This window comes from Vombatus ursinus, unplaced genomic scaffold (genome assembly GCF_900497805.2).
Source record: "Vombatus ursinus unplaced genomic scaffold, bare-nosed wombat genome assembly UNPS02014801.1, whole genome shotgun sequence".
Lineage (NCBI taxonomy): Eukaryota > Metazoa > Chordata > Mammalia > Diprotodontia > Vombatidae > Vombatus > Vombatus ursinus.
The window spans coordinates 13,062,286-13,133,677 of record NW_020954579.1 but is presented as its reverse complement, the minus strand read 5'-3'; the positions used below and the strand labels follow the sequence as shown (position 1 = coordinate 13,133,677).

At 41.4% G+C, this 71,392-nt stretch overlaps 3 protein-coding genes across 5 annotated transcripts in view; 2 read left to right on the top strand and 1 right to left on the bottom strand.

The window, feature by feature from the left end:
- Positions 1 to 9,043, top strand: part of ERN1 (endoplasmic reticulum to nucleus signaling 1) — a 123,987-nt gene extending 114,944 nt beyond the window's left edge. Inside the window, exons 19-22 of the mRNA XM_027873101.1 lie at positions 1 to 27; positions 3,528 to 3,651; positions 5,801 to 5,868; positions 7,463 to 9,043. The exon at positions 1 to 27 is cut by the window's left edge and continues 101 nt beyond it. Coding sequence (XP_027728902.1) covers positions 1 to 27; positions 3,528 to 3,651; positions 5,801 to 5,868; positions 7,463 to 7,675 — 432 coding nt within the window. The 3' untranslated portion in view covers positions 7,676 to 9,043. The remainder of the gene's footprint in view (positions 28 to 3,527; positions 3,652 to 5,800; positions 5,869 to 7,462) is intronic.
- A 15,166-nt stretch (positions 9,044 to 24,209) lies between these two features.
- Positions 24,210 to 33,888, top strand: ICAM2 (intercellular adhesion molecule 2). Of its 3 annotated transcripts, none has more exons than XM_027872975.1 (4): positions 24,210 to 24,352; positions 31,672 to 31,938; positions 32,459 to 32,779; positions 33,509 to 33,888. In XM_027872975.1, exons 1-4 carry the CDS (start codon positions 24,295 to 24,297, stop codon positions 33,676 to 33,678), a joined length of 816 nt encoding a protein of 271 aa, XP_027728776.1. In that variant the 5' UTR covers positions 24,210 to 24,294; the 3' UTR covers positions 33,679 to 33,888. The 3 variants fall into 3 exon arrangements, with proteins under 3 accessions (XP_027728776.1, XP_027728775.1, XP_027728777.1); XM_027872974.1 differs by having other exon boundaries at positions 24,211 to 24,352; positions 31,669 to 31,938; XM_027872976.1 differs by having other exon boundaries at positions 24,302 to 24,389; positions 31,669 to 31,938.
- Positions 33,889 to 35,532: 1,644 nt separating this feature from the next.
- Positions 35,533 to 38,693, bottom strand: PRR29 (proline rich 29). Its single transcript, XM_027872977.1, has 5 exons — positions 38,593 to 38,693; positions 37,952 to 38,024; positions 37,671 to 37,771; positions 35,944 to 36,146; positions 35,533 to 35,737 (listed from the first exon to the last, which is right to left on the bottom strand). The coding sequence occupies exons 1-5, from the start codon at positions 38,659 to 38,661 to the stop codon at positions 35,584 to 35,586; spliced, it is 600 nt and encodes a 199-aa protein (XP_027728778.1). The 5' UTR covers positions 38,662 to 38,693; the 3' UTR covers positions 35,533 to 35,583.
- Between the last annotated feature and the right edge of the window lie 32,699 nt (positions 38,694 to 71,392).

Genomic DNA, 71,392 nt, shown 5'->3' with positions numbered 1-71,392 from the left:
CTGGAAAAGCAGCTACAGTTCTTTCAGGTATTGTTTTCTGTGCATGTATATTTGTGTGTGTGTGTGTGTGTGTGTGTGTGTGTCCATGTTTTTAATGTGTTCCAGGCTTCCAGAGGAAAATTGAAACACTGAAAAACATTGGAACATTGGAACACAGCTTTTGACCGTGAAGTCAAAAGCTTTCACTCAGAATATTCATTTTCTGTGTTTGGGTCCTCAACCTTTAATTTGACAATTCAATTTGATTCAACAGATGTTCATTAAGCATTTTCTGTGTCAGGCTCTGTGACAGGCACATCTTCTGTATCCAGAGTGTACAAAGAAACCTGTTCTCAAGAATCTTACATTCTACTGGGGGCAGCAACTTGTATACAGATATATACAGAATAAATAAAAAGTAATTTTATTGGGATGGGGTGGGGGAGGGGAGGAAATCACCAACAATGTGAGAGTAAGAAAGGCCTCAGGTGGCACTTGAGCTGAGTCTTGAAGGAAAGTATGGGCTTCCAAGGGACAGAAGTGAGGAAGAAGAGTATTTCAAGCTTAGGACAGCCCATGCAAAAATACACAGGCTGGAGACGACACATCATGTACAAGAACATCAGGTAAGCCACCTTCTAGTTTTGTGATCCTGGGCAAATCACAGGATCTCTCTAAATCTCAGTTTGCTCATCTGTAAAATGGGCATAATAATAACCCCTGCCTCACCAGGGTATCATGAGGATCAAATAAGATAAAATATGGAAAGTGCTTTACAAACCTTAAAGCGATATGTGTATATGTAATTGTGTGTGTGTGTGCGCGTGCGTGTGTGTGTGTGTATACACATATATACACATATATATATAATTGTTATTATATTATATTATTTTATGAAATTTTATATATTTTAGATATATATTTTATATTTATATATTATAGTACATATTTTAGAAATATATTTTATAAATAAAATATATTTAAATATTTATTTATAAATAAAATATATTTATATATATTTATAAAATATATTATTTTATAATATAATATTATAATATTGTATCATAAAGGCGCTGGAGCTTATTGAGTAGGGGAACTAAGATCCTTAGACCTGTGTTTTAGGAAAATCACTGGCAACTGTGATGGATAGATTAGAGAGGGGAAAGACTTAAGGAGACCAATTAGGAGGCTACATAATTACAACAGTCAAGGCCTAGAGATGGTGAGGGTCCAAACCAAGGCAGTGACTATAAGGATAATGGGAATTGGGATGGATGTGAGAGATGTTACAGAGGTAGAGACAGCAAGTTGGTAATTGATGGGACATGTGGGGAGAAGGAAGAAAAGAGGACAGGACACTGCTGAGAGGTTGCGGACCTTTGAGCCTAGAAGGATGCTGGTATCCTCAGCAGAAACAGGGAACTTTGGAAGAGGTATGGGCTATGGTAGGGAGTGCGAAGCAACAGGTTGTGTTTTGGATATGAGTTTGTATTTTCTCCTAGGGGCAATCCACTGAAACTGTGGAACCTTTGCAGTGAGAACAGACGCAAGGGAATAATGGTGTAGTTCTGGTATACAGTGAGTGCTTTTGCCAGGAGAACTGAAGACACTGGGTTTATTGAGTAGGAGAAGTAAAATCATTGTGTGTGTGTGTGTGTGTGTGTGTGTGTGTGTGTGCGTGTGTACGTACACACATATATACATATATAATTATATTATGATGTATATGTGTGTATATATGCACATATAAGTATTTACATGTATTATATAAATGCTATATTATGAATTACATGCTATATGTATGTCTATAGAAATGCATTTCTTTGGGGGTGTATACACACATAAAAAAATTCTTAATATCGTAGGATTTCAAGCTGGAAGAAACACCTTTATAGATGTTGTGTGCCCATTCACCTCATTTTATTTTTATTATCTTTTTATGGCGTTTTAAGGTTTATTTTTTTCTTCTTTCCCATTTTTCTTTATTCTGAGTTTTACAAACATCATCTAAAATAAGCACTTCCATATACACAATAGATTAGGAGTGGGTTTTATGTGAAGCTGTGAATCTCTGTTGTGTGTGTACCTTACGTTTCTTTTCAAGTATGTAATAAATTCAATACCACAGAGTTGTTTTATTTTGAATTTTTCTAATTATTAGTGATTTGGAGTATTTTCCATCTGCTTGTTAATAACTTGGATTTCTGCCTTTTAAAATGCCTATTCATATCCTTTGACCAAACTTGGAGAATGGCTTTTAAGTTTTAAAAACTTGAATCAGCTCCTTATATAACCTGTCTATGAGACCTTTATCAAAGAAATCACCTGCAAAGATTTTTTTCCTTCATTCAACTGTTTCCCTTCTAATTTTAACTGCATTAGTTTTGTTTGTGCAAAAACTTTTAAATCTTATGTAATTAAAATTACCCATTTTATCTTCTGTAATCCCTTTTCTCCCTTTTTTGATCGTGGACATTTACCCTATCCACAGATCTGAAAGGCATTTTCTTTCTTGTGCCCCTAATTTGTTTATGACCTGACCTTTTCTGTCTAAAGCATCGATCCATTTGGAGTTTGTCTTGGTATGTGGTATAAGATGCTGGCCTTTGCCTACCTTCTGCCAAACCGCTTTCTGGTTCTCCCAGCAGTTCTTGTTGAATAACGAGATCTTACCCAGAGTTGGAGACTTTGGGGTATCAGATCCTGGGCTACCATGTTCGTTTGCTGTTGTTGATCATCCTCTCTTACTTTTTAACCAGTAGCAAATAGTTTTGATGAAATCAAATCGTTCTTTTGGGTCTTGGTAAACAGACTCTCGAATATTTAATACATCATGTAATTATTTGGATTAGAATTCCTCTTTCTATCTCTGTTGCAAACCGTCTCCTTTTATATATAAGAAACTGAGACCTAGACAGGTGAGGCCAGTAATTCAAAATAATAAGTAGCTGAGCCAAGGTTTTCAAATGAGCCTCCTATCTCCAAGTCCAGTATTCTTTTTTTTTTTTTTTGAGGCAATTGGGTTTAAGTGACTTGCCCAGGGTCACACAGCTAGAAAATATCAAGTGTCTGAGGCCAGATTTGAACTCAGGTCTTCCTGACTCCAAGGCTGGTGCTCTATCCGCTGTACCACCTTGCTGCCCCCAAGCCAATATTCATCTTGCCACTACTTGGCAGGAACATAGCCAGAAGCAGAAAACAGCAAGTACACAATGCACAGATTCTGCTTAATATCATAGACTAAAATCTAGAGCCTTAGAGATCATCAAGTTTAACTTTTGTTTTACAGTTGAGGATACCGAGGCCTCAAAAGTCCAGGTGACTTACTCAAGGTCACACAGGTAACTCGACAAATTGAACCCTGGTCCTCTAACTGCAGATCCTCTGCACCCCTTTGCTTCTTCTTCTGAGCTAGACTGGACCATCCTGGGACAGACGTAACTCACTCAGGGTGTTCTGGGCATTCTGTGACTCGATATGTCCATCTTCAGTCTCCACATATCAGAAAACCTGTCCTTCATTGTGTTGTCTCTTTGATTCTCTTACAGGACGTGAGTGACCGGATAGAGAAGGAGGCCTTAGATGGTCCCATAGTGAAGCAGTTAGAAAGAGGAGGGAGAAGAGTGGTCAAAATGGACTGGAGGGAAAACATAACTGTTCCGCTTCAGACAGGTAATGCCTTACAAAGATTTTCTCATTTGATCTTCACAACAAACCTAGGAGGTAGATGTTATTATTATCCCTCTGGTTAAGTGACTTGCCCAGGGTCATGCAGCTAGAGTATCTGAGGTCAGGTTTGAACTTAGGTCCATTACATTAGGGAGTGGCTAGGTGGCAAAGTGGATAGAGCACTGTGCCTGGAGTCAGGAAGATCTGAATTCAAATCTGTCCTCAGACATTAGCTGTGTGACCCTGGGCAAGTCACTTAACCCTGTTTGCCTCAGTTTCCTCATCTGTAAAATAAGCCGGAGAAGGAAATGGCAAACCACTCCAGTATCTTTGCCAAGAAAACTCCATATGGGGTCACAAAGAGTCAGGCATGGCTGAGAACGACTGAACACCAACAGCCATTACATTTAGAAACCATAGTTTGTCAGCCGTTGACCAAAGGATGGGCAACCACTTTCTTTCTAGTTCTTTGACACTATAAAAAAAGGTTGCTAAAATTTTTCATGTATCTATGGAACCCTTCCTTATTAATTAACTGATGTTAACTTCAGTGGGGATGGCACTAGCAGCTGGGAAAGGCCTCCAGGAGATGGCAGCACTTGAACAGTCTTGGATGAATACATGTAAGGGCCCAAGATAAGCAGAAAAGGGAGAAAGGTAGAGTTACTGAAGAAAGAGACCACTTTCACCTCTCCACCTGTATCAACTCAGCTTTATTGCTTGGTTTATCTAGTTGATATACCTGGAGATGCACAAAAAAACAGCTGGTTATCTGGGGCAAGCAATAACACAATTTAGGATCATACTGCTCCCCCGTTTCTCCTATTATTGGTGATTTGGAACAGTCTTTCATATGGCTATTGATAAATTTAATTTCTCGTTTTGAAAACTGACCGTTTTATCCTTTGACCACTGGGGAATGGTTCCTAGTCTTGTATATTTGTATCAGTTCCTTCTGTGTCTTTATGAGAGATAGTTGCTTTAAAAACTTTTCCCAGTTAACTGTTTTTCTTTTAATTATAGCAGCATTCATTTTGTTCTTGTAAAAGCTTTTCAATATTACATAATCAAAACTGTCCATTTTATCTTCTATAATCACCTCTATTCCTTTGTTTAATTAAGAATTTTACACATTGACATAGTTGTGCAAACTGTCACCTCCCATTCTCCTCCGATTTTTTATGATGTAATGTTTAAGCCACGAATCAATTTTGGAGCTTATGTTGTATATAGGGTAAAAGATTTTGTGTTTCAACCTAATTTCTGCCAAACTGATTTCCAGGTTTTCCAGTTGCCAGTTTCCATATTTTGTTGAATAGAGAGTCCATACTCCCAGTAATCAATGTCTTTGGGTTTGTTGAACCCTAGGCTGTTATATTTGATAGCCTCTGGGTCTTTTTTACTTAATCTGTTCCATTGATTAACTTTTCTCTTTTTAGCCATCTGGTTATGCTAAGCCTCCCTCATTCTTACTTTTAAAAAATTATTTTCTTTGAGATTCTTAACCTTTTGTTTCTCTAGATGGATTTTGTTACTATTTTGTCTACTTGTATAAAATAGATTGATATGACACTAAATCTAGGTAAATAAATTAGGTAATATTATCATTTTTATTATATTGGCACAGCCCAAGCATGACCACTGAATATTCCTCCAATTACTTAAGTCTTCCTTTATTTCTGGAAAGAGTATTTTGTCATTTTAGTCATGTGAGTCCCGAGTGTGTCTTGATAGGTAGACTTCTAGATGTTTTGTGCATTTTATCATTAATTTGAATGAAACTTCTTTTATTTCCTTCTGCTGGATTTTGTAGATAATATTCAGAAAGACTGACTTGTGGGGGTTTATTTATATAATACTATTTTACTGAAAGGACTAATTATTTTGATTAATTTTTCTTTTGATCTCTGGTATCCTCTAAGAATCCCATCATGACATCTGCAAATAAAGGCACTTTTGCCCCTTCTTTGACTGGGCTTATTACCTCAGTTTCTTTTTCTTGTCTTATTAAATAATAAAGAGTGGTGACAGTGGACAATACTTTACCTCAGTCTAATATTTTCTTATTACATATCATGTTAGATCTTAGTTTTTGATACTGTTTTTCATATATTAAGCTTGTTTTCACCATTATGTCTTTTTCCCTTTCCAGATCTTCGAAAATTCAGAACATATAAAGGGGGTTCTGTAAGAGATCTTCTCCGTGCTATGAGAAATAAGGTAAAGAGTTTGCAAGGGCAGGGATGTCCGGACTGAAGGAAGTAGACAGAGGCTCCTCATTTTCCCAAATCGCACGTTGGTACCAGTGGGCCTGCCAAATCCCTGCTTTGATTGGCTAAGGAGACAGATTATTTCGTTCACTAAACTACCATTTTCTCCAGTAATATTGAAACACATAACTAAGGCATCGTAGGACTGGTCTCTCTGATGCTTGTGTATATAGCAATCACTATCCCTTTGCCAGCTTTTTTTGTGGCTTTCTCTACCTAGATGTACCTGATACGTGTAAACTTGGATCCAAGGTCAAGTACCCTCAAAAAGTTGGCTGGGTAAATGCCTATGATGACAGGGCACTTGATCATGTTTCTGGGTGCTCAGGCTATAGTCCCTGGGAAAGCACAGGAGAGGCAAGTTGTCCAGCTGGTCATATGTTGCAAATCTTCCCTTGAGGGTTTATGGCATTTTTTCAGATGATACAGTTAAAGAGCAGTCCTAACGTTGAAGGCTTGGTAGAGGTGAAAGACACAAGCTTCTTAGCTTAGTATAAGTTTTCCTAAGGCTCAATAATCCTTGGTTATTTTCTTGGTGAACCTTGGGGTCAGTTGGAACTCTGTTGAGTGTTGATTATTGTGGCCATCTGCCCCATTCCTAAATAAGGACTGATGGGTTGGTAGGCCTTTGTAGTGCAGTTCTTTCTCTTCCTGTTTTTCCAAGGTTGACTTGTCCAATACAAGACAGCCTCCTGGAATGGCCTGGGGAAGTCAAACAAGGCCAGGAGAGGGGTTGATTGTTTATTGTTTCTTTTTCTTTTGCCTAAGAATCTAAGAAAAAGGCTAGACTTAAAAAAAAAAAAGGTCATTAACATTTCCCTCTCTATATAGTTAAAAAGGGTTTCTAAATGTCCCTCAGAGCAAATGAAACTTGTCATTGATTCCATATTACTTCCCATCCTGCACTCTATGTTCCTGCCAAACTGGTCTAGCTGATGTTTCCTCATATGTGAGATTCCATCTTGCACCTCCATACCTTTGCTGAAACTCTTCCCCTTGCCTGGGGTACTCTGTCGTCATTTCCACCTTTTGGAATCCCTTGTTCTCTTCAAGCCTCAGCTCAAGCTCCACCTCCTATACACCGTCTTTTGTGATTTCACCCTGCCTCTGTGATATTACTTTATGTGTGTGTATATGTGTGTGTGTGTGTGTATGTGTGTGTGTGTAACATATATATTTACTTATATATATATATTTACTGATATAGAACTACTTTGTATTTTATTTTCATACGTCTGTATATTACATACATATCTATTGTTTCTCCTCAATAAAATGTAGCTTCTTAAGAATAGGGCCTGTTTTGGTTTTGTATGCCCGGCACTTTGTACATAAAAGGTACTTAATGGTCTGGTCTGATTTGCACCTGGTGAAGAGTTTAATGGTTAAAACTTTTAAAGTAATTTCAGTTTTGCAAGGAGAAGATTCTGACCTGGCAGACACTTGGGCTTCAGTTAGGGAATCCTAGCCAGGCTTGTTAAATTCAATGGAATTCCCAATCGGCCAAGCTAAAACGTTTCTGACTTTGTGTGTTCTCTCCACAGAAGCACCACTACCGGGAGCTCCCTGAGGCCGTGCAGGAGACACTGGGCTCTATCCCTGATGATTTTGTCCATTATTTCACATCGCGGTTCCCCCACCTCCTCTCCCATACCTACCGAGCCATGGAACTGTGTAGCCAAGAGAGGCTCTTCCAGCCTTACTATTTCCAAGAGGCCACAGAACTGGGGCCCCCAGTGACAAACGATGGCCTCTGAGAAAGGAAAGTCCTCTCTATTCCCAATAGAGGGGCGAATGTGAGGACTAAGGGATTGGGCTTTTTGACCCAGCGTTTGGAATCCCCTTGGCTCACAGAGCCATGAGAGAGAAGCTGTGCTTCTGATATTAAGTGCCTTGGACTGCCTGCCCCGTTCTGCAGCCAGAGCGGGAGGATACTGAACCTTTGGAAGTGAAAGAAGTGGCTTCTTATTACCAAAGGGAAATTCAAGGCTGCTGGGGCCCTTCGTCTGTCAGGGCTCCGTGTATAAAATGGGCAAGGGTCATGAGGCCTTGAAAGAGGCTGCATCTGCCTTTATCCTTCTGCTGAAGAAACCTCTTTTGGACTTTGGGGTTCTTGTTCATCTGCTGTTTGTGGTTGATATATAGGACTTTGGAAGGTCCCAAGAAGGGAAAAAACAGGTTGTGGGAGTAAGGAATCCAAAGGTCTATCCATCTAACAGGAGTTAACAGCACCTCCTTCCTTTTACCAGCCAGGTTTGATTTTGTACCACTAGGCTGACTCCCCTGCAAGACAGTGGGGCTGGAGAGGAACAAGGGTGGAACTAGGACCAATGAGCGGAAGATAGAGTGAAGTAGATTTCTGCTTCCTTGAAGGAAAAATTTCCCAACAATTTGAACTATCCTAAAGTAGAATGGGGAGAGAGGGGATTCCTGGTCATGTACTGGTCAGAATAGATCAGAGGTTCCTTCAGACTTTGAGGTTCTTTGAGGATTGAGGAAGACTGCAGTATTCAAGTGTTATCAGAGGGAGGTTTTATGGTGTCTTTGAAGCCAGGAGGCATCAAGTAAATCCTTTATCCATTGAGCATATGCTAGACGACTCATTATGAAGCGCCTGTTTTAAACTCTGGCCAGCCGCCTTCTGAGTGGCAGGGCGTATGAGGATCGGGAACAAACTGTTAGGAGCCGATTGACTTTGTATTGGAGGGTGGAGGTAGGTCACTAGAAGAGGGGCGATAATGGAATGAGAGATCTCTACTGGTTTTAGAAACTAAAGAAACACGTCTCTGGCTCTAAGTACAGAACAATTTCCACCTTAGTTTCAATCCTAAAAATTTAAGTCAAGGTATAAGGAAACGATTTAGAAGAGATTATTTGTTTCCCCCAGCCAGAGTAGAGCACAAGGAGGCGCTTGAGCTCCTGTGTCAAATTAGGGGATTTGGCTCCATGACCCCTAAAATCCTTTACAGCTCCGATATTCTGAGTCTAACCAGAAAGAAGGAAGGGAGTGCATCTTGGGGCAATTAGAGCAGGGCAAATTCTCATGTTAACTGCAGCCCTATTTAATCATTTTTTGTTTAGATCTTTTTCTTCTTCTTCTTCTTCTTCTTTTTTTTTTTTTGGCAAGGCAGTTGGGGTTAAGTGACTCGCCCAGGGTCACACACAGCTGGTAATTGTCAAGTGGTGTCTGGTCTGAGACCGGATTTGAGTTCAGATCCTCCCGACTCCAGAGCCGGTGCTCTATCCACTGCGCCGCCTAGCTGCCTCTCGTTTAGATCTTCTTAAGCCTGGCCCTGGAATTAATGGCAAAACTTTGTCGTCGTTGTTGTTATTCTTTCCTTTCATAAGCAATAAAACTTGACGCTGTGTGTAGCAGGGAGCCTGCTTGTTCTTACTTGTTGCCTGCTCTGTGGCAGATTTCTCTGCAGTATTCCTTTTCGATGTCCTCAAAGCTGTGACTGAAAAAAAATCCCTTCACACCTGAGAAGCATTAACGTGTTCTGACATAGAACTTACACGGTATTCTTTTGCAATTATCTATTTATTTTATGTGTATTTATTTAATTTTTTTACCCTGAAACTGTAACTGGTTAAAGTGTGAGGGCCGCAGGCAAATTTGTGCTATTACACTGCTAACTGTTTTTAAACTGGAAAAGGAGGAAATGCTATTGTGTCTTTAGGTGGAGTGGATGAGTCGTAATTGTTTTTTTTAGAATGGCAGATTACTTAATCGGGTAAAGTTTTAAAGTCTTATGTGATTTTTTTTTTTTGTTTAAAAAATAAAATTCTGTGTCACTGTCTTATTTGCTAAATGGATGGTTAATTGGTGGAATGTTGTGTGTTCATTGTTTATCACAGTCCTTTCTCTGGAGTGTAAATTTCTGTTTTAGCTTTACATTTTTATAAGAGCCATTATCAATGTCAAAAGCCAATGTTGTGCAAATCTTTTGTGTATTTTTAAAGCTTGGTGATTCAGGGGTCATTATCTAAAGCAAACTGCATATTTTTATACCTCTCTGGTACAGTTCTTTTATAATTCTGCATATTGATGATGATGAGATCATAACAATGATGATGACTTGTACTCAAGCAAACTTCAAATAAAAATAGATTTAGATTTGGAGGTTGGTTTCTTCTCTTTGGAGACCTGTGTCTTATGAACTCTCTTCTCCATCATGGGAGTTCTTTTGTTCTATAGAGTCAGACTGGTATAATGAAAAGATTACTGGACTTTGAGTCAAAAGTCCCTGATCTGCCATTTATCAGCTGAATGACATTGGATCAATCACATAATGTTTCTGGGCCTCAGTTTCTAAATCTGTTGTTTAGTTGTTTTTCATTCATTTCTGACGCTGTGACCCCATTTAAGGTTTTCTTGGCAAAGACACTTGGAATGGTTTGCCATCTCCTTCTCCAGATCATTTTGTAGATGAGGAAACTGAGGCAAACAGGGTTAAGTGACTTGCCTAGGGTCATATAGCTGCTAGTAAGTATCTGAGGCTGGATTTGAGCTTAGATCTTGGTGATTCCAGGCCCAGCACTCTATCCACTGTGTCACCTAGCTGCCCATCTCTGTGCCTTTCCATTGGCTGTCCTTCATGCCTGGAAAGCGCTCCCTTCTCATCTTTGCCTCTCAAACCTCTGGTTTCCTTCAAGATTCAATTCAAATATCATCTTCTAGACCAGAGGTTTCAAACACGCAGCCCACAACACTCCCATGTGTGGCCAAATCAAGTTAAAATGTAATTGGAAGATATTTAACAAAATAAGGAAAAATCAATAAAACAGTTAATATTAATAGATGGTTTTATAAGTCAATATGGGGCCCATCCTTAGGTACAGTTTATAGCCTTTCCTGATTCCCCCCAAAGCTGCTAGTGCCCTCCCTCCCCAAGCTACCTTGTCAGTCAGTTCTGCTATAACATGACGGATGTGTTCCCCAAAAAGCACCAAGCTATGCAAAATCACACACCAAATCACAGGGCTTATGGGGAAAATGAGGCTAGCGGCACAATGCCCCCAAACTTCATTAGTGTCATTCAGATATCAAACTATAGATATAGATACATAGGTATATACATATATGCATACATATGTACATATATACACATATATGCATATATAGGTGTGTTTATGAACTTTAAAATGGTAGCACATTTTTATACATGTTAAATGGTTAAGAAATACATAAATACTACAATAAATAGTGGCAGTGTCTGTGGCCTTGGACTATCTCCAGCCTTAGTCTGCTGCTCAACCTGCTCTTTGTTCCACTAGCCTGACTGGCAAAGTCTGCCAGTTGGACAGAACTCAACTCCAGGAGTCAGGGGCCATGGTGGAAGGAAAGGATGGTTCAGAGTAGCTCTCTACTACCCTCAGCTCATGCTGCACTAGGAGATATATAATAAATATGGCACTTTACTTTGAAAAAGACCTGAATTTTGCTTGTGGAAATGAGTTTGCAGTTTGTGGATTAGTGTGAAGTGGTGCCATTTTTTTGCATTCTCACTGTTTCTCCCAGAAGAAAGTGAGCAGACGCAAACTTGGAATTCATGTTATGCTTAAAATGTGCCCTAATGCATCAGTCACATTGGAACCAATTTGTGTTTTTGCAACATTATAGCAGAACTGACTATATTCATTTTGAGGGCGTGCATATGTTATATTTGTCCCAGTGAGTCCCAAAAATCTTAGGGTAATTGAAGTGTTAGTGCTATTAAAGTTTAAAACCTCACTATGACTTTTGGGACACCAATAAATGGCCTGATGGCTAGATTTGCCAACTAGATATAGATGATAGACAGATAAATAGGTAGATAGATAGATAGATAGATAAATAGATAGATGGATGGATAGATCTACTCATAATTGTACATGTTGTCTCCTCTCTGCCCGACTCCTTTAGAAGGTAAGCTTCCTGAGGGTAAGGACTGTTTTGCCTTTGTCCTTTGATCCCCAGTACTTAGCACAGAGCCTGGCACATAGTAGGAACCTAATACATCTTGATTGATCGATGGTTCCATAAAGTACTGTTAGCACCCACCCTACAGGGGGTAGCACCTACTCCATGTGATGTCTGCAAGTGCTTTGCAAGCGCATTTAAATAATAGCAGCAGAGGGTAGAGCAAGAAAGGAAGAAAGATCTAATAGAGGGAGTCAGCCAGATGAGGTCACACTTCACCTCCACTGGGACCTCAGTGATACTTAGTAATTCTTTTACTCCCCTTTAGTTGGGTCCCCCAAAGGGCAGCCAAGTGGCTCAGTGAAGAGAGTGCCAGGCCCAGAGTCAGGAAGATATCTTCCTGAGGTCAAATCCAGTCAGAAGCTTACTAGTTGTGTGACCCCAGGCAAGTCACTTCATCCTGTTTGCCTCAGTTTTCTCTTATGTAAAATGAGCTGGAGAAGGAAATGGCAAACCACTCTAATATCTTTGTCCAGAAAACCCCGAATGAAGTCATGAAGAGTCCAACACAACAACAAAAGTTGGGTCGCCAGGGCATTCTCATAATGACTTTTCATAACTTTTTTCTATTCTTCTCAAGGTGTTAGTCTTTTCCTTGCCTTCTTTATTCTTAGATTGTCACATCCATTTCGTGTTGATTGTAAACTTTTTTTTTTTGGTGAGGCAATCAGGGTTAAATGACTTGCCCAGGATCACACAGCTAGTAAGTGTCAAGTGTTTCTTAGGCTGGATTTGAACTCAGGTCTTCCTGACCCCAAGGCTAGAGCTCTATCCACTGCACCACCTAGCTGCCCCTGATTGTAAACTTTTTAAGGGCAGAGACTATGTTGTTTTTTTTATCTTGGTGCCTTGTACTATGCAAAGTGTTTAATGTGAGTTTATTGATCCTCTGACCTGAGTTTCCTTAGCTTCCCTTCTCTTCACCTCAGTATTTCTTTGTATTTTTCTTTTCTTCCGGTGTGAGAGGGCATATGGTATAGTAGATATATAGAGAGCTGACCTTGGAGTCAGGAAGACCTGGGTTCAAGTCAGCCTCTGAAGCATATGTACTTTGCGGTCATGGACAAGCCTATTATCCTCTCAGTGCTTCCAAATAACTTTGTAAGACCCCCAAGATACACCTAAGAACCATGTTAAAATTATGAAAGACTCTCCAGGAATAAAGATAGACTAAATAATTAGAGAAATATTTACTGCTCATGGGTAGGTTGAGCCAACACAACAATAATGACAAAGTACCTTATTTGGTGCCGTACCAATCAAACTACAAAAAACTATTTTATAGATAGAAAAATTAATAACAAAATTTATATACAGTAGAGCAAGAATCTCCAGGGAAATAATGAAAAAAAGTAGGAGAGGAAGGAAGTTTAATAGCATAGATCTCCAACTATACTACAAAGTAGTAATCATTGGAATTGATTGAAAAAGGGATGTTGATCAATGGAACAGATTAGTTACATGATATACAGGGAAAAAAACAGCATAGTGTTTGATAAACTCAAAGACAAATTTGATGATATATATATGTAAAAAGAAAATTAGAGAGGAAAAAGGGAAGAAAAGGAAAATTAAATTCTCAAAATCAGAAATTTAAAACAAGGAATTCACAATAAATGAGAGGAAATAGTCAATAGTCTATAAAGTGATTACTGTACTAAGCACTAGGGATACAAATATGAAAAAAGAAAGACAGTCCCTACCCTCAAGGAGCTTATAATTTAATAGGAGAAGACAATACATAAAAGAGAGCTGAGGGGAAGGGGGAGGAAAGTACCTGGCAGGGACATGGAGAAGAAGGCAAAGAAGTCCAAAATGAATGTAGCTGGGTGGGAAATAAGGAGAAAACTGAGGAAGAAATAAAAGAAATGTTATATGCTATTATACTAAATCACACACCAACAAATTGAAAACTTAAATGGATTAATATTTTAAAAATATAAATAGAACAAGTGAGAAGTAGATTGGTATAATGGAAAGAGTGCTGGCTTTTGGAGGCAGAGGTTGTGGGTTCAAGCTGTACCTTTGCCACTTGTTGGGTGATGTTGGATAAGTCATTTTAACCTCCCTCGACCTCAGTCTCCTCATCTGTGAAATAAAGGGTTTGAACTAGGTCTTTTGGGATCACTTTCAGCTCTAGAACTATGATTCTAAGAAACAGAAATTTTATTAAACAACCCAACCTCAGAAACAGAAATTGAACAAGCTATAAATGAATTCCTAAAAGAAAAAAAAATCCAGGCCCAGTCTGACAAGTGAGTTATATCAAACAGTCAAAGAATGAGTAGTTTCTATATTGTTGTTATTCATTCATTTCAGTCACGTCCAACTCTTCATGACTCCATTTGGGGTTTTCTTAGGAAAGACTCTGGAGTGGTTTGCCGTTTTCTTCTCCAGTTCATTTTACAGATGAGGAAACTGAAGCAGATAGGGTTAAGTGACTTGCGCAGGGTCACACAACTAGTAAGTTTCTGAGTCCAGATTTGAACTCATGAAGATGAGTCTTGCTAACTCCAGGCCCAATACTCTATCTACTGTACCTCCTAGCTGTCCTAGTTCTGATTTTACATAAATTATTTTCTTTCTTTCTTTTTTTTAAATTTTTTTTAAAATTATTTTCAAAAATGGAAATAGAACACATTTTACTAAATGCCTTCTATGAATCAAATATGGTGCTGATATCCAAACCAAGGAAAGAGAAGAAGAGAATGAAAACTATATACCAATATCACTAATGAATATTGTTGCAAAAATATTAAATAAAATATTAGTGAAAACACTACACAACATATTTAAAAGATCATTCACTATAACCAGCTTTGATTTATGCCATAAATCAATGGATGGTTCAACGTTAGAAAAATTATAAGAATAGTAGACTATATTAATAACAAAACAATAAAAATCATAAGATTACATCAAAAGATGCCACCAAAAATCATTTGACAAGTCACAACACTCATTTTTTTTAAACCAATGGTTGTTGGTTGTTGTCCTTCATGCACAAAGAGGACCAAAATGACATCAATATATGGGGGTCAAGGGCAGCTAAGTGGCACAGTGGATAGAGCACTGGCCCTGGAGTCAGGAGGACCTGAGTTCAAATCCGGATTCATATACTTGACACTAGCTGTGTGACCCTCGGCAAGTCACTTAACCCTATTGCCTAGACAAAAAAAAAGAAAAAAGAAAAAAAAATATGTGGGGGTCAAAGTGTGTCCAACTGTGACTGCTCAAATCAATAGGAGCTCAGAAGGCTCTACCACAGGTTGGGCACAAATAGTCCACGTGAACATTTGGAGTGGAGCTAGCCCTAAATTTGTGCCTCTCACATTTCTTTTGAGCTACTGCAATTCTGCTTTGCCCATGAAGCACAGCACCTTCTCTGATGAGAGCACGCCATGCTGGATGGTCCTGAGCCAGTGTCTCCCATGTCACACAATCAATTCCAAAGGTCTTAAGGGAGACTTTGAGAGTGTCCTTGTATCACTTCTGACCTCCATGTAAGCACTCACCTCGTGTCAATTCTCCGTAAAATAGTGTTTTTAGGCAATGTGTGTTTGGTATTCAGACAAGGTGTCCAGCCCATTGGAGTTGTGCTCTCTAGAGTTGAGTTTGAATGCTTAGCAGTTCAGCTCGAGAAAGGACCTCAGTGTTTGGTACTTTATCCTGCCGGGTGATCTTCAGAATCATCCAAAGACAATTCAGATGGAAGCAATTCAGTGTCCTGGTGTGGCATTGATATATTGTCCAGGTTTCACAAGCATACAACAATAAAGACAGCACAATGGCTGTGTAGACTTTCAGTTTGGTAATCAGTTTAATACCTCCTCTCTCCCACACTTTCCTTCAGAGCCTCCCAAACACTGAGCTAGCTCTGACAATGCATGCATCAATATGCAATGCATGATCTATATCATCTCATCCTTGGAGAGTATACTGGCAAGGTATGTGAACTTATCCGTAGCATTTAAAATCCTAAAAAGCATAAGAAGTAATGGATTTTTCCTTAATATGATCAACATTTATCTAAAACCAAGAACTTGGAGAAACATAAAGGCAGTACCTATATCTGTGGTAAAAGAAGGATGTTGTTGTAATCCCATTATGTCAGGCTAATATTTGATATAGTTCTGCAAATGCTTGCTATAGCAGTAAGACAAGGGAAAAAAAAATTAAGGCATAGGCTGTAGGTGGCACTGGGGAGCTAGGTAGGGTTAGCTATCAGTCATCCACTGAGGTCAGGGTATCTCTTGAGCATGCTCATACAACTTTTTCCCTCTCCCATCCTGTGGCCTGACAGCCTACCTACTTTGGGAACATGACTTTCACTTTCCAAGGAACTCATTCCCTACCCCTTTGCAAGATGTGGCTTGCTGTTCAAAGCCCAGTGAGGCAAATGGATGCTGCCAAAACCACCAAAAGTGAAAGGAAAAATGATTGCACTACAATCCCTTCATAGTTTGCTTTCCTAACCAGCTCGTGATTTTATTTCTAGAGCTTTCTGAATTCTGAATTCATTGCTAGGCTTGTACTACTCGATGCCAGTCTCTCTCCTTTGCCCAGTATCTATAGTCTTTGTGGGAAAGACTATTTTTTCTTATTTTTTCCCCCAATAACATGTAAAAACAATTTTTAACATTCTTTTTGTCAAATTTTGAGTTCCAAATTCCCTTCCTCCTCCTCTCCCCCTCCACTGAGAAGGCAAGTAATTTTATACAAGGTTATATATGTGCAGTCATGCAAAACATATTTCCATGCAAGTCATGCTGTGAAAGAAAAACAGACAAAAAAAACAAACAAGAAAAATAAAGAAAGTAAAGCGAAAGTATACTCTGCATTCAGACTCCATCAGTTCTTTCTCTGGAGATGAATAGCATTTTTCATCATAAGTTCTTCAGAATTGTCTTGGATCATAGTATTGCTGAAATAGCTGTTATTCACAGTTGATCATCATACAATATTGCTGTTACTGTATACAATGTTTTCTTGGTTCTGCTCCTTTCACTTTGCACCAGTTCATATGAGTCTTTCCAGGTTTTTCTGAAAGCATCGTGCTCATCGTTTCTTATAGCACAATAGTATTCCATCACAATCATACACAACAACTAGTTCAGTCATTCCCCAATTGATGGACATCCTCTCAATGTTCAATTCTTTGCCATGTGGGAGAGACTATTAAAGCTTGTGTTACACCTGTGTCAAAGTTTTCCAAATGTTCTTATTCCCATGTTACATTGTACTACTTGTATTGAGGATTGAATCAAAATGTTATCATAATTCACAGCAGGGTTAAAATAAGAAAAGGGTAATACAGATATAGAAAATGGGGTGATTGGTTGAATTATAGTAGCATGGTAACCTGTGATGAGCCCTTTTGGTGGCATATGGAAAGTCCTCTCACTGAGACAGAAAGGGGCCTCCCAATGACCCAAAGGGATTAACCCAGTGGATACTAAAGGAAGTTAACATGGAGGATAAAGATAATACAAGTGGGAATATGCCAAGATTTTTGTTAATGGTCTTTTAAAAAAAAATAGTTTGCCAGGTTAAGGAAAATAAAAGAAAACTGACCCAGCACACTCAGCAACTAAAGACTGATCTCTTGGTTTTTAAGGACCATGTCCTCAAGGCAGAAAGGCAATGGGCAGATTTAGCAACAAGCCCAAGTAAAAAAGAGTAAAACGGATAGCCTGGTTGTGGGAAATATGATCTTTGCTCTAAGTTTTGCAGGAAAATGTGTTTAATTCTGCTGAGATAAAGGAATGAGGATAGGAACAGGAATGAAGATGAGAATTGAGAACAATCATTAAAGGTAAGAGAGTTTTGGGCTTCTCCTATTACTACCCCCCTAGACTCTAGAGCATGATTTACTCAACAAGAGAAATGGAGGATGGACAGGCTCTCACCTCAAAGGAACTTGGGAGTTTGAGGAAGTTTAAACAGCAACCAGATGACTCATTGGGACAACGGTTGTTGAGGGCATGAGCCAAAGGGAGCCAATTCTGAGATCCTCTCTGCATGAGGATTCCATTGACACTTGAGGAGCTTGTAGAAGAATGACTTTTGCAAAGCTTGAGGCCTTAGGTAGGGACCACCCCTTGTCCCTTTTTAAGTGACTAACATGGAGATTTGTGTGTATCTGTTTCCATAAGGATGAGTTACTATTGTGGCTGGTTCCCTCATTGTAGTCTACAGGGGAGGGGGTGAGATTCCCAAAAGAGAAGAGTTTGGTAGGCTGGATCTGTGCCCCATAGCCTGCCATTTCCTGTGACCAGCCTGAGTTGGGAACCATTACATCTGCCTGGAGCCCCACTTTAGTGGTGTGAGGCTTTAGCTGTGGGTCTTTTCTGCCACACCACCATATTGTCATGGGCAAATCAATTGGTAAAATTTGACAAATGCAGTTATCAGTAAAAATAAACCCAGTGGGGATGTTGGAAGGAGACATGGCTTATGAAGGAAGTCAAAGATTAAGCCTATTGTCAGCATCACTTCTGCTGGATTTTCCGCCTCCCATATCATCTTCAGGCAGCTAACATTTCTGAAGGCCGGAATTGGCTTTTGAAATAACAGTTTCATTATCGTGTCCGTGACTGTTGTGGTTGAGTTTCCCATCTCCTAGATGCTGTGTCTTCTACAAATCAATACCATCCTAGGAAAGAGGAGGGCTCTCCATTCTAGTTGTTTCTGTGATCCACAGCACAGGAAGACTCACTTGGTAAAGACAGACTACTTTTAAATGTATTCCTGGTTGTCTTTCTATGGCTCTTGCCTATTCTAACCTCCGGAGTGACTAGTTCAAGGCCCCTGCACCCTGAAGAGATAGATCAGGTCCCCTCAAGTGGCAGGTCTCCTTTCTTTTGGAATAGTTCAGACAATCCCTTCCTAGAAAGCGCTTGAGGGGTCATTGAATGAAGTGGTTGAGAGGCACCCTAGTTGGGGTTGGAGGTGGAAAGGGAAAATGTCTCTTAATAACTATGGTGATTCAAAATGATTAATATGGAAATGTTTTACATGATTTCATATGGCTATCCTATATCAGATTGTTTATCACCTTGAGGGGGGGAGAGGGAGGGATAGAATTTGGAACCTAAAATTGTAAAAAACAAATGTTAAAGATTTTTGTTTACATGTAATTGAGAAAAAATAAAAAGAAAATTATAGGAAAAGAAAAAAGAAAAACACTATCTAAAGTGGAAAAATTGATAAGATCTACGGCTAGATACATATCACAGATTTGTTTTTTAAAAATCGCTTGATAGTTATTTCAATATAATTGGTTTCCTCTATAATCTTACATATTTTATTTTCTTCATTTAAAAATTTTATCCTGAAATGGGTTTGTAGGTTTCATCAAACAACCTACAAAGGGGTCCATGACACAAAAAGGGTGAAGAATATCTGTCTCAAGTACTTTGTTCCAGATGACCCTGGCCCTTGGGGAGGATGAGTGACAGTGGCAGAGGAGTCATTATCAACTGTGCTTGTAGCCCTGGGGTCCCTAGTGCTCCTTCTGCTCACTGCCATCATGTCTTTACATTAGGAGATTCAATATGAGTTTCTTCACATGGAAGAATTCAGTCTCTCCTATGGAGGAAGGGCAAAGCCTGGGATTTTTGGTCTTTGCTCTCCCCAAATTCAGTTGCCCAGATATTGAACTCTTTAAAGGTACCATCATGTTGATTATTTACTTTTTTTTTCCTTTTTCTGATTTTCCTTTTCTTTGACCTGCTCTAAGTTCTCCAGTGCTGTTTAGATTAGTCATCAGGGTGGAGTCATTGGTACAAAGTGAAGGAAAAAAAGGAACAAAATGATAGCTTTGAGGGGAGATTGCTTGGGGACACGAGGGCAGATGGTAAGAACTGGGGGATAATCAGATGAGAGTGGGGCAGAGAGTAGAGCAATAGCCACATGAAGTGAAAGGGAGGACCTGAACCTAGGGTGAACTCTTCTCTAAAGAGAGTGTTATTCTTTTTTGTCGTTGTTCAGTCATGCCTGACCCCATTTGAGGTTTTCTTGGTGAAGATACTGAAGTGGTTTGCCATTTCCTTCTCCAGCTCATTTTACACATGAGGAAACTGAGGCAAACAGGGTCAAGTGACTTGCCCAGGGTCACACAGTTTAGTAAGTGTCTGAAGTTAGATTTGAACTCAGGTCTTCCTAACTCCAGGCCCCACATTATCCACTGTGCCATCTAGCTGCCCACTCTCTAAAGGGGGTAAGAATTCCTAAACTTGCATAGACTTCTGGGACTTACTCATCTCTTGAAGGAAGGAAATATCACATGGCTTGGGACTGGAATTAGACTAAATGGAGAATCCAGGAAAGAGGATGGGAAAGAACACACAAAGAGGAGGGAGGTGGTAGGGTACCACATCTGTCCCCAACATGGAGTAGTAGCATGGCTTTGGAAGCAGCAATGGTGACATCGGCAGTTCCCCTTCCTAGGATACTGGAGAAGAGTGGGCTGGGGGGTGCTAGAGCTAGCTCCTAAGAGCTCATTGTTAAATTAATTGGCAAATACTACAAATCTAGATTTCTTGTTTTGTTGATTGTCTAGATTTAATAGAGTGGTGGGAAAAATGTTAAGAACTTAGATTAAACTTAAAAGTGTGTCATGCTTTCTCAGAGAATTGATTGTTAAACATTTACCAGAACCTCCCAGGGGGTAGATTAATGTAGTAGGTAATGTGGCAAGGTAGAAGACTGTGTCTTTTGATGGTGGGTACTTGCTCAGGTGGCTAGAATGCTGAGGAGAAGAAAAAAAAAAGAGAAAGGAATTGATAATCCTTCCTCCCTCACCTGCCTTCCTTCAGTTGGGTGCAACGAACCCATTTTTAAGCATGTTTTTTTTTAAAGGATGCATCCAACTGACCTAATCTTCTTTCCCATAAACACCTGTGGTTGATTCTGTCCCTTGCATTTTCTTATGTCCCTTTGTTTGAGGCTTAAGAGCACAGGATGGCTCTGGGACCTGCCCGGTGTAAAATGACCTTTACTAGCACAGGGCTAGGATCCCAACTCCAGCCCACTGTTAGAGCTCTCTCTCTCTCCCTCTCTCTCTCTCTCTCTCTCTCTCTCTCTCTCTCTCTCTCCCTCTCACTCTCTCTGTCTTGCCCTGTCCCTCCCCTTTTCCCCTCTCCCTTTCTCTCTCTGGATCTAACTGGCATCATGATCATGAGCCATTCATCTATTTCACAACTACATGTCTAAAGTCTGAATAACTAAGAGTTTGGATTTTTTAAAGGACTCAGCCATAAGCTTAACATAGCAACCCCACGTGGTTACACTAAGTGCTTCTTGAACTATGGGGCACAACCCCAAATGGGTTTTCAACCCACAGTTTAAGAAGTGCTGAAGGGTTCTCAAGTGGAAAAGTTTAAGAAGCCCTAAATTACCATTCCTAAACTCCAGTATCCTGCCTGGATTCTTAAATTCTTTTTATTATTATTATTATTTTTAGGCAATTGGGGTTAAGTGACTTGCCCAGGGTCACACATAGCTAGTGTCAAGTGTTTGGTCTGAGGCCAAACTTGAACTCAAGTCCTCCTGACTTCAGGGCCAGTGCTCTATGCACTGCGCCACCTAGCTGCCCCTTCCTGCCTGGATTCTGAGGGTGTCTGAGGACCATGGCCGGAGTCATCAGTATCCAAGAAGAGCAGGGTTCCATTGCCAGGATGAGAGTAAAGGAGAGCTGATTAGGTAACTGCATCCAATACCAGCTTTATGAGTTAAACTGGTAGTGTCCTTTGTCCCATTATGTTGAGGCGGGTTGGAGGGGGAGGAGGGTGGTGGGGATAGGGTGGAGGGTTTGGGGGAAGGGATAGAATAGGAAGTTGCCTTGAAATCTCCCTTAGGGTTCTAAGAGAATCCCAGACCTGGTTGCTATGAGCATTTGTTGTTTGAATTCTTTGGTACAACCGTGCCATTGTTTCATTAAATGCTTTGAATTCCTGAATCATTTGACTAGTTTTCCTAAAAGGGAAAATCTGACTGGGGCTAATGAGCTGTTGATTTGAACAGATGCTGCCTGGAATAGTGCCACAAAGCTGGATGTAGCTTTTAGGGGCCCAGGTTGAGAAGGTCCCCAGCCCATGTCACATCAATCAGTTCATGATCTCATCAGTGTGGGTGGTCCCAAATTACAGCTGTACTTGCCCTCGCATCCTGTATGATTCTTATCCATGTCATCTCTCCACCCAAAGTATGGGAAGCCGGCCACTCTATGTTTATGTTTTTCTGATTATTTATTAAAAGAACACGAAGTCTCTGGTTCTTCCTCTAGCTTCTTCTTTAAAAATTTCAAAGCATCCGTGATCTCATGCATATAAGTACTTCCACTGAGGCAGACTAGGGTCCATGCATACTTCACCCAGCACTTGTTCATGTCTTCCCATCAATCCTCCACAGAACATAAGCCCAAATGCAGGCACCATGTTTCCTAACATTCTGTGGGTGTGTTACTTCATAACTGACTTACCTCCTGGTTTCTTATTTATAAAAGATATAACAATGCCAACAGCAATAACATCTTTATTTAGTGCTTTGTGATATACAAACTACTTTCCTTTAATCATGGGGCACCTAGGTGAAATAGTGGGTAGCTAGTTGGGCTTAGAGTCAAGAGGACCTGAGTTCAAATTCAGCCTCAGATACTAGCTGTGAGACCCTGGGCAAGTCACTTAACGTCTGTCACCCTCAGTTTCCCCATCTATAAAATATATATATTTTATAATAAAATGTAATAAATATATATAATATATAATTATATATAATATAAAGTATAATAAAATAAAATAAAAAATATAATAACAGCACCTAACTCCCAGGATTATTATGAGCACCAGTGCCTGGCACATAGTAAGCACTAGATAAATGTTAGCAATTATTATTATCATAGACCCTCCGTGCCCCAACATACACACACCCATGCTATCTCCCCCATTTCCTGAAGTTTAAAAAGAGTTCAGTCCATTTTTTAGGATCATAAAACTTGAGAACATAAAAAAAGAAGAGATCTTACAAACCACCTACTCCAACTCCCTCATTGTAGTGAGAAGGAAATCTATAATTTTCGTATTAATTGATGGGATATGTGTAATGAATATACTAATAATTTAGTTTTCTCAAGAGCTGCCTCTCTGGCTTGGGAGTCAGAGCTCACAATGCAGTTTGAACTGATTAATCAAAACTCTGACAATGCTCACAATCACTCCACCTTAAGTGAAGCTGTGAAAAATGGTTGGGGGCGTTGCTTCTGCATATCACTCAGTCAGGGAGTGGATGCCTGTTTGACAGCATTGGAATCAGTTTGAACTGGGAGGGAGCGTGAGAAATGACTGGTTTTCGTTTCCACAGGGGTGCAGTCTGGGTGCTAGGTGGAGGTTGAACAGAGGAGGCCATGGAGTGGAATTAGTGGGTGAATGGACTTGACACGGCCGGTTCTGAGGTTGGGTGTGGATTGACACATCCGTGTCCCAAGCAGAGGGTGTTAAAGAGAAGGGGGGAAAACCCTAGTAATAAATAGGCAAAATCAAGTAAAACATACCCACACAATAGCCATGCCCTGAAATGTATACCTCTTTCCATACCCTGCGTCCATCACTTCTTCCTCAGGAGATGTGTAACATGTTTCATCATAGGTTCTCAGGAGACATGGTTGATCATTTTATCAGAGTTCTTAAGCCTTTCAAAGCCATTTTTTCTTTACAATGTTGCTGACCTTAGATAAAGAATTCTGGTTCTGCTCACTTTGCTCTGCACCAATTCAAACTATTTTCCCTGAAATCTTTTCTTTGGTGTTTATTTGGATTTTTTTTTTTTTTGAGACTGGTTCTCCCTATCTCACTCAGGTTGGAAGTGCAGTGGCCACTCATAGGTTCCTTCCCACTACTGACCACATCATGGAGCTTTGACCTGGGCCAGTTCATCCCTTCTTAGGCATCCCAGTGGCTCCCCAATACTAGGAGCTCACTATAGTGGTGCTGGTTATAGTTCAAAAACCTACTTGGCTTTAGCTAACCCTATTGCAGCTGAGAACTCCTGAGTTCAAGTGATATTTCAAGCTTCCAACTCCCCAGCTGCAACTGAGTGATAATTTCTATTTTTTTTCTTCTTCTTTGAATTCCCTCTCTACTTCAAGATCAGGAAGTAGGTTTTATAACTTTCTTTATACAAAAGTAGGCTTATCAGTTGCTATTCTACTTCCTTTGGTTTCTTGTAGCATATATTTTCTAGAAATGCTTAAACAATTGGAGGAAATTGTCATGTTGGTTTAGAGCATACTAGCTATTCTTGACTGCAGGGGACACCTACCAGGCAGTTACTTAAACCAGATCCGCCCAAAGTTGTTTCTCTTTCTCTTTCCTACCACGCTCTCAGCTACTTCCCCACTAGTCTATCTGTGTGGAAATGTTGCTTTTCAGTACCTGGGTCCTGATGGCTTTCTTGACCCTGCTCTCCTCTCCAGGTGAGGAAAATGGTAAAAATTTCTGCTGGCCATAACCGTAAGTACTGGATGGAAAAGCAAAAGCTGCTATCAGAGGGAGGGGCTAGCAAGGCTTGGGTAGTAACACTTTGCTTAGCTCTTCTGGGTGTTGGGGGGAGACACCTACCTCACTTTTCCTAGATCATGGAACTGTTAATGTCCTTGGGATTCCAAAGCAACAGCTGCCTATCTGAATGGAAATGTATTAAGAAGGCTGGAATGATACCCCTGGGTCAAGTGTGTCCTAGCCCCCAATTCAATTTAGCTCCCTGCTCCTTGAATTAAGACCCATCCTTGCCTTTTTTTATGAGGACAGGGGGACCAGTTTTTAATGACTCAAATTCTGTTTAAGACAGGACAAGATACTTATAAAATGCTTGGTACAGTGCCTGGCACCTAGTAAGCATTTAATAAATATTACGTCCCTCCGTCCATTGCTGTTATGATGAATGCGGTCCACTCAGGTGGGGCCCAATGAGTAGACAACACAAGGCTCAGGAGTCTGGGAAAGCTCCAGGAGATGCGATAAAGAGACTTAGTCCCATGCCTATACTTCAAAAATGGTTCTGTGTTGGGTCTGGGGTCTCTTTCCCAGGCATCCAAAATCTGCCAGATTTCTGCCAAAGAGCAGCTGATGTCTCTATCCCTATAGTCTCACAATTTTCTCTGACCTGGACAACTTCCAAGTAATTAGAATGAATTTCCTTCCTTGTGCTGAAGTCAAAATAGTACTAAAATCTATTCCCTCTGGGAAGAGAAAGTGGGAAGGACAATGGGGAATGGCGGAGAGGTTCCTAGTAACGAAAAATAGCTTCTGTCCTCCGAATTGGCCCGGGGGATCTCAGCAGCTGTGAGGAAATCCTGGCCCTGAGAGGGATTAAGAGGGCATGCTAAAAGTATAGGCCAAGATGTAGCCAGCCACAAAGTTAGTTTACCCAGTCAGGAAGGTTCATAACGTCAGTCATCTTAGATTCTTTACTCTCTGTGGTAAGAGCAGCCACCTGTTTGATGGAGGCTGGGCTGGACTTTTAACGGGGAGGGAGGCCTTTTGGATTCCTTTCCATGTGATGCAAAGATAACGGAGAGATAGATTAGGGGTTTTACTGGAGCTCCTATTGCCCAGTGGGAAGGCCTGCCTTCCTTCCTTAGCATGGCTTGTAGAGGTGAATGTGGAGACTGAGGGGACTAGCCTTTATTTATTTGAATTGATATCTTTTTAACCTTAGAAATTATAACCTTTTTACCCTTTGTCACCGTTAAAGTTGTTTTTCTTGTATTTTGGGTCCGTGAGTACTTCATTACATTCTAAGCCTGAGTCAGAATTACTGGAAGGGCCTAAGTTAGGCCTGGCCCAGCAACAGCTTTGTGGTTAAATTTGTGAAGAGGGAAAAGGATGGGCATTTTGGGCGATACAGTCAGACACAGGATTGTAGTGTTCTGTAGCCAGAACACTGTTTGGGGTATGTGGGGACCTATCTGAGTGGGATAAGGAGAAAGCCCCTCATCACCTTAGGCGCATGCATACTTAAGGAATTTGACAAGGAAAGTAAAAATGTAGCAAAATCATGTATTCCTTGGTTCTCGTTGGCTGCTTTGGAAAAAGTGAACTGTTGACAAACAAAATGAAGATAATCTTATTTGTGCATATTAGATAGAGTCAGAAGGGGATGAGTTTTTTATCCTTAAAAACTATGCCTTGAAGGCAGAGGAATGACTTAGGGACATAGTGATAATATAGGTGGAAAAGGCAATGCTTAGGGAGACTGATGGGTTACAGATGGGAAATATGATCTCTGACCTAGAAGTTTCTCTGAAGAATGTGTTAAACCATGCCAAGACTAGGACTATAAGGGAAAAGGATAGGAGTGGGAATGACAATGAAGATTGGAAACTGGAACACGAAATAAGAAATCCCCAGATTTTATAACATTACTATCTCCTGGGATATTAACTCTATGGAAACTTCCTCTATGATTAAGTGAGAAGGTGAGTAATTACAGGAAAACATTTAAACAGCAAGATTAGAACATTAGAATAATGGCTTGTGAGGGTATGGTCTAATGGGGACAACTCAGAGTTTTTGTCAGTTTCAGAGTTCAGTTGACTGGGAGAACTTACAGAAGATTTTTACTATGAAGTTTTGTTGTTCAGTCTTATCCAACTCTTCATGACCCCTTTTGGGGTTTTCTTGGCAAAGATACTGGCATGGTTTGTCATTTCTTCTTCCAATTCATTTTTATAGCTGAGGAAACTGAGGCAAACAGGGTTAAGTAACTTGCCCTGGGTCACACCACTAGTAAGTATCTGAGGCTGGATTTGAACTCAGGAAGATGAGTCTTGCTGATTCCAGGCCCAGTACTCTATCTGTTGTACCACCTAGCTTGCCCATTGTGGGGTTAGCTAAATAAATTAGACGTCCTAGATGAGGATTGTCTTTTGTCCCTTTTTCAGGTGTCTGAAATTGGGAGCTTTTCATACTTATATCCACAAAGTTGAATCCCTTCTACAGTTGATTCTTTAAAGAGGGGTGAAATTTGTTTTTGGTTTGTTTTTTTTTAAGATATAGATTTGATAGACTGTATGCCTCCTCTTTATCATCCCCTATTCTGGATGACCAGCCTGCTTTAGGTACAACTAGAGCCTGTCTTTTGGGTGAAGCCCTTACATGAATGGGATCAGACTTTAACTATGGCCTTCCCTACCAGACCACCATATAGGCCAAGGCAAATCAATCAGTGAAGTTTGAGCAACAGCTGTCTGAGTAAATAGAGTTGTCTATACAAATAGATGCGCGGGAGATGATGAGAGGAGGCATGGTGTCCACTACCATGTTAGATGGTGAGAGGGTGGTGATACTGTTTCCTGTAAGGAGCTTCAGATATGGTTTTGAAACATAGGGTGGACAAAAAGTTGACAAGCATTTGTTAAGGGCCTACTATGTTCCGGGCACTGTACTAAGTTCAGAGCACTCTATCCAGTATACCGTCTGGCTGCTTCTACAGTATGGTAGTGCCATCAAAGACATTACATGGCCTCTGCTTAACAGAATAAATAAATTAAGGTTATCACAAGAAGAGGAAAGGAGAGGAGAGAAGAGAGAGGGGTATATCCTCAATCTGGACAAAGGAGCCATAATGCTATGTAATAGTAGGTACAGGACCATGCAATCTCTTTAACTAAGAGCAATTTAGCTAATTCTACCCAACAATGTCCTTGAGGCCATAGTAACTGCCTTTAAAAGATGATTGACTTTTATCAGAGAAACTCATTCAAAAGATTTTTTCTAAGTTCACTGTTTCCCTATTAATTCTAACTGAATTGATTTTGTTTATACAAATGTTTTTCAATTTTAATGAAAATTGATAATTTTATCACTTATGATCCTTTCAATTGAGAATTTTTATGTCCAAAAAAGGTATCTCCTTCCCTAACTTGTTTATGATATGACCTTTATCTTTAGATCATAACTGCATTTAAAGTTGATCATAATGTATGGTTTGAGATGCTAACCCCACATATTAAGGTTCTTATTTAGCTAACCCCACAATGGGCAAGCTAGGTGGTACAACAGATAGAGTGCTGGGGCTGGAATCAGGAAGACTCATCTCCCTTAGTTCAAATCCAGCCTCAGACACTTACTAGTGGTGTGACCCTGGGCAAGTTACTTAACCCTGTTTGCCTCAGTTTCCTCAGCTGTAAAAATGAATTGGAAGAAGAAATGACAAACCATGCCAGTATCTTTGCCAAGAAAACCCCAAAAGGGGTCATGAAGAGTTGGACAAGACTGAACAACCTAATTCCTGCCAGACTGCTTTCTAGTTTTCCCAACAGTTTTTGTCAAATAGTGAATCTTTCCCCCCAGGAACTAAATTTTTAAAAAAATTTCTTTAAAGTAACCTTTTGGTAGTCACTTTAATTATACTGACACAATTCAACTGTGAGAAATTAATATCTCTCCAATTATTTAGGTCTGTTCATTTCTGTGAAGAAAATTTTGTAGTTGTAATTAGATAATTCTTGAGTGCCTTGATATACAGCTTATATATATATATATAATATATATATATACACACACATATATATACACACACACACACATATCTATATATATATATATATAAATCCTATATTTATTTTGAATGGAATTTCTCCTTTTAGTTCTTCCTACTAGGTTCTGTTAGTAATATACAGAAAGGTTGATTCTTTTTAAGGGTGTTATTTTATATATTGCTACTTTACTGAAGTTAATGTTTCAATTAAATTTTAGTTGAATCCCTCAGGTACTCTAAGTAGCCCATCATATCATCTACCAGAAACAACAACAATAATTTTGGTTCCCCTTTGCCTATGCCTATTCCTTCAGGGTTTATTTTTTCCTTATCTTCATGCCCATAGCAGAGATTTCTAGAACTATATAAAATAGTAGTGGTGATATCAATATCCTTGATTTATGCTTGATTTTATTAGAAAGGTCTCTAACATTTTCCCCTTACATACAATGCAATTTTAGATAAATTTTATCGTATTAAGGAAAGGTCCATTTATTTTATTCTTCATATTGGTTTTTTTTTTGTTGTTTTTGTTTTGTGAGGCAATTAGGGTTAAATATCTTGCTCAGGGTCACACAGCTAGTGTCAAATGTATGGTCCGAGACCAGATTTGAACTCAAGTCTTCCTGAGTCCAGGGCCATTCATATTGGTTTTTAAAGCAAAAATGGAGGTTGTATTTTGTCAAAGTTTTTTCTGCATTGAAATAAACATGTGGTTTTTATTGTTTTATTATTATATTATATTAATTCATTATAATATATAAGTATAATATAATAATAATATTAATATTATTATGTCAATATAGTCTATTATTTATCATTTCCCTAATATTAAACTGATCTTGTACTCTTGGTATAAATCTAAACTAGTCTTGGTATATAGTTTTTTATTATATTGTTGTAGTCTCTTTGATAATACTTTAATTTTTTCACCAATATTCTTTAGGAACATTAGTCTGTAGTTCTCATCCATATTCTGATTTGTCTCTACCTGGTTTGATTATCGAAACTACATTTATATCATAAAAAGAGGTGTTAGGACAGCTTTTGTATTTTTGCAAATATATTATATGATATTGGAAAGAATTGTTCTTTGAATGTTTGATAGAACATACTTGTAAATCCAATACTGATCAAAGCTTAGAGATATAACTTTCCCCCTCAGGACTGCTTTGACTACATTCCACAATTTTAGTATTTGTCTCATTGTCATTATCTTTGATGAAATTATCTATTGTTTCTATGATTTGTTCTTTGGCACACCAATTCTTTACAATTACACTAATTTTCTTTTAGGTTTCACTCTTTTCTTCAAAGTCTCTCTACTAATTATAATTTTATTGCATTATGGTCAATAAAGGATGTATCTAATATTTCTGCTTTCCTGTATTTGTTTATGAAGTTTGTGTATTCTGGTACAGCAACTTTTTGTAAAGGTGCCATACACAGTTGAGAAATATGTATATGCCTTTCTTATTCTATCCAGTAACTGCCAGAAATCAATCATATTTAATTTTTCAAAAGGTCTTTATCTTTGTGGTTCTTTCCTTCTTTCATATTTATTGAGTTAGAATTGTCTGGTTCTGAAAGGGATATATTAAGGCCCTCAACTATTATAGTCTTGATGTATATTTCTGTAGTTCAATTAGTTTCCTCCTTATTTACACCCTTGTTTTTTTCTTTTCACCTGAAGCATGACAAATTCCCATCATTTTAACTCTGTGTGACTCTAGGTTTTAAGTATATTTCTTGTAAATAATATATTATTGAATTTTGCATTTCAATCTATTCTCCAATCCCTTTCTGTTTCATGGGTAAGATTTCTAGAACCTTAGTGTTTTTCCTCACCACTAACACTCCCTCCCCTTGAAAGTTCTATATTACTCAAGGAAATGATTTAGGTCCCATTTGACAGGTTTCCTTCTACCACCTCCCCGCCCTCCCACTGCCCCCCATGGTTCAGACAACTTCCAAGAAAGAGTTTGTATAACTAAGAGGTGCTTCTCAAATATGAAGGTGAGAGTAAGTCTTCATTCCACTCCCATAGAAGGAGGGAGTGACTGTTCAGTAGAGGCTTCTAAAGGTACCAATATTTGATTGTGCACCAAGGGAAAGGGGGGGGTGTGGCTGGTAAGCTGGTGAACATTGAATGGGTGACAGTACAATTCAAGCCCCAGGAGAGATTATGTGTCCTATTAGTGATTATAGTCTACAGGAAGATCAGGGAAGGCATCATGAAGGAGGAGGTATCAGAACTAGATCCTGAAGGGGAAAGAGGAGGATGTTGATAGAGGGCATTCCAAAGAGGTTTAACTCTTGAGCATAGGTGTGGCGGTGGTGGGGAGGGTGGGACAGAGAATAGGCTAGTTTGGCTACAGAGTGAGGTAGGTACATTCAGGGGAGTAACTGGAGATAAAACAGTAGAGGTAGTTTAGAGCGATATTGTAGATAGCCTTTAATGCCATGCTAGAGAGGTCAGACTTCACTCAATAGGGGACAACATGACTCTAGTTATGTTTTAAGATTAATCTGGCAGAAATATGGAGGATGGGTTTGAAAAGGAAGGTTGAGGAGAGACCAATTAGGAAGATAAGGAAACAGGGTAATATAGTTTAAAAAAAAAATTTAAAAAGCAGCAAACTTTGGGGTCAAGAGGATCTGAGTTCAAATCCTGGTTTTCCTACTTACTACTTATGTGACTTTGGGTAAGACACCACCTTTGTTGGCATTCTCATTTGTCTATTGGCCAAGAAGAAAAGTAATGAGGGCCTGAGCGATGGAAGTAAAAAGGGTTGGATGTGAACGGTATTGGGCAGAGGCCAACATATGATGCAGTGGGGGAAATGCTGGACTTAAGAGCCAAGAGAGGGCTAGGTTTCACTTCTGACTCTCACATTAGCTGTGAAACCATGTACAAGTCACTTAACCTCTCTAGTATCAATTTACCTATCTGTAAAATGTCATTAATAATATTTGTAATACCTACCTCACAGGGTTGTTATGAGGATCAAATGAGATAATTACATCAAGTGCTTTGCAAAACTTAAAGCGCTATATGTTAGCTCCCTTTAATAATAAATTGCCCTGACCCTAAATCTGGAAAATCTATGATATGTCTCCCTAAACCACCCATGCCAATGTCCTCAAATAGGCACAGTACAAGAATTCATCCCACTTCATACACACACACAAGCACACAAGCATGCGTGCATACTCCTGAAATGCGGTATTTGCTGTTGCTTCTTTCAGTAGCAGGTGAGGAGCTATTTGAGGTGAGAATGCAGCCAGAGTGGCCTGTGGTTGAGGCTGGCAAGGACCTGTGGATCAACTGCAGCACCAACTGTACATACCCTCAAGCAGGAGGCATTGAAACTCGTAACATAAAAATGAACACGCAGAAAGAAGGGACTCACTGGAAGTTGTTTCACTTATCAAATTTCTCCGAGAATACCAACATCTTTTGTTACTTCATGTGCTCTAATATTCAAAAGAGGAAGTCGGTCAGTGTCATCATATACCGTGAGTGGACAAGATCTGGCCCCTTCCCCAATCTTGGCCCCACCAGCGTGGGCTTCCCCCTCCACATTCCCTGTCCAGCATTACTCACTAACTTGTTACAAGCTGTACAACAAGTAAATGTTCCATGTGGGTAGTTTAATTGTTGGGGGTGGGGAAGACGGTGGGATGGAGAACTTAAACTGGAGTCTTTTCAGTTTGTTATAATATTTCTAAATCTTGTCTAGACATATATCTGTCCAAATTGATGCAATCCACTTGAGACTCCAAGGCCCAAACCATCTCTAAGACGGTGAAATGAAGCAATAAACTCTTCACCCTGAATAGTTTCCTCCTTATTTATACCATACAATGAGCCAATAGTCCAAGCCCTTTCATACAAGTGAAGCATATAAGCTGGTTAAGAGATAGCAGCACTGATGAGGGCTCCCCTTATTGTCCTTGTACTCCTTGGAGAGAAGGTGGCAGTCCCTTCCCTAGGTCTTCCACTCACAAGGTTATTACTTTTTTTTTGTCCCCTAAGGGCCACCAGAGCAGGTGACATTGAGCCTGCAGCCTTCTTGGGTGATTGTGGGTAAGAATTTCACCTTGACATGCCATGTGCCTAATGTGGTCCCGCTGGAGAACCTCACGCTCACTCTGCTCCAAGGCACCGAAAAGCTATATCGCCAGACCTTTGTGACTGTGTCTACAGCTCTGCAGGATGCCTGGCTCACCCTCAACGTCACTGCTCGAAGGGAAGATAGTAAGAGTAACTTCTCTTGTCGCGCAGAGCTGGACCTCAGGCCATATTGTGAGCAGCTCTTCTCTGCCACCTCACAGCCCAAAATGCTCGAGATATTTGGTACGTCTGGCAGGACCCCAGGGGGAAACTGATTCTGAGTCTGTTTTTCCTGCTTCCTCCTTTAGAGCCTTAGAAGCACTCTAAGCCTTGCTCTCAGCTTTTGCCAGGAGGCTGCTCCTTGACAATGCTGGCAGCTAATCTGCTGTGACTCTCTCAACCCTGCTCACAGGGCTCCTTCTTCCTTTCAATATCTTTCCTACTTCCCTTTCCCCCATACAAATCCCATGATCTCTAGTTCTTTGCCCACCTTGTCCTAGAATCTTGGAGACCAAGGACTGTGAGCAGCTGGAGGTGAAAGCCTTAGGTCCCTAATCGGGGAGGTCTTTGGCAAACCAAAAACCAAGCTGCACTCTCCCTAGGAGGGGTAAATGCAGCCCAAGTCAGCTTCACCATCCAGACTGCAGGGTCCCGTGGTGAGAACCTGACAAGCCTGACCCTTTGGCATGATGCTCAAGGCTAGAATGGTTTCCAGACTACAAGCTAGATCAGTAGAGATTGTTTGTTATCTCTGCATCTCTTTGTAGCACCTCGTACCTAAAAGGCCTTCAGATGCTTGCCGGTACCTAGAACAAAGTACTAAGGCTTCACCAGTTGAGTAAAAGTCAAGCATCCTGTGAGCCAGCCTTTGGTGTCCTAGGAAATCAGCACCCTCCAGGACCCACGGCTCTGCTCAACCCAAGCTGAACTGGGAGGGGATTGTGCTTTCACACTTGCCCTTTCCCTTTCCAGAACCCTCCTGGAACAACCAGATGCTCATCATCATCATCATCACGATTCTGCTGCTGCTGGTGTTTGTGATCTCAGTCTGCCTGTGTTTTGCTTATGGACAACACTGGCGTCAACACCGAACAGGGGGCTATGGGGTACTTGCTGCCTGGAGGAACTACAGAAACAGATGATCACGATCCAGAATGACAACATGGACCTGAAGGGTGGGGGATGCCTTTGCTGTCATGGGTCATCTATAACTTAGTGAGTGGTGAGAAACAAAAGGGTGTGTGTGTGTGTGTGTGTGTGTGTGTGTGTGTGTGATGGGAATGGTCCATCTTTCCCAGAAAGGCCTTGGGAAAACATGTTCTGTTGGCCTTAATCCAAACTCCAAGTCTTGACAATGTCTTAATTGTTTTCTTTAGAAATCAAAATCTAAGCACAGGACAGAAACACACTTAGGATTTAACTCTCCTCTCTTTAGTTGCCCAAACCAGACCCTCTTACCATTCCCCCCTCCACAACTCCACTAGTTACTAGTGGGACCACTAGTTACTTCTCCTGGGCACATTGTCCTTGCTGACTCTTTGGGCTGAGGGAATAAAGGAAGGCAGAGGGAAGCCTTTAAGAGCCTGGCATCAGCAAGAGTCAGGATGAAAATGCCTCTGGAGGGTGAGCCAGCACAAGTGTATCTGTGGATAACCCCCACCTCGTTGCTCTTAATCTTTTCCACCCCTGCCCCATCTCCCTTCATCAGGAGTCAGAGAGACGTCCCAGGCAGAAATCCTACCACAGCAAGGTCTGGCTGCAGCAATTCCCTCTGGGATTTGATCTTACCCTCTGCTTTCCTAAAATGGGCCTTGAAAATTAGGATAAAGAGGGGGGAGAAGAGGGCCAAATTCCAGGATTTCTACCATCCTCAGTCCTAAGTCTTCTAATACCTCTTCCCTGGCCCTCTGTGACCCATATCACTCTTTTCCAAGTTGCTCTTGAGACCTGGTCAATATCAGTATTTACCAGATAACAAGTCTACACTCCCTTCCCACATTCCATGCTAAATCAGTCCCAGTCCTTTCCACAACATTCTCCCAAAGTTGGAAACAATATGAAACAGAGAGGCAAAAAGTACTGACTTTACAGTCAGAGAACATTGGTTCAGGTGATCTATTTATTCCCTGTGCAACTGTGGACAAGCCAGGTCTCCCTTCTGGACCTCAGTTTCTTCATCTGAAAAGTGCAAGGATTAGACTAGATAATCTCTAAACTCCCTCCCATCTCTGAATACTATAGCGGAAAAGGAGAACTGCACAGGTAAGGGCAGTGGTAGAACCAACCAGTCTACTGGGGGTGAGAAGTGCAAACTAACACTGCATAAGAGATATGAAGGATTGGAGAGGGTGGAGAGGAGATGGGAGCTGTAACATGGCAGAGAGAAAAATAGAGAGGGAAGAAGAGGGAACCTTGATGTCTACTCCCTGGCTCTTTATTTCTACCCTAACTCCCTAAAACACTGGACTCAGGAGTCAGGATTACTCTTAGCACTGGTCTTCCTCCCGTGGGGAGGTACCATATAGAGGTGAGTGAGGTACTGTGGGAGAGACTTTGGGACTGGGAAGTCTAAGGACTGCAGGGGGTTTGACAGAGACAAACAGGAAGCATGGAGCTACGGGAAAATGAGAAGCGGAGGGTGAGGTTCTTGACCCCACAAGTTGCCTTGTCTGTAGCTGCCCAAGACGGGAGGTTGTAGAACATGTAACTCTCCTACCGTGTAGCCAAAGAAGCCAGTCCATCAGGGGTAGTGTCACAATTGTCCCTCTGCCACATCATAGTAGTCTAGGGAGAAAGTAACCCTCTTGGTATGGGAAAAAGAGAAGGGTCAGAAAAGTCTACAGCTAGATCGTGGGTAGAGAAGGGGATTTGCATGAGCAACCAGATAGAAAAAGTGGAAGAGAACATATGACTAGAAGGGAATAAAGCTCCCTTTCAGCATGCAGTCCATTTTACCAAGGCAATAAGCATAACTATATTGAGGAAGGGAAGATTGTGTTTGGTGGACCACAAATTCTTCCCCTAAAGCTTAAAGTCAGGTTTTTCTTCTACTCATTCTTGGTCCCAGTCCTGACTCTTCCCAACCTTGCCACATGGGGATGGTTGAAAAGTAGGTTGGGTAGAGCCCTACCTGAGGCAGGTGGTACATCAGCACCCACTGTCCCTGTGGCACTGGGAGGTGGGGGAGGGGGTACTCCTCTCCTGGATTAAGGGAGAGGAAAGACAAAGAATGGTCAGGGAATAGTGGATGTCTTTCATGTTCAACACCACAATCTGTTCTTGCCAATCCCTATCCCTAGATGACCTTTTCAAACCCCATTCTCTAGCAAAGAATCTTTTCCATCACTTTCCCCTCATAGCATCATCCATCCCCCTTCCCTTCAAATGTCAATCATACACCCTACAACCTGGCAGATGGGATGATCTGTGAGTCTCGAGGGAGATTCCTAAACTCTGAGATTTCTCGGAGCCAAGACTGACGTGGGTCTTGCACTGGACAGGGAAGCAGGGGGACTGGGGCTGGGGATGACCAAGGCAGGTAATGGTGGTGAAACACTAGTATTTCCTCCTCGTCCTCCTCTTCTTCATCCTGCAGGCTCAGAATGTTGACCTGAAAAGGAAGGGAAGAAGGGATGTTTAATTAGACTTCTACCATGCAAAGGTATTCCCTTTGGAATTCCATTCCCTTTTCCCTCCAATCCCTCTTTTCCTCTCCAAGACCCTAAAGTTCCAACCATTAGCCTCCAGTCCTCTCTGTGTCCCCCTATATTTAGACCCTACTTCTGCTCACATCATATTCTCAAGTGAAGTTCTATCTAAACCAATCCAACCTCCCCCAACAGCAGAGGAAAATAAGGCACAGTACTGGTGGGTAGAGAATAACTATCACTATTTATCTCTCTCCCTCCTCTGCCTTCTTCAGGGGAGAATGTTCAAGGAATGATCTGAATCCCCAGACCAATGGTTTGGTTGCTCATTCCTATCAGTAAAAATGTTTGGAGTATGTATCCTCAATATATGTATATTTGCTTTTTTATAAATTATATATGCTACTGTTTTAAGAATTATGTACATAATAAAACTTATGCCAAAAAGAATGAAATAAGGATGAAACAAGATTTGATACCACAGTTAACAGGGAACCACTAGAGTTTATTGATAAGGGAGTGACATAATCAGATGTTTACTTTAAGAAAATCACTTTGGCAGCTGTGTGTGGAGGATGGATTGGAGAGAAGAAACTTGAAACTGAGAGACCTACTAGGAAGCTGTTGGAATCATACAGGTGAGAAATGATGAGCACCTGACGAACTAGGATGGTGGCTCTGTGAGTGGAGAGAAGGGGATGGATTTGAGAGATGTTGTGAAGAGAAGAACTGCTTGAATATGTGGGGGGAAGGAGTCAAGGATGACATCATGGTTGTGATCCTGAGTGACTATAAGAATGCAAGTGTCTTCAAAAGCAATAAGGTCAGTGTGGAAGAAGGTTGAGTTTGAGGTTAAAGAAAGTGTAATGAAATCTTTAACCTGTCCCAACACATCTATGCTTGCTCATTCTGGGCAACTCACTCTGTCTCATCCACTGACTTGAGGAACAGAACCCACCCTTCAAGGTGCACCTGCTACAGCTTCTGAGGTGATCTGATGGGGAGGGATGGGTTGCTCCAGGCAGGGAGAGATAGCTGCTGTTGTACTTAGTGGGATTTGGTTATAACTATCCTCAGGATACAATACCTGGTTCAGAAGACGTAGGTTAGGAATAGCTAATGGAGAGACAGAGTGTGAAAGTGCTGGAAGATAAGGGTAGGTGTGGTTATGTTGGATACAAGTAGGGTGGAGACTGGTTATTCATATTATTCATATTATTCAACTATTATTATTAATATTAATATTCCCACCCTCTGATTAGCTGATCACATAGTCCTTGGGATCCTTCCATAATGTCCCTAGGAGGCTCCAGCACCCGCTTTGGGGACCACTGCCCTAGACACTGCTGAGTGACCAGGTATTCTAGGGGCATGCCAGTCTAAGTTGAAGGTGACACCCTATCTTATTTTTCCACACAGTTCTATCACAAGGATCCCTGGTCAAAAAAGCAAGAACCTTGGACCATCCCCTGCCAGGGTCAACAAACCTGGGAAGTCAGGAGTGTGGAGTCAAGGGCACTCATTGTCAGGCGACTCATGAGCAGCTGGTGCATTTGGACGTTCTGTAGCATCATCAGTGACAGTAGGTCTGGTTAAGGAAATTGGTTAGAAGGGGGTGACCAACAATCCTAACCCTAGAGAGGTCCTGAAAGCCTCTTCCCTGGGCAGATTCAAAATTAGTAGCCAGAGACAGGGACAGGGAGCTGATTAGTAGGGCAGAAGGGGTGGTGGGAAAAAAGGAGAGATGGGGGAGTTCTGGAAATCTCACCTTCCTTCATGTGTCCTGGCTGATGAGGAGGTACCCAAGCCCCTGGGAGAGACTGCAGGATAGTTACTGAAGGCTGGAGGGTTGGGACACAAGTTCAAACCAGGCTAGGCCAAGACAGGGGGATAAGAGACCTGTGGTACCTGTACCCCATGTCACCCTCTTCCTCTCTGTGAGAACAAGGTTAAGTACTTGGTCTCCTTGGGGCTGTGTGTGACGTCGCTCATTCTTCCCGTCCTGATCAAAGCCACATTCTCCACCCTCTAATATATTTCTGCCTTCTCTCCCTCTCCATTTGCCAGCATGACATAGAGGAGGCTTCAAGTCTGATACATACTAGCTATGTCAGTCACCGTGGGCAAGTCACTTAGACAACTCTTTGAGACTTTGGGTTTGAGAGAGGATGCCGAACTGCATTAGTAGAGTGAATTTCCTCACCTGGGGGTCCCCTATACCAATGAAATCACGGGTCCAGCCCCTATCCCCCTTCCTCCACACCCCAAGTTCTCTCTCCCCCCACCTGGTCCACGTCCTCTTCTCCGCGCCCCCCCCTTTTCTGGGGGTCCATGTTCTCCCCTTCACCCCCACCTCTCCGTCCCTCAGCTGAGCCTCTGATTCACACACATCCCGGACCCCTTTCTCACCGCCGGGGCCTGCAGCTGAGCGACGTGAGCGTGGGGGCCAGCAGAGCTCCAGGCATCTCTCCAGGCCATGGCGAGACCTCTGCGTGGCGGGAGGTTACCATGACGACACAGTCTTATACAACCGAGAGTCCCCGGGACCGAAAGGGCGGTACCTAAGGACGAGGGAGTGCTGCTGAGTGGCGCTGGCCAGGAGCCGAAGGGAGGCAGGCCAATGAGAAGGAGGGGCGGGACTCCAAGAAAGGAGTGGACCAATGAATGAGGGAAAGAGTGGGGCGCGGGGGGGGGGGCCTAAGGAAAGAGGAGGTGGATCAATGAGGGATTAGAGTGGGACAGGGAAGGAAGACGACCAAGGAAGGGGAGGGATGGGGCGGTAGGGAAAGGAGAAAGGCAAAATAATGAGGGAAAAAGTGGGGCTCCAGTGGAGGGTTGAAGAGAGCTAAGTAAGATTAATTACCGGGAGGAATGGGGCGGTAAGGGAGGGAAGGGAGGCAGGCCAATGAGAGGAAAGGGTGAGGCGCCAGGAGAGGGAGACAGACCAATGAAGGAAAAGGATGGGGCCGAGGGGACCAATGAGAGAGCGAGGGCGGGGCATAGGGAGGAGCCGTGTTTCTAAAGGAGAAGGGAATTTCAATCAATCAGTTAATCAACATTTGTTGAGCACCTTCTGTATGCCAGACACTGTGCAAAGCGCTTGGGATACAAAAAGAGGCAGAAGACCTCAGAGAAACTTCATGGGATATGGGCTACTGGACCCAATGTCCACTTCTCCCGGAGCCCTCTTTCTGCAGTCCAGAGGTCCTGCCTTCTTGAGCTTCAGCTTTTTTGTCCATGACCCAGTCTACACTTTTGTCCTCTGTTTCTGGGGAGCTCCTATTCTGGTCAGGGCAAAATCCAGTTTTATGTCAACAGATATGGGCAAGAATTAAGTATTCTCTTCAGTCCTGCCTCCTTCATGGGCCATCAGATCTGTGTTAACACCCACCCATTGGTTGAACATCTTCACCCAGATGTCTGACCTGTGCCCCAAACTCAGCATGAACTAAATTCTTCATTCTTCCCTACCCCTCCTACAGATTTAAAAATTTCCATTAACTGGCATCACCAATCAAGAACGAAGGACAAAAAAGAACTTGAGTGATGAGGTACATCTTGAGAGCCATCTAAGCCATCTGAACTCTAAATCTATGATCCTATGAACTGTAGGTTCAAGATTAGAAAGGAAGGAAAGTGAAGTCAGATCAAAGGTTAGAAAAAGTAATGAGGAATATAAGAATTAGAGGTCAAAATGAAAGCAAAGAAGAGGTTTAGGAGGGATGAAGAGGAATAAGGAGAGATGGAATGATAGGAAGCTATGGCCAGGTAGAGGAATGTCAGAATTTTTGATTAAGGAAGTAGAATGCTTTTTGAGAATGGTGAGATCCAGGTTGTGACTGTCCCTAGGTATGACTGAGGTAAAGTAGGCCAGGATTTGAAGAGGCTAAAGAACTGGGAGGTTAGGAAATTTGAGGAAGCGTAAATATGGATGATGAAGTCTCCTAGCATAATGGGAAGAGTTGGGGAAAGAGGAAAACAGTGAACCTGGGATGAGCACCTTGAGAAAGGGACAATATCCTGGGTGTATTGTGTAACATGGAAATTTTGGGTGAATTTCAAAGGAGAACAGGTTGCTAAATGAAGGTGATAAAGGGAGAATATGGAATGAGAGTAGGCTATTCACTGTTAGGGTATTCACAGTAGAGTATTCACTCTCCAGGCCTCAAAATTATTGTTAGTCAGGGGGATGTCTACTCCAAGCATGTGAAGACTTCCCATTCCTCTCCTGAAGAATGGACAGATGAGGATAATTTATACCAACAGCCATGAAGGCAGCTAAAACAGGGGGTGTGGAGTGCTTAGATTTTGGTCAGACATTAAAGATGTCAAGGTCATCCACTACATCTTGGACCTCATCAATCATCCTGACTTTTGTCTTGCCACTGGACTTTGGAAGAGAGAGGCTGACAACTTTGTGCAACTTTGCCTCACTTAAATCCAATTCTCGTGTAAGTCAAGACATCAGCTCATGATGTCCTGGTCCTCTTTGAAAATGAAGGTGAAACAACAACATTCACTCTCCAGGACCAGCATGTGGAACAGTGTGAGTGTGGATATAGTCAATGCTAAAGAAGATGGTCCAAGATGCAGTTTCAGTAGGCATGAATAATGAAGATTATCATATGGAAGGATTGTAAGAGAAGAGTTCCAGCCTGAAGGGAAATTTGTGGAAGAGTTGGACAGGTTGGTAGAGAGACTTGAGGTTTTTTTCAGGCCAAAATATTACATCAAAGCATTCAGACTTTTCTGCTGACAGATATGCATAATTAAGACAGGAATGTGGCCTGCTAGGGTAGAGAACAACAACCTTGCCTCCTTAGCTAGCTCAAATTCTTTTAGGTACTAAACTCTGAAGATTTTGGGAGCACATAAGAGTATCTTCCAGGGCAGCTAGATGTTGCAGTGGATAGAGCACCCAGCCAAGAGTCAGGAAGACCTGAGTTTAAATCCAGTCTCAAACACTTACTAGTTGTGTGATCCTGGGCAAGTTACTTCAGCCTGTTTGCCTTAGTTTCCTCATCTGTAAAATGAGCCGGAGAAGGAAATGGCAAACCACTCCAGTATTTTTGTCAAGAAAACCCCAAATAGGGTCATGGAGAGTCAGACTGGACTGAACAACAGCAAAAAGAGTATCTAACCCTAAGAGAGGTAAGTAACCAAGGGCTTGCTCCTTCTAGAGGCCCAGACAAAGTTGTTGTTTGTCCTTCGTTCTTGAAGAGGACCATGACATCAGGAAGGTGATGCCATGACATGCAAGTGAGGCAGGGCTGTGCAGTCACCAGCCTCCCTCTCCTCTTAAGCCATCTGGGCCCAGAACAATGGGAGATGGCTCCAGATGCAAAAACCAGGAAGTACATGAACTTCTCACTCTTCCAAACACATCTAGAAAACTTATCAGACTAAGTCATTATTGGAAAATCTGAAAAAAAAATCACGATGAATCATTTTTCCAGCCTAAGTCGGCACCGAAAGACAAGCAGAGAGAGCTGCAGACACTTGGGGATTGGGTCTGGCCAGGAGCACATGGGAAGCTCTCTAGTGCAAAGAGGCTGTATACCTGGGCAAGAAGAGATCCCAAACCCAGCATAGAGGGGCCTAAACTAGTGTAGGATGTAGGAACGGTTGTCAACTGGCAGTTCTGTCAATAAATCACCACACAGGTCCAGGTCACAGATTCAGGGCTGAAGGAGGACTTGTGCTTAGAGATGTGGTCCCTAGCATTCCCCTCCTCTATCCAGCTTACGATTAATTATTATCCAGAAGCAAATAGCAGCTAGGTGGTTCAGAGCCAGAGGTATACTGGTAAATGTTTAACAACCAGCTCTTGGGGTGGGGGGAGTGTCATGGTAGTGTATTCACAATATAATTTAAAATTCAGTCTGCATTATTAACGTTTTCTCCATCACTTCCTTAAGTCTAGACAATCAACTAAACAATAAATCAAGCCTGGATTTGTAGCGTTTGCCAATTTCTGAGGTATAAATGCTGACACTGAAAATCTAAAAATTGACTCTCCAAAGCAGATACGAACTGTATCCAACACATCTCTGCTTAGACCTCAGGAGTAGAGGGAGATTCCAGCTCAATCTAAAGATTGCAGAGGAATAATCAGAGCAGAAATCCCAAACTAAAGGGAAGCCTATAGCTCTTGTCACTAAGAACTAGCAGAGTTTTCCAGCTGGTTGATAGTGATTGAGGCCTACAACAGTCAACTGTTGCTCAGAACCAAACCCAGATCAGAACCTGCGCTGAATCAGACCATTCTGGGGACACTGAAAGCCTAAGCTTGTCCCTCAGAGTCTGAAATAATAAAACACTCACTACCCCCAAGAAAACAGCAACAACACCAGCCCAGAAATTCACTGCAAAAGTACACAGACCTTGGTCCTAATATAAAGTCTGAAATCAGAAAGTAGGATGAAAAAATGAAATTAAAAAACAAAAAAATCCCACCATAAAAAGGCAGATGTCCAAATTGCCATTATTTTAAAAAAGAATTCACAACAAATGAAGAATAAAAAAGTATTATAATTTATTTTGCCCAAACATGTATAACATACAGATTAGGAAAAAAAAAGAAATAGAGAATTTAAATAATCCAACCTCAGAAAAGAAAATTGAATAATCTGCAAAGGATCTCTTGAAGAAAAAAAAACCAGGACCAGACAGATTTGTAAGTAAACTCTATCAAACGTTTAAAAAAATCAATTCCAATGTTACATAAACTATTTGCAAAAAAAAGGAAAAGAAAGAATCCAACCAAATTCTTTCTTTGAAACAAATATGATCTTGATATCTAAACAAGGAAGAGATAAAGCAGAGAAAGAAAAGAAAAGAAACCAATAACCCTAATAATTTATAGACACAAAAATATTGAATAAAATATTGCAAAACATCTATAGCAACATAATAAAAAAGATTATGCATTATGACCAGGTTGAATTTATACCATGAATGGTAGATTGGCTTCATATTTGGAAAATTATAAGCATAATTGATAATAACAAAAATAATAAAAATCATATTAGTGTATCAATAAATATAGAAAAGGCTTTTGACAAAATACATCAAATTCTGCTAAAACATTAAAAATAAGTGGATCTTTCTTTAATATGGTAAATAGAATCTATATAAAGCCAAGAGCCAGCATTATCTGTAATGGGAAAACATCAGAAATCTTTCCATTAAGATAAAGGTGAAGTAAGAATTCACCACTATTGTTTGATACAGTTCTAGAAATACTAGTTATAGTGTTAGGGGATAGGAGATGTCTATTACAATAAGATGAGGGAAAAAAATTGAAAAATAATGGTAAACAAATAAGGCAAAATTATTTTTTTAATTTTTAATTAATTTATTTTGAATAATCAACAATCACTTCCATAAGCTTTTGAGTTTTAAATTTTTCTCCCTCTCCTTCCCCATCTTCCTCCCCAAGACGGTGCACAATCTGATATAAGCTATAGATATATATTCCTATTAAACATATTTTCACATTAGTGATGTTGTAGGTAAGAATTAGAACCAATAGGAGGAACCACCAGAAGAAGGAAACAAAACACAACAGAAGAAAAAAATAGCAAATAGTATGCTTCAATCTGCATTCAAACTTCATAGTTCTTTCTTTGGATGTGGATAGCATTTTCCATCATGAGGCCTTTGGAGATGTCTTAGATCCTTGTATTGCTGAGAAGGGGTAAGTTTATCAATATTAGTCATCGCACAATATGGCTGTTACTGTCCTGGGCAAAATTATTTTTAAGACAATATGATAGAGTAGTTAGAGATCCTTAGAGATCTAACTAAATATTAAATGAAACAATAATTTCTGCAAAGTAGCAAGATATAAAGTAAACCCAAATAAATCATCAGCCTTTCTTTATGTTACCAATAGAATCCAGTAGGAAGAGCTAAAAAAAGGAATTCCATTCAAAATAACTACAAAATGTATAAAATATTTGGGAGTCTAATAATCAAGACACACTGAGGAATTATATGTGCCCACTAATTGGGGAATGGCTGAAAATGGGAATCATAATAGCACCAAGCACCCAAGATTGTTACGAGGATAAAATGAGATAATATTTGTAAAGTGCTTTGCAAACCTTAAAACACTATATAAATTCTAGCAATTATTCTTATCTCCAGGTGAGCAGTCTCACCAATTGTCCAGAAAACAATCTTGAAATAAGAAATTGTTATCTTAGGGACTTGTGGGTGGGGGAGGAAGTTTTTTGCAAAAGTTACAAGTAAAAAAGTTGAACTTTTACTATACGGCCTATGACATTAAAAGCAGTTTTGCTTCAAAGAAAACTATTAACGCTCAACAAATAGCAAAAAACCAAACCTAAAACTGCATAGTAAAGGAGCCTCCCCAAATTGGGAAAAAACACTTGTAGTTTCAGTATACAGCACAAGAAATTATTCAAGGTTTTGACTTTTCACTTAGCCTCAGTTAGAGGCAAACATTCAAAATCTCTTAGCACCTTGCATTTTGAAGATGGTTATAACACTTCATATCCTGAGATGGACCCGAACAGTCACACTGGTCAAGGAAAAGGCCACCCAGACCAAAGAGTGCAAGAGACTTGGGGAGGGCTGGGGAGAGATCTATTTCAACAGCTGTTAGCAGCCCTAAGACGGGCCCCCAAGTTGAAACGGTTTTGAGTATAGACAGCTCTGGGACAGGAAAATGGTATTAGCATCCCCTAAGCCTTTCCCTAAACTACCCCCCCATCTCTACCACCCAAGTTTTCCTGAGCGTATTCCTATCTCTGCAGTTCTGTCCCAGAGTTTGGATCTAGGAAAGAGAGTTACTGCCTCAGAATTACCCAATAGCTTAGGTTTCTGGAAATAACAAGGAATCTAAGGCTCCTACCCACTGGTGGATAAAATATCCCTAGCATTCCTGTCCTCCATCCCCTTTGAAGCTGCTCTGACCCTAGGGGACCAGACTGACTTATGAGCTAGATGCTTTTAATCCTAAGGGAAGGGAAGGACAGAAGCCTCTACCTAGGGGCAAGCAGATCAGATGTCAGGCGGATCATGACCTTGGATAGTAAGAGTCAGGGAATCCTCAGTTACTGCTGCTGCCACCAAGAACTATGCTAGGGACCTAGGCATACTGTAGAGGCAGAGCATTAGCCACGTTGGTCTATCAGATCTAGCTTTGCACCAGTCATGAAGCAGGCACTAGATTTGCTGGGAATGTCCACACTCCCGAGTCCAAGGCTGGTGATTCTTGATACTCCTCACTCCTTTCTCCCACTTCTTTCCCTTCCTGGGAGAGGTGTACCTATTCTCCAACCTTCATTTCTTAAAAGTTTATTTGCTTTTTGTCTCTCTTTAGTTTTTTTTTAGACCTGTTTCCCAAGATAAATGTGGTTAACCATTGCACTATGAACATGTTTCATTACTCAAATGTAGGAGAGAGAAAAGGAAATGGAGGGGGGAGGGAGGGAGACATGTGAGAGACAGAGAAAAGAGAAATAGATTTCCTAACTGCAATTTATTTTCACCAGGGTCATTTTTCCTGCCTGGGACTTGAGTTAAGTGAAAGAGAATTATGGATTCATTTACTCTAACTTCCCAAAACAAGTAGAAAAATGTAGTTCTGGTTCTTTCTGGGCAAGAACAAGTCTTCGATGTTGGGGTGAGAAAATTGTTAGCAGCTAAGAACGGTATGAGAGGTGATACCCTCAACCATTTCCTCTTCTCATTGTTGGTTGTTTTTTTTCTTCCCCACACTGACATGAAAGGGAAACCAAACCACACTCAAAGGTTAGGGCCAAAGGAAGTGACAAGAGGGAAAGTCTTGCCTAAGGGGAGGAGCTGGGAGGTGGTGACCCAATCCATGTGAAGGTGGGGGCCAGTTGGAGGGAATAACTCCTCCTCCCCATCATGGCAACGCTCCACTGCAAGGGCTCGGGGAGGGTCCTGGAGTTGGGTGAATTAAGGTGGGAAGCCAACAACACTATCTTTCAAATCACCATTGATCCCCACTAACTCTCCCATCATTCATTAATCATCCAAACAATTGACAAGTACTTTTTGAGCACCAGTATGTCAGGGATGACTGCTGGAATAGGATGAGCGCATTGACCTTCCCTCTCAACTGCTAAAGATGCCATCATCCTCCTAGTCACCTAGGCTCACAAGCTCATTGCCATCTTCAACTCCTTCCTTTTCTTCATTCCTTTCATTCAATCAGTGCACCAGATCTTGTCATGTGTATTTCCACCATAACTTTCTACTAAGTTAGCTACTACCCTGGTTTAGGTCCTCCTTACTACTTATCTATATTATTGTAATATTATTTGGTCTCCCTACCTCCAGCTTTTGTCACCCTCCTACTCATTAAACTCCAGTGCCTCCCAAGGATCAAATATTAATGTTAATAACAGTAATTAATTAAATATGATTATATATTATACAATCTATATTGTTATAAATGATAACATTGTTAATTAAAATAATATTAATAACAATAGTTAGCATTTATATGCCACTTTAAGATTTTTCAAAGCACTTTACAAATATTAGCTCATTTCGTTCTCACAACAAGCCTAGGAGGTAGGTTATGTTATTATCCCCACTTTTTTGTTGTTGTTGTTCAGTCATTTTTCAGTTACACCTGGTTCTTTGTGACCCCATTTGGGATTTTCTTGGCAAAGATACTGGAGGGGCTTGCCATTTCCTTCTCCAGCTTGTTTTACAGATGAGAAAACTGAGGCAACCAGTGTTAAGTGCCCAAGGTCACACATCTAGTAAATGTCTGAGGCCAGATTTGAATTCAGGAAGAGGAGTCTTCCTGACTCCAGGTCCAGCAACCTAGCTACCCCAGTGCCCATTTGACAGTTGAGAAAACTGAGGCAGAAAGAGGTTAAGTGACTTGCCCAGAGTCATACAACTAGAAAGTATCTGAGGCTAGATTTGAACTCACGTCTTCCTGACTGAAGGCCCAGCGTTCTATCCACACTGTACCACCAAGATGCTATTTAACACACATATAAACTTCTCCAGCAAACCTTTAACCCTCTTCACAACCTGGCTCCTTCCTACTTTTCCATTCTTCTTATATATTACTCCCTTCCATGCACTCTGCAACCGAACCATCCTGGCCTACTCACTGTTCCACACATACAAGCTTCTATCTGCCATCTTTGTGCCTTTGCTGCTCCATATGCCTAGAATGCACACCATCCTCACCTTTACCTCTCAGAATCCCTGGTTTACCCTTCAAGATTCAGCTCAAGGTCACCTTCTGCACCACGCCTTTTCTGATCCACGCCCCACCCTCCAGCTGCTTGTGTACCCCTTTCCCAAACAACTTTGTATTCATTTTGTATGTATTTATGTAATGCAAGCATTGTGACACCAGGTGTCGCTGTGGGAACTCCAACTTCCTGATGCTCCTGCGAGCCAGGCACCTGAGTTTCATGGCAAAACAAAGACGTTAGATTCCTAATCTGATGGGGCTAAGTAAAAGGCTCAAGTTCATATTAATTCTGCCCTGGGGAGTTTGGTTATGAGACATATGAATGGCTCATGATTTTGCCCCTAGTTGATAGAGACAGAGACAGAGACACAGGGGATGGGGTTAGAGGGAGAGACTCTCCAGCAGTGAGCTAATGTTGGCCTCCCAGCCCTACACTAGCAAAGGGCACTGTCTCCTCTGTTGTTCCCAGAGCTGTCCCTAAGCCCTTGTGCCAAGAATCAATGGACACAAGGAAATACACATCTGGGTTGACCACAGTTGTTTATTATGGAAAGAAAAAAATAAGCATTTATTAAATACCTACTATGTTCCGGGCACTATGCTAAGAACTGTACAAATATTATCTCATTTGATAACCCTGGGAGATAGGTGCTGTTGAGATCCTCCTTTTACAATTGAGGAAACTGAGGTGAACAGAGGTCAAATGACTTGCCCAGGGTCACATAGGTAGTAAGTATTGTCTGAGGCTGAACTGGAACTCAAGTCTTCCTGACTGCATTCTGTACACTGCACCACCTGGCTGCCTCTTATGAAGAGTAAATGCACCATTAATAAGAGAATACAACTTAGGAACAGGTCACCCCAACCTGAAAGTATGGGGAATAGGTTCATTTTACTATCTACCATTGATTGGAGTAATCTATACCTTTCTGACCATCTCTTCTTGTCTTGCCTTCCTTTCCCAGAAGCCTGAAGAGAAAGAAACCCCCAACTATGGCTTCTGTTCAAACTGCCACCCCAGATGTCTGCTCTGGGCACCACCCAGTCTCACTATGCCACCTTTCTTCTCAGTGTGTTCTTTCTTCTTCTTTCCCAGGTTTTTTTCTCCCTAGTCCTGCCTTCATCCCCTAACTTTGCAATATTATCTTGCCACAGGAGATGAGCAAAAACTCCCAAACCCACTGGCCCCGGAAGATCTTAGCTATTCCTACACCCTCTAGAGGGGTGTATATTCACATACTTTTATTTTGGGCTCCCCAATTAGAATGTAAGCTCCTGGAGGGCAGTAATCATTTCATTTTTGCCTTGTGTCCCAAGAGCCTAGCCCAGTATTTGGCACAAAATAAGTGGTTGCTTGATTGACTGACCTCAATGTATTTTGTTCAATGTGGGTGTTCAATGTGTTTTCCCATTCCCCTTACCCCCATCCCTCTACTACCCTCCCTAGCCCCAACTCCACTTCTCACCCCTCCCACTCCTACCCCCACCTCCACCCTTATTCCTCAGACCAATCAAGAATGGTTATGTCATCCTAGCAATAGAAGTCTCCCAACATGGAGCCAGAGAGGAGGTGCCTCTTTCCAAGGAATTTAATTAAAAGTGTTTTAGGGTTCTGTCGTGGTTGACTCCTTGGTTGGGGAGTGATGGGGAAGTTCAGGCAAGCTTGGATTCAGTCTCCCATGCTGGCTTCATCCTCTGCTGCTTCTGGGATTTCCCCATACATTACTATCCCCACTTCCTGACTTATGTCCTTCCTTCCAATTCTGCTCCACACTCCCCCACTCTAGCAAGCCTTCCTAGGTTACTTTTATCCCCCTCCTCCCCTCCTTCCTTACCTGATATATATCTCTGGTCCTGGGTCTGGGGAAAAGTCTATAATGACTTTCAACAGGCCTGTCCAGTGGCTGGGGTCAGTGGTTTGGAACAGGCAGGGACCAACCAATGCAGGGATTTTTGTGCCTGTTTTTGGTTTTCATTTTTAAAAGAATGTCTCCCTATCTCAACTGGGCTAGAAGTGCAGAGGATACTGACAGGCCAGATCTCACTACTAATGAACATGGGAGGTTTGAACTGCTCTGTTTCAAACCTGGGCTGGTTCACCCCTCCTTAGGTAACATGGTAGCCTCTTGCTCCTTGGGGACTCAACATATTAATGCCCAATAAGTGAAGACATTTGATTGGTATGTAGGCCACTACAGTTCAGAATTATGGAACTAAAAAAAAAGATGCCAGCTTCAACCTCTTCAGTAGCAGGGATTACTGGCATGCACCGCAGTGGGACAGACCAATGTTGTTCTAAGGACCAGTTCTAAGGACCTATTCCAGTTACGGTCTCTTGGTGCAGAGCTCAGACTTCAGAAAACGGGAACTTGCACATGGGCATACACAGTTGGCTGGGCCACAGCTGTCATTTTTGTTTGATAAAATCCTTCCCTTCCTTCAAGCTCAACTAAGGTGCTGCCTTCTTCATGGATTCTTTCTTATTCCCTTTATTTAGGAATGATCTTTCCCTCCCCAGATTTATCATAGCAATATATAATATATTAATTCTATATCTAATTATAATATATAATATATGTAAACAGTAAATTGTGTAAACTGTATACAGGCTTATTCCTACCATGCCTCTTACTTCCTAGTAGATTGTAAGTTTCTTGAGGGCAGGCATTATGTTCTTTTTCAGAAAGACGTTATGAGTAGTGAGGGAACAAGGTGTGTAAGCAGGTAATACATAGGGCAGAGTCATCTGAGCGTCACCAAAGTCTACAAATTCCTTGGTTGCTGGATGGCGGGGTGGGGGTGAGTGATAAGGAGAGTTTGGGGTTGGAGTAGTGGGACTATCTGAGCATATTTGCCTTAGAAGTAGCAGGGAAACCTAAATGTTTCCTTTTACACTCTCTCACCTAGAGCTGACCCCATCTAAATCCTGATCCCTATGGTCAGTTTTCTGACCAGCCTCAAATACTGTCCAGGGAGTCATTATAGGGTGTGTGTGTGTGTGTGTGTGTGTGTGTGTTCAGTCTAACTCTTCATGACCCCATTTGGAGTTTTCTTGGCAAGGATACCAGATAGGTTTGCCATTTCCTTCTCCAGTTCATCTTACAGATGAGGAAACTGAGGCAAATGGTGTTAAGTGACTTGCCCAGGGTCACACAGCTAATAAGTGCCTGAGGTTGGATTTGTACTCAGAAAAGATGATCCTCCTGATTCCAAGCCCAGTGCTCTATCCACTCTGATACCTACCTAAGTGCCTCATATATTGCAGTATGGCCTTGACATATGTGAGATAATGGGGAAGTGCAGTGTGAAGAGGGATAGGACACATTGTTATAGACACACAAAGTGCCTGGTACATAGTAGGTGCTTAATAAATACTTGTTGACTTGTTGATTAGACATTGGATAAAAGTTTAAGGACATTTGGTTGTTTTTTTGTGCATGTACTACAAAGGACCACTAGGTGGCGCAGTTAGAGTTGAAGTCAGAAAGACCTGAATTTGAATCCTACCCCAGAAACTTAGTACCTGTGTGACTCTAAGTAAGGCACCTAACCTCTCTCAGCCTCAGTTTCTTCCTCTCTAAAATGGGGACAATAGCACCTACCTCCCAGGGTTGTAAGGATCGAATGAGTTAATACGTGTAAAGTGCTTTGTAAGCCTTAAAAAGCTATATAGATGCTAGCTTTTGGACCCCTGTATACAAATGCACACATCCGGATACGAGTGAGTAGGAGTTAATGTGAGTATTACTATGGTAGTATATATGGGGGCACGCATTTCGTGTGAGTGAATTCATGTGCTTACGAGAGTGTATAAAGATAAGTATGGGACTGCTTACAGGAATATGGTGTGAGTTTGTGTTGGGTGTAGTGAGAGGGAGGGGGTTTGGAAGTATTGGCGGCCAATGTCTGTTTCAACCCCTGATCAGTGAGGAGCCCTCGGGGTCTCAGCCTCCCCTGCCTGAGCTGGGAGCTATGTCTGAAACCCAAGCAAAGGACGATCTTCCTACCTGAAGATTGGCTCAGTCCTCAGGTTTCACTCATGACCCTCTGACATCAGCAGTAACAGCTGTCCCTGGCCGGCCGGCCCCCCAGCCAAGTCCCCTGGAGTCTCAGCCCCAGCCCCAGCCCCAGCCCTAGCCCCAGACTTAGCCTGAAGAGGGAGAAATCGTGGGGAGTTTAGGGCAGGAAACCCGAGAACTGTCGGGGAATCTCATCGTGACAGTCTAACTGTGAGTAATGCCCCCCGCCACTTGTTGCTGCCCCCGTCTTTTTCACAGTACCCAGGGAGCCTGAGCCCCAGGCTAGTTTGCCTATTCCAGCATGCCTTGAACAATCATACTTCTCTGCCCCAACCCTCCCCCCACCCCAAACCTGAGAACTGTTGACCGAGACACTGCCTCCCCGCCTCCTGCTTTTGTTTCTGCTTCTTGCCCTGTCTGAATCCTTTTCCTGACCCTGCCTCAATCCTTTTCCTGACCCTGCCTCTTTTGCCCCTTCCAGTATCTTCTCTCTGGATGCCCCTGCTTCCCATTTTTTGTCTTTTTTTGGTCACTCTCTCTACCCCGTCTCTTTACTTCTGGTTCACACTGTCCTTGCCCATGTGTCTGACACTGTCCTTGTCCCTGCCTCTGACCGTGGGGCCTCACACATCAGTGACCAGCGATCCCCTCCACTCCATGGGTTTCGAGAGTTAATTCTTTTGATGGAGGGACAGAAACCCGGATGATGCTGATTTTCAGAGCGGGGACAGCAAAGGTAGCCCAAAGCGGACACCCCTCTCAGCTAGTCTGAAATGCTTCAGTCAATTGCTGGGGGAAGAGAGAGAAAAGCGAAGCCTGGTGAAGTGGGGAGGGAGGGGTATGTGTGTGTGTAGGAGGAAGAAAATGAGAAAAAAGAGTAGGCAGGATGGCAGAAGTGGAGGGTTGCTGGTTTCTTTGCTGTGAAATAGAAATTCGTGAGATGCCCACAGAAGACACCATGTCATGTCCCTGTGCCCAGAGCACTGCCCACCCCGTCACCCACTCATTCCCTCCTTTCTCCTCTTGTGTGTCTAACAGCAGGTTTTAGTTTGTTTATCTAAAGGAGAAATAAGAGCTGAGGCACGAGGAAGGCCAGGGGCTGGCAGAAGTTGGTCTGGAATGGGAACAATGTGGGCAGAGGGGTGCAGGGATATTGGGTCAGTAAGAGAGTGAAAGTTAAGGGAGGTGAGAGAGGTCTGTAGAGACATGGCCAAGGGAGTAAGGGTTAGAGAGCTGGGCAACTGGAGGATGAGAGAGGAACTGGAGTTGGGGAGGTTAGAGGGGACAGGATGGGGGAAGGAGAGGGGCAAAGATCAGGCATGCTCTAAGCAACTAGAGGGGAACTAGGAAGGCAGGGAAAGAAATGACACTATAGGACAAAGGGTAGTACTAGGGTTAGCAAGCAACCTGGTAGAGCAAACAGCTATATGACTACAGTCAAAGGGGACAGAATGATAAGGGAGTGAGAATGGAAGATCTGGTAGATCACAGTACCGGAAGTGAAGAACATACCTTATCTAGAGGAAGGGGTGGAGTGGTACGTGACCACAAAGCAGTAAGGGGTGTATATATAAGAATATATATGTGTGTATGTATGTATACATGTATGTGTATGTGTGTATATATATGGGGTGTATATGTTTGTATGTAAAGCTAAGACTATGTATGTCCAGGAGGTGTGTGTGAGGGGGTATTAGTGTTAATGTGTGTATACACAGTACTTTAAATGAGAAAAGAAAAAAGGAGAGATGGCTCATGATTCGATTAAGGAAAAGAAAATGGAAGGAAGCAGGAACATTTGTTAACCTAGGAATGTCTGAAGATGGTTTCTGATCCTCCTGAGAAATAAGATGGCACCCATTCCCCTTTCTTCCTGCCCCCACCCCAAACTCTATCTATCCCATTTCAAGCAGTGGGTTATAGGATTGGGAGTGTTGGGAGGAGGGTGATGGCATTCAGTTAAGGTAATCAATGACTGAAATTGAATATCTCCTCAAAGTGTGCAAAATGTGTGTGTGTGTGTGTGTGTGTGTGTGTGTGTGTGTGTGAAAGAGAGAGAAAGAGAGAGAGGAAAATTTTCCAAAGTAGTTTGGACACAGAGTATTTTAGGAATTGAAATATATTGATAGAATCTAAAAGTACCGTTTTAGGGGGTATGAAATTCCCCTAGAATAGAGGATGATTGGGAAAATTATGGAGCAAATTGGATACATTATGTCTATTTCCATGCTGAAAAATTGAACCACATGAGCATTTTTTGATCAAATTGTGTTTCATAATTAAATTGTTAAAGAGAAAATATGGCTAATATTGACATTTTCTCATCAAAAACTAGGTTTCCACAGAATGCAGCTTGAAAAACATTGGCATAGGAATTCTATATGGCTGCCAATCCTCTGCTCCAATTGGTCACTACTAGACTTCTTAGCTATATACCCAGGACTTTTGTGAGCCTTGGAGGCAGAGATCTGGTGCATCAGGTTTGGCCTAGTGGTTACGTAAGAGCCATAAAATGGCCTTCTGCAAGCAGCAAATTGAGAAGTAGTCACAGTTCCGTCTGAGGGTGAGGAATGCTTGGATTTGGGTATTGGTTAGGTTCCTGCCCTGGTTAGGCCACATCTGGAATATAGTGTTCAGTTCTAGCCTCAACATTTTAGGAAAGATGTCGATAATCAATCAATAAACATTTATTAAACACCTACTATGTGCCAGGCACTGTGCTAAGTGCCGATTAACTGGAGCATTTCCAAAGAAGGGCAGCCAAGAGGGTGAAGGATTTTGCAATATAAGAATTGGTTGAGGGATATTTAGCCTGAAGGAGTGACACACTGGGCTGGTGGATGGATGAGTTGGGGATGATAGCTCTCTTTAAGTATTTGAAGGGCTGTATTAAAGATAACGGATTAGAGTTGTTTTACTTGGCCCTAAGGCCTAGCTGAACTTTGTTTGTGTCATGGACACCTTGGACAGTCTGATGAAGCCTATGGATCTCTTCTGAGAATCATATTTCTAACTGCATAAAGTAAAATAGGAAGGCTAACAAAGGAAATTAATTATGTTGGAATATGGAATATGGAATATGGAATATGGTTGTTATTTACTAGCTTTCAGTTCTGTTGGACTTTCTGTGACCCCTATTTTGGTTTTCTTGACAAAGATACTGGAGCAGTTTACCATGTCCTTCTCCAGCTCATTTGACAGATGAAGAAACTGAGGCAAACAGGATAAAGTGACTTACCCACGGTCACACGGCTAGTAAGAATCTGAGGCAGGTTAAGAACTCCTGAAGCCTAGAGGACAGAACGAGGAATGAAATGGAACTCACAAAGACTCAAATACAGGCTTGAAAAAAACAGTCTGTAACAATTAGGACTGTTTAAATGACTTCCCGCCTTGGGAAGCAGTGGTTCCTTCTCACTAGAGGTCTTCAAACAAATGCTGGATGACCACCTGTTGAGTATGTTGTAAGAGACTCTCAGATAGCAATTGTGTTAAGTAGTCTATGCAGTCTGTCCAAATCAGAGATTTTGTGACTCAGTGATCCTCAGACCTAACTGAGAACATGTGGCTGCTTTACTATGGAGAACCAAGAGGTGGAGGGGCTGAGGAAGGAGAGAGAGGATGAGACAGGAAGGCAACAGCAATATGTCCCCATTAAATTGCAGAAGAGGGAAGTGTCTCTCTGAGCCATGGGACCCAGAAATGAATTGAAAGGGCTCCAAGCTCAGATGGGCAAAGAGCTCAAGACTGAAGTGTTCAAGAGTGGAGGAATATAGGTCATTAGTCAGGTGAAGTGATATAGAAAAGACTTTTTGCTAACCCAGCTATCTCGTTTTTGTCAGGCCATGGAAAGATACTAGGGATTCACAAGAGGATGGAAGGAAACAGTGTGGTCTTGGGTTTCACAAGATCCTCCCCCACCCAATTTCTTCAGGTCCTGGCTCATGAGTAACATGTATGTGGCATCCAAACAGTGTGTGGCCAAATGCCACTCTGGCCATGTTTAAAAAAATGGCACACAAATCAGTAGGTTATGTGGTAATGGTGGTCTCTGTCATAAGTCAACAAGCATTTATTAAGACTTATGAGGTACTTTGCAAAGTGCTAGGAATACAAAGAAAGGTAAAAACAGTTGTCCCTGAAGGAGCTTACATTCTAATCAAGGAGTCAACCAACATGCAAATAACTATGTACATGCAAGCTATATACAGTGTAAATGAAAGGTAATCTCAGAGACAACACACGTTGTGAGGTGGGAGAGAGGGAGGGGCTGGTAAGGGCTTCCTGCAGAATGTAGGATTTGAACTTTCCTACTAGAAGGAAAAAAATAAAGTGGTAAGTTCTTCAGTGGTTAAATCATTTCAAAGAACCAAACTGGGAGTGGGCTAGGGAGGGAGAGTGAGGGAAACGGGGGGAGGGGGAGGGAGAAGGAGGAAGGGAGAAGGGAGCGGGAGAAGAGGAGAGAGAGACACACATAGACAGAGACAGAGAGAAAGTCAGAGACAGAAAGGAGGAGAGAGAGGGGGAGAGGGAGGGAGAGGCAGAGGGGAGAGAGGAGGGAAGAGGGAGGGGAAGAAAGAGGGGGCAATGAGAAGGGGAGAAAGAAGGGAGAGAGAGAGAAGGAAAGAAGAGAGAATGGGGGAAGGAAGGGGGAGAGGGGTGAGAGAGGAGGAAAGAAGGGAATGGGAGGGAGGAAAGAGAGGAAAGGCTAAGTTTTGAAGTGAGAGGAGTTTGGAGAAGCTTCTCTGCAGCAGAATTTAGTCGAGAGGAGGACAAGTGGTTGGAAGGTGTACAAGATAAATCAAGGGAAATGTCTCTTAAGGTATAATATCTCAACTCCAGCTCCCCACAAATCTATTGAGGATCATTTCTCTTATTCCAGGACACTCAAAACACCAGGCTAGAGCTTCATTCCAGAATAAGCCTTTTCATTTCTACTCTGCCCTCTCCTTCAAGAAAATCCTTCCCCTGACATGAGCAATGTAACTCCAACAGATCAAATACCTAATTTGGGCTTCTCGATATCCTCCCCTTATGCCTAAATGCTAAATGTAAAGGGTGATGACCATCTAATGAACTTATTTAGGGCAATTGGGTATAATTTACAAGCTGGCCAAAACAAGTAGTTTCTTTCATTTTAAAAGGGCTCACATCCATTTGGCTAAGTTTATTTTTAGATACAAGCTCATGTTAAAAGATGATGGACTAGAAGCATTTAAGCTATCAAATTAGTTATTGTTGTAACACCATGGCATATGGGGTCATTGATGTGTGCTGTGATGACATGTGCCATGGGAGTACAGTGGAGTACCCTGAGGGTGCCCTGTAATTCTGAGAAGACACAGTTTCTTTGCACAGGGACCTTATGGGGAAATCTCTCCCTTATGGGAAAGATGGGCAATGCCGATTAAATGGACCCTATGGATTGTCGATCATGGATTGATGCCCATTCTTGGAGGTATAGAGAGGCTGGTGTCTAGAGTTGGAAGACCTAGGTTCAAATCCTTTCTCTGACACTTAGGTCATTACTTAGGTGACCTCTGACAAGTCAACTGATCATAGACTTATTACCTCTCTAGGCCTCAGTTTCCTCCTATGGGAAATGAAGTAGACATCCATAACATACATACATACCTAGACTTCTCGATTCACTACCTCATACTGGTTAAAGGACGAAGTTATTCATCTGCTATATCTGATCCCTCCAAGGATGCTTTTGGTAGGAGGAGAGGTAGACCTTAGGAGGAGGGGGTGGGTCTCATGAAGAGAATATTAGATTTAGGGATTTGAATTTACTTAATGGAGAAGGGAAGAAGATGTCTTTCTCCCTTTTTCACCTTTTTTTTCTCTGTCACCTTTCCCAGGTGACCCCATTCCATTTCCACCAAAGCCCAGGACAGACTTCAGTGAAAATTCTCACACCTACCCTGGGAACAATGGATTAGCTAGCAATTCTTATCAGGTTCACATTCACACCTTTTTGAGCCTATTGCTACCAGAGGGAAATTTTCTTTTGGCCTAGGTTTCTACCTAATTAGGGAAACAGGCCCTACTCTTTTTATTTTATTTTATTTTTTTTAGGCAATTGGGGTTAAGTGACTTGCCCAGGGTCATAGAGCTAGTAAGTATCAAGTGTTTGGTCTGAGACTGGATTTGAACTCAGGTCCTCCTGACTTCAGGGCCTGTGCTCTATCCACTGTGCCAACTACCTGCCCCAACAGGCCCTACTCTCTAGCCTGATGAGGAAGATACATTTTTTGCCCACAGAAAGCTCATTTTCTGATGGGGGAATAGGATAAGGTCACACCATGTAGACAAGGTAGCAAACATAAACCACATAACCAGGCTTGGCTCTGGATGTCACTGCTGGGTGCATGGGGAGGGAATGAAGTCAATGAGCTTAGAGAGATTTAATCAGGGAAAGTTTCCTGGAGGAGTTGACTTGAATAGGGCTGGGGAAAGAGGGAGGGAAAAGGACATTCCCAGGTGGGGAAAATGGCCAGTGCAAAGACTTTGATACTGAAAAAGTATGTCTGGGTAGGAGATAAAGGAGCAAGTTTTCCTACTTTTCTGAGAGAATTTGAGTAATTTGAGTCCCAGAAGATGGACAGTAAGATAGCAGAATTGGGTGAGGGGCTTCTAATTCTAGGTTGAGGGGTATAATTTTAGTAATAATAATAGCATTATATAAGACACTATACATTGATTCATGTGATTTTCACAAATACTTTGAGAGACAGAGAACGTATTATTACATCCATTTTCCAAATGAGAAAACTGAGGCCCAGAGAAGTTAGGTGACTTGTCCAACATCACACAGCTTGTAAGTAAATTAGCCTGGATTGGAACCTAGGCTTTCTGATGCTCGGTACAATGTTCTTTCCATTTACACTATGAGGTTCAGTCAATGTGCATTCTGTGTACCAAGATGCCTTCCAGAGAAAGCTATGCTGAAGGCTAGATGTGCCAAAGAGATCTCAAACTCAACATGTCCAAACGAGAACTTGTCATTCCCTTGCTCCCCCTTTTATCAAACTTCCCTGTTTCTGTCAAATGCATGCTATTTTCTTCCAGTATCCCCAGTTTGTAACCTCAGTAGTATTTGATATTCCTTCATTTCTCCCTCCAGGGCATCTGTCACATCTTACCTTTTCTTTCTACTCCCATAGGTACAGAGGTGTGCTGGGGTAAATATTTAACAACCAGATCTTGTGGGGGGAGGAAAATGTATGCATGACACACTTCTAAGTTTAATCAGCATTATTAGTATCTTTCCATCACTTTCATAAATCTAGACAATCAATAAACAGTAAATCAAGCCCTGATTTGTAGACTTTGCCAATTCTGAGGCATCAGTGCTCAGACTGAAAAATGAACAATGAACTCTCACAGATAGTATGTATGATCTAGCTCCTCCACACCCCTACACACATCTGCTTTCAGGTCTTTATTGCTTCTCACCAGATAATTGCAATGGTCTCTTAACTGGTTTCTCTGCCTCAAATATGTCTCTACTCCAATCCATCATCTAGATAGCTGCCCAAGTGATTTTCCTCAAGCGTTTTGTTGTTGTTATGTCTGACTCTTTGTGACCCCATTTTGGGGTTTTCTTGGCAAAGATACTGGAGTGGTTTGTCATTTGCTTCTCCAGCTCATTTTGCAGATGAGGAAACTGAGGCAAACAGGATTAATTGACTTGCCCAGGGTCCCACAGCTCGTAAGTGTCTGAAGCTGGATTTGAACTCAGGTCTTCCTGACTCCAGGCACTGAGCCACCTAGCTTCCCCATGCCTGGGATACACTCTTTTATCACCTCTGCATCATCAATTGCTCTCTTCCTTCAAGATGCAACTCAAGCATCACTTTCTTCTTTCTTTTTTTTGTGGGTTTTTTTTTTTTTTTGGCTAGGCAATGGGGTTAAGTGACTTGCCCAGGGTCACACAGCTAGTAAGTGTTATCTGTCTGAGGCCGGATTTGAACTCGGGTCCTCCTGAATCCAGGGCCAGTGCTCTATCCATTGCGCCACCTAGCTGCCCCTCACACATCACTTTCTGCATGAAGTCTTTCATGATCTCAACTGCTAATACCCTCCCTCCCAAACTACCTTACATTTAATCACCTAGTATTTTGCATCTATTTTGTATATGTTTATATATGTACATAATAATAACAGCTAGAGGTTAAGTGACTTGACTAAGATCACATAGCTAGTAAGTCTCTGAACCTGGATTTGCATTCAGGTCTTTTTGACTCTTGGGCCAGTGCTCTATCCATTATGACACCCAGCTGCAACATATTGTCTCCCTGACAAAATGTAAGCTCTTTGAGAGTACAGATTGTTTCTTTCTTTGTACCTGTATGCCCAGCACACTACCTAGCACATAGTAGGTATTTAATTAATCCCTGTTGATTAAGCAAGTGATAAGGAGTTGTTGGGATAAAGTTGGTACAAAGGAGTGAGCTCTAGAATAGAGGCTTACCCATGAGGCCTGAAAGGAGGGGTGCTGATGGAAATAAGTAATAGAGAAAAGAGAAACCTTGCCGTGCTTCTAGGTTATGGGCAATAGAACTGCCAGGTGAGGGTCATAGGAGACGGGCTCTAGGGCAGGGCAGGGGTGGTTGGGGCTCAGAAAAGGGCTAATGGGGATATACCTGCCCCTGGGGTGGATGGAAAAAACAGAACTCTCCAAGGCTCTACCAGGAAACTTTAAGCCCCCACCACCCCAAGCTGGCCCTAGAGCCTATAGCCCGCTCTGGCCGCTGGCCTGCCGAGTCAGCAGCTGCTATTTTTATCCCCAGGGCATTTTCATTCTGGCACCCAGGGCAGGGAAGGAATGGGAATGCCCAAAGGAACCAAGGTCAAGAGATGAATCAATTAGGGTAGAGTGGTGCAGACAGGTCTGCTGGGGCACGTAGCTGGTCATTCTCTAGAACAGGAGATCTACACACACCTGGTGCACCATTCCTGGGTCTCTCTGAAGCCTGTAAGTAGGTTTGTGAGGATAGAGGAGAGCGAAAAGGTTCCCCAGATCTCCAGGGGTTGGAGTCACTTGCTAAATACTTTTCTGTTGCTAATTCTAGCTGGTGGGGCACAGTAGAGAATTGCTAGGTTTGGAATCCAGACAACGTGGAATCAAATCCCATCTCATATATTTACTAGCTGCATGAGCCTGGGCAAGTCACTTTCCCTAAGCCTCAGTCACCTTCTCTGTAAAATGCTAATTATAATAAAATGCTAATTATACAGCCCCTACTTCATAAGGTTGTTGTCAGGATAATACTAGCTAACATATAAATAGTTTACACTTTAAAATTTACAAAATGCTTTGTATATATGCTCTAAATTTGATTCTCATGATAACCCTGGGAGGTACATGCTATTATTATCCCCATTTTGTAGATGAAGATGCTGAGGCTAGCAGATGTTAAATGACTTCCCAGGGTTCCCATGGCTACTAAGTGTCTGAGGCAGGATCAGAACTCAGATCTCTCTGATTCTAAGTCCTGTGCACATCTGTACTATCTAGCTGGATCAAATGAGATAATATGTGAGATAATAATAATATGCACTTTTCCAACTCTAAAGCTTATAGAAATGTGAGATATTACCCCTTACCTGTGGTTGGGGCACTCCACCATGCTAGTGAGAAGGGAGTGGGCATAGAGCAGATAAAAATTCAACAAATGGGTGTTTCATAACCCGTTCACAATCATCAAACTTTTATCTGAGGAATACTGATCTTCCATCCCTGAAATTCTGGAATCATACAATGTCAGAGATCAGGGATTCTTTAGCCCAGCCCCCTCCCTCATGTTACTGTTGAGGAAACAGGCTTTGATGATGACTTGAACTCAGGTGTCATGACTCCAATTCCAACACTCCTTCCTCTACATCAGTCCTTTAAATGAAATGGTAGAAAAAGTTATTCATTGCTATTTTTTTGGACTACAAGCACACTTTTGCTCCCTTTTATGTTTTCCAATTTTTTCAATATTAACTCTTCCTCCCTCTTACAGATCCAATGCAGTCCAATCCAATAAGTATTTAGTAAGTTGTTGTTATTGTTTGTCATTCATTCTGGAAGAGGACCAATACATCAGGAAGGGATGCCATGACTTACATGTGAATTAGATTTAAGTGAGGGAGGGCTGTGCAAGGTCACCAGCCTCACTTTCTTCACCAGAGCCATCTGGGTCCAGTGGCAAGATATAGCCTACTATGTGCAAAGCACTGAGTTCATACAAAATTGAAAGTGTAAAGACACATAATATAACATATACTTCAAGGCAGCATCTTACAAGGCTGTTGGCAAACATTTTGATATTGTGAAGACTGCCAAGTATGGGTCATGTTTCATTGAGCTGCCTACCAAGTAAAGGTCAAAATCCTTGGCCTGGCATTCAAGGCCCTCCCTTCAAAGGTACCACCCTACATTTCCAAGCTTAATCTCATATTACTTTTTTCCATGTCCTTTAACCTTCAGCCAAACTGGTTGACTCCAGCACCGCCTCCCCCTGCCCATCATGCTCTCCTACTTCTATGTTTTTGCTCAGACAAGAAAGGAAGTATTCCCTACTCCTGAAATGTTCTCCTTCCCCAACTTTGCCAACTGCATTTTTGCCCATCCTTTAAGGCTCGTGCAAATCTACCTTTCCCATGAAACCTTCCCTGATTCCCCAAATTAATAATAACCATCTCTCTCAGACTCCTCATAGCACTTTGTTTTGTGATGAATTTATTTTTTTAAAAATACATTTGCTTATTTTTATGAGCATTTATACTATGTCCTTCCCATTGCTTCTCGTTGAGAGAGAAAGGAAAGAAGGAAGGAGAGAAAAAAGAAAGAAAGAAATGAAGGAAGAAAGAAAGAAGGGAAAGGAAGGAAGGGAGGGAGGAAGGAAGGGAGGGAGGAAAGAAGGAAGGAGAGAAAAAAAGAAAGAAAGGAGGGAAAGAAAGAAAGAATTCTTATCACAAGCATTCATAGTCCAGCAAAACAAACTCCCGTGTTGTTCATGTCTGAAAATGTATGTCTCATTCAACATTTTAAGTGAATCACTTCTGAGGCAGGAGGGGAGTGGTGTATTTCATCTTCAGTCTTTTGGGCTCTTGGTTTATCATTGCGTCTCATGCACTTATCATGTAATATTGTATTTTATAGTTTTCTATGTTGCTGTTATACCCCTTCTAAACTATAAAACCCCCAGAGGGAAAAAAACAAGGCTATTCTGACTTTATTTCTTCATAAGAGCCTAGCCTTACAGCTCTGCACACAGCAGACCCATCACTAATGTTTGTGGTATCATGATCTGTTATTCAGAATTACTTATCAGTCGCAAACTTCATAAGCTCATTGAGCTAGAGCAGGAAGGGGTCTCAAAGGCTTTCTAGTCCAACCTCTTCAATTTACAGATGAGGAAACTGAGGTGACAGGCAGAAAGTGGAGTCAGGTAATAAGTGCCAGAGAGGGGATTTGAACCTGAGTCCTTTGACTCCAAGCTACTGTTCTTTCTACTGTACCATGGTGAGAGATGTGTTTGACCATTGGGGTGGGGCAGATCATAGTAGCTTAGATTTAGTGCAATAAGGGACCTCAGAGATCACCAGTATAGTCACTCTCATTTTACAGATGAGGAAAAGACCCAAAGAGGTTGTGACTTACTCATTGACAAGGAGACAGGATTTGAACCTATATCCCCAGGCTCCAAATCCAGCATTCTTTCAGATGATCAAAGCTTCTTCTACTTTATGGAAAAGTTACTCCAGCATTTTTGTTACATGGGCAGATTCTGGGTGACTATGTTTGTGGTATCTATCTGCTCATGGCTAACAGGACTTGCCTTTTTTTTTCAAAGGGATTTTCTTAAGAGCTTGTGTTACCAACCCCCTCTTGCCCTAAGGCAGCTTCCCTTTTTTTCTATAGGAAAAAAGTGTTCCTGTTTGTTCATTGAGTGCTCCCCACATTGCAAGGGCACCCCAGCTTTATGTGGGCTGGAAGTGAATGTCTTACTAGGAGACCCAAAGGCTGTGAGGAGGGAATATCTGTCCTATACTTGTGCCTCTCCCCTAATTCATTCCTTCTCTCCCGTCTGTCCCACTGGATCCTGACATGAAAAGGGTAGGGCAGCTCTGAATTCCCCAAGAGCAGGAGAGGTCTACTACTCTCCCCTCCTCCCAAAGCCCAGTAGATTTTGTGGCCTTTGACCCACTCCAGCTTGGGCCACTACTTGTAAGAGGAGGAGTCAGAGAGGAAGGTGATTGGATTTTTCCAAGCCACACTCCTTTTTCTGCATCCCAGTGACTGCGGGAGAATTGTCATACTACAAACAGGACAGAGGCATGGAGAGAGACTGGGGAAGAGTAATCTGAAAGTTAGATTCTTTATTCAGTTCTTTTGTTGTTTATTGTTCAATCGTTTTTCAGTCGTGTCTGACTCTGAGTGATTCCATTTGGGATTTTCTTGGCAAGGGTACTGAAGTGGTTTGCCATATCCTCCAGCTCATTTTACAGATGAGGAAACTGAGGGTAACAGAGTTAAATGACTTGCCCAGGGTCACACAAATGCTTGCTTTTATTGCATTGTGGATTGATTGTTGGATTGGATTGAATTAATGGTGAAGATGTAGTATGGTGGAAAGAACATTGGATTTGAATACTAGTTCTGCCAATTAATACCTGTGTGACCTTTAGCCAATCACAATCCTTCTGGACCTCAGTTACCTCATCTGTAAAATGAGAAAGTTGGATCTCATGTTCTCTGAACTCCCTTACAGCTCTAATACTAATTATTAGAAAGTTTTCCCTTTACCTTGCAGTCTCTGCAGTTTCCATCTGCTGCTCCTACTTCTGCCCTTGTGGCCTAATAGAACAAATCTCGGCTTTCTTCTCCATGTCAGCCTCTCAGATTCTTGAAGACTCCTATCAGATCCTCCCTCAATCTTTTCTTCCCTAGGCGAAACAGTCTTAGTTCCTTTTATAGATTTTTTTCTATAGTGTGTTCTCTCATGATTGTTGTCTGGATAGAATAGCATATCAATGTCTGTGGTGCCCCCAAGCTGAAACAGCACAGCAGAACCAACCTTCCCTCCACACTGTTTCTTCCTCCCTCCCTCCCTCCCTCTTCTTTCTTTCTTCTTTCCTTCCTTCCTTCCTTCCTTTCTTTCTCTTTCTTTCTTTTTTCTTTCTTTCTTTCTTTCTTTCCTTCTTTCTTTCTTTCTTTCTTTCTTTCTTTCTTTCTTTCTTCTTTCCTTCCTTCCTTTCTCCTCCTCCTCCTCCTCCTCCTTCAGAATTTATTACCATTAGCTGAATTATTTTTCCCAACCAAAACAAATTCCTATATTGGTCATATAAAAAAAGTTCTCATTCTGCATATTAACCCATCACCTCTCTATCATGAAGTGGGTAGCATCATAAGCCCTTTGAAATCATGATTGATCATCAAAGTTCTTAAAGCCTTAAAACTATTCATTTTTACAGTTAGATTTTATTTATCTCCTCCCATCCCTTACACACACATATTATTTGATCCAGTGACACTGACCTCCTTGTTGTTCCTCAAATAAGATACTCCATCTCCCACCTCTGAGTATTTTTATTGGTTGTCCCCCATACCTAGAATGCTCTCCTTCCTCTTCTCTACCTCCTGCTTTCCTTCAAGACCCAGCTAAAATCCCTCCTTCTGTAAGAAGATATTTTGGATCTCCTTTCATTCTAGTGCTATCCCTTTATTGATTATCTTTAATCTATCCTCTATATAGCTTGTTTATAGGGTGGTGGTGCAGTAAAGGTTCGAGTCAGGAAGACTCATTTTCCTGAGTTCAAATCTGTCTTTAGACACTGGGCAAGCCACTTATCCCTGTTTGCCTCAGTTTTCTCATCTGTAAAATGAACTGGAAAAGGAAATGGTAAACTCTTCTGGTATCTTTGGCAAGAAAATCCCAAATGTAGTCACAAAGAGTTGGATACAACCGAAAAAAACGATGGAACAACAGCAAATAGCTTGTTTGTACGTAGTTGTTTGTATGCTGTCTTCTCCACTAAATTGTGAGCTCCTTGAAGTCAGGGATTGTTTTTTGCCTTTCTTTGTCGTCCCACCCTCCATCCTCCCCACCCCTGGCTTAGCAGAGTGCTCGGCACACAGTAGGTGCTTAATAAAAGTGTATTGTTTGTTGGGAGCTCTGCTTATCTCACTTTGTTTCAATTAATATGTCTTTTCAGACTTCTCCGAAAGCATCGTTCTTCATTTCTTAAAGTGCAATAGTATTCCTTTACATTTATATACTATAATTTGTTCAACCATTCTCCAACTGATAGACACCCCCCTGATTTCTACTTCTCTCATTTGTGAATACTATGTTTCTCTTAATGTATGTAGTCTCAGTCAAAGTTTGCTTTTTTGATTCCTATGTTACATTGTTGTCTTATGTTGAGCTTAAAGACATTAAAATCTCCCAGTCTTTCTCACAGAAATTTTTCTCTAGTCAGTCTTTTCCTATCCTGTACTTAAGAAGTTGATTTCCCTATTGAAATATGTGTGTATAAGAGGGAGGGTACATATGTATGTGTCCAAGAAAGGAGAGAGACCCAGAAGTAGAGGATCTTGCTAGACTTTGGGGAAGGGGGAAGTCAGAGAGAGCAGAAGAACCTCTTGAGAGAGACATTATTTTGGCTAGGGTGTGTGTGTGTGTGTGTGTGTGTGTGTGTGTTTGTGTATGTGTTGGGAGGGAGGACTCATAATTTGAGGTTCAGAGCTCTGCACATAGAGAGAAGCCAGTTACATGTTCCCAGCCTGAACCATGACCTGAGGGAGTGGGTGCTAAGTACAGGTGTATGCCTCATTTTGGCAAATTTTACAGCTGTGGTTAGGGCTTTCCTTCCCAGACCAATGCCCCTTGTTCCTTGCTCCTGAGTGTCCTTACTCCCTCCAAGCATTCCCAGGTTGGCTCAAATGAGGGTGCCTATTCCTGGAATACTCCTTATTCACCCCAATATACTCTTGTATTTTTTTTAAAATAAAGGCATTTACACAGAAAAAAAAGTTGATTTCCTAGGTGGCATAGTGGATATTGTTCTTGGAGTCAGAAAGGCTTGAGTTCAAATCCTGCTCCAGACACTTACTAGTTGTGTAACCTTGGACAAGTCACTTAACATCTCTGGACCTCAGTTTTCTCATCTGTAAAATGAGATACCTGGATCCAGTTGCCTCTAAAGCTCCTTCCACTTCTAAATCTATGATGCTATGAGAATTGAACTAGAGGGTAGCTAGTGAGACAAGTCAGTGAACTAGTGTGTGTGTGGGGAAGGGGGAGCTTGATGTTTTAAAGAGGGAATGAGTAGAGTGTCTGGATGTGGGGTTTTAATAAGGAGTTATGTAGCACTTTTCCACTGGCCCACACTGCCTTTGTATAATCATGTATCATAATCAGTCCATATCTTTCTGTCCACTAGTATAGCATGAAAGACTTTGTTAAATATTTTGCTCAAATGTAAGTATATTATCTATAACATTCCCCTGATCTACCAGTCCAGTTACCAAGTCCAAAAACAAAGTGAGGTTAGTCTGGCATGACATGTTTTTGGAGAAGCCCAACCTGCTTTTAGTGATGATCTCTTCCCTTTCTAAATGCCTATAAACCATCCCTTTAATACTGTGGTTCTATACTTTTATTTGGAATCAAAGTCAAGGTCACTGGCCTACAGTCTGTAGAGTTCATCCTCTTTCTTTTCTTTTCTTTCCTGTACAATTAGAGTAATAATTGCTCTTCTGTAGTTCTGCAACAACTTGTCTGGTTGACCATGATATTTCAAGCTTAATTGACCTAGTGCTTTGTCCTCATGATGACATCCAGTTAGAGAAGGAAAAATGCCCTATCTAGGTGGGAGAAAGAGGGTAGGTAGGGAGAAATAAATATTGATAGGTGAAAGACTTTAGAACTGATCAATGTGATTGATAACCCACAAATCCAAAAGAATGAAGATGAAACTCACCTCCTGACAGAAAGGTGATGAACTTAAAATGCAGAAAGAGGCATATATTTTCAGATATGGCTAATGCAGGAATTTGTTTTGCTGGACTATGTAGACATGTATTGAGGAATTTGTTTTGTTTTTTAGGTTTGTTGTTTTAAAATTTGCTCAAAGATGGTGGTAGAAAGAGTAGTGAGAAGGACAGATTAATTTAAAAAACACCTGTTACTTGAAAAATAAAAATGAGAAATTAAAAAAAATAATATTGAGGTGGAGTCAAGATAGTGGAGTAAAGACAGGGACTCACCTGAACTTTCCCCCAAACTCCTCCAAATATCTTTAAAAATGACTGTAAACAAATTTCCGAGCAGCAGAACCCACAAAAAGATAGAATGAAATAATTTTTCAGCCCAAGACAACTTGGAAGGTTAGCAGAAAAGGTCTGTCCCCCCTGGGTGAGAGTGGAGCACAGTCCGGCTCAGGCCACACCAGCACAGCCCTGGCCCCAGAAAACCAGGAGCAGGCCTTGGGGGCCACCGAATCAAGAGCAGCAGCGGCTGCTTCCGGAGCTCTCAGCCCACAGATGGTAAAGGGGTCAAACAACCGGTCACAAGGAGATTACAGGGGTCTCTTTGCTACCACTGAGGCAGGACTCTGCTGCTTTTCCCATACTTGGATCGGGGTCATAGTCCTGTCACAACAGGGTCACCACAGAGCTTGTGGCTACAGTACAGGAGGGAACCCTTCTCACAGTTACAGGCAAAAAAGAGTGTTTGTGGTCACTCACAGACCGGAGCACAGGCCAAGAGAGTAGTAAACACCTCTCCTTAGTTCATATCACCTTGGGAGAGCTGAAAACTTACAGGTCCCTGGAAGTATCTCTGAAAACAGTTGCACAAAACCCTTGAAGCTTGGGACACTGCTCTCCACCCTGGAAGCAGAGCCCTACTTTGATAAAGAGTTAAAAGTCAAGTAATAGGCTGGGAAAATGAGCAAATAACAGAAAAAATTCTGACCATAGAAAGTTACTATGCTGATAAGGAAGATCAAAACACACATGCAGAAGAAAATAATAAAGTCAAAGCTCCTACATCCAAAACCTCCATGGAAAATATGAATTGGTCTCAGGCCATGGAAGAGCTCAAAAAATATTTCGAAAATCAAGTAAGAGAGGCAGAGGAAAAACTGGAAAGAGAAATGAGAGTGATGCAAGAAAATCAAGAAAAACAAGTCAGTAGCTTAGTAAAGGAGACCCCCAAAATACTGAAGAAAATAACACCTTAAAAAACAGACTAGGCCAAATGAAAAAAGAGGCACAAAAATTCACTAAAGAAAAAACTCTTTAAAAATTATAATTGACCAAATAGAAAAGGAGGTACAAAAGCTCACTGAAGAAAATAATTCCTTAAAAATTAGAATGGAGCAAATGGAAACTAATGACTTACGAGAAACCAAGAAACAATAGAACAAAACCAAAAGAATGAAAAAATAGAAGACAATGTGAAATATCTCATCGGAAAAACAAATGACCTGGAAAATAGATCCAGAAGAGATAATTTAAGAATTGTTGGACTACCTGAAAGCCCTGATCAAAAAAAGAGCCTAGCCATCATCTTTCAAGAAATTATCAAGGCAAACTACCCTGATATTCTAGAATCAGAGGATAGAATAGAAATTGAAAGAATTCATCGATCACTTCCTGAATGAGATCCCAAAATGAAAACTGCCAGGAATATTAAAGCCAAATTCCAGAGTTCCCAGGTCAAGAAGAAAATATTGCAGGCAGCCAGAAAGAAACAATTCAAGTATTGTGGAACCACAGTCAGCATAACACAAGATGTGGTAGCTTCTGCATTAATGAACCAGAGGACTTGGAATATAATATTCTGTAGTGCAAAGGAGCTAGGATTATAACCAAGAATCACCTACCCAGCAAAACTGAGTATAATCCTTCAGGGGCAAAAATGAATATTCAATGAAATAGAAGACTTTCAAGCTTTCTTTTTTTGTGTGAGGCAATTGGGATTAAGTGACTTGCCTAGGATCACACAGCTAGTGTCAAGTGTCTGAGGCTGGATTTGAACTCAGGTCCTTCTGACTCCAGAGCTGGTCCTCTATCCACTGTGCCACCTAGCTGCCCCTCAAGCATTCTTAATGAAAAGATCAGCGCTAAATAGAAAATTTGATTTTCACATATAAGACTCAAGAGAAGCTTAAAAAAAAAAACAACCAGGCAAGGGAAATCATAAGGGACTTAATAAGGTTAAACTATTTACATTCCTACATGGGAAGATGATACTTGTAATTCATAAGAACTTTCTCATTATTAGGGTGGTTAGAAGGAGTATATATAGACAGAGGGCACAGGTATGACTTGAATGTGAAGGGATGGTATCTAAAAAAAAATGAAATTGAGGGGTTAGAGAGAGGAATGTACTGGGAGAAAGGGAAAAGGAGAGGTAGAATGGGGCAAATTATCTCACATAAAAGAGGCAAGAAAAAGCTTTTACAGTAGAAGGGAAGATGGGGGTTGGGGAAGAGTGAGTGAACTTTACTTTCATCAGAATTGGCTCAAAGAACCAATACACACTCTACTGGGTATAAAAATCTATCTTACCCTACAAAAAAGTAGGAGGGGAAAGGGATAAGAGAAGGGGGGGAGTAATAGAAGGGAGGGCAGACTGGGTGAGTAGGTAGTCAGAAGCAAAACACTTTTGAAGAGGGACAGGGTGAAAGGAGAGAGAATAGAATAAATAAAATACATTTAACAATAATAACTGTGAAAAAAAATTTGAAGCAAATTTCTCTGATGAAGGCCTCATTTCTCAAACACACAGAGAACTGAGTCAAAATTATAGAAATGAGAGCCATTCCTCAATTGATGAATATCAAAAGATATGAACAGTTTTCAAATGAAGTAGTCAAAGCTATCTATAGTCATATGAAAAAAATGCTCTAACTCACTATTGATTGGAGAAATACAAATTAAAACAATTCTGAGGTACTGCCTCATACCTATTAGATTGGCTAAGAGGACAGAAAAGGAAAATGACAAATGTTGAAGCGGATGTGGGAGAAGTGGGACACTAACACACTGTTCAAGGAGTTGTGAACTGATTCAACCACTGCAATTTGGAACAATGCCCAAAGGGCTATAAAACCATGCATACCCTTTGAGCTAACAATACCACTACTAGGTCTGTATCCCAAAAGATTTAAAAAAAAAAAAGAGGGGCAGTTAGGTGGTACAGTGGATAGAGCACTGGCCCTGGAGTCAGGAGGACCTGAGCCCAAATCTGACTTCAGACACTTGACATTTACTAGCTGTGTGCCCCTGGACAAGTCACTTAACCCCATTGCTTAGCCAAAAAAAAAAAAAAGGAAAGAAAAGGACCTATACATACAAAAATATTTATAGTAGCTCTTTTCTGATGGCAAAGAATTAGAAATCAAGGGGATGCCCATCAATTGGGGAACAGCCAAACAGACTTGTAGTATGTGATTATGATGGAATACTATTGTGCTATAAGAAATAATGAGCAGGATACTTTTAGAAAAACCTGGAAAGACATACATGATTTGATGAAACTGTGTACAGAGTAACAGCAATATTGTAAGATGATCATCTGTGAATGACGTAGCTATTCTCAGTAATGCAATGATCCTCCAGGACAACTTTGAAGGATTTATGATGAAAAATGCTATCCATTCTCAAAGAAAGAATTAATGGTGTCTGAATACAGACTGAAGCATACTTTTTTTAAACTTTATTTTTCTTGAGGTTTTTTTATTTTTGGGGGGGAGGGTCTATGTTTTCTTTTACAACATGACTATTATAGAAATGTTTGCATAACCTGTATCTAATTGCTTGCCTTCTCAATGGGGGGAGGGAGGAAGGGAGGGAGAGAATTTGGAGCTCAAAGTTTTAAAAACAAATGTTAAAATTGTTTTTACATGTAATTGGGGGAAAATAAAATAATAAAAGAAAAAATTAAATTAAAATAGA

Excerpts from the sequence above, each read along its gene's own strand:
- ICAM2 (XM_027872974.1), top strand. The coding sequence starts at position 24,295 with ATGTTGCTTTTCAGTACCTGGGTCCTGATGGCTTTCTTGACCCTGCTC. Across the intron at positions 31,939-32,458 it reads GGTCAGTGTCATCATATACC|GGCCACCAGAGCAGGTGACA; the intron begins GTGAGTGGACAA and ends TTGTCCCCTAAG. Across the intron at positions 32,780-33,508 it reads CAAAATGCTCGAGATATTTG|AACCCTCCTGGAACAACCAG; the intron begins GTACGTCTGGCA and ends TTCCCTTTCCAG.
- PRR29 (XM_027872977.1), bottom strand. The coding sequence starts at position 38,661 with ATGGCCTGGAGAGATGCCTGGAGCTCTGCTGGCCCCCACGCTCACGTC. Across the intron at positions 38,025-38,592 it reads CTCAGCTGCAGGCCCCGGCG|CCTTCAGTAACTATCCTGCA; the intron begins GTGAGAAAGGGG and ends CCAACCCTCCAG. Across the intron at positions 36,147-37,670 it reads CCACACTCCTGACTTCCCAG|GTCAACATTCTGAGCCTGCA; the intron begins GTTTGTTGACCC and ends CTTCCTTTTCAG.